Source organism: Nannospalax galili, unplaced genomic scaffold (assembly GCF_000622305.1).
Source record: "Nannospalax galili isolate Female #2095 unplaced genomic scaffold, S.galili_v1.0 scaffold872, whole genome shotgun sequence".
Taxonomy (NCBI): Eukaryota; Metazoa; Chordata; class Mammalia; order Rodentia; family Spalacidae; genus Nannospalax; species Nannospalax galili.
Window position 1 is genome coordinate 884,684 of NW_008332654.1, and position 53,366 is coordinate 938,049.

The window sequence follows — 53,366 nt, forward strand, 5'->3', positions numbered from 1 at the left end:
ATATATATGTAAAATTTCTTCTTATAGTTATCTTTCAGGTTCCTCATTATTAGAAAAGATGGATGAGGGAGCACAGGTTGCAAGCACAGCACAGAGGATCTTCTTTGAAGTTCTTCTACTAAGACATTTCCTTCTGAGTATGAAAGAGAAAACATGTTGCTGGATACTCACTATTTTCAGTGACTGGCCACCTTTGAAGTATAATTGCTTCACTGTGTCACCTTAAGAATGGTTACTGATATTCTGTTTAGTACTTTTTGTAAGAATCCTTCCATTGCGCTGACAAGTGTGAAGAGTTCACACTTAGTCAATCAAAGAAAGGATTTTTGGTAGCAGTGCCACCACAATTACTATGTGAAAATCTTAGTAAATATTTCAGAATAGAGTGAGAGTCATTGTTTCTTTATTGTTCGCATGGAAACAGATGCAGCAAAAGTATAAGTGACTTTGAATAATAGAATTTTAGACCAGGAAAAGCCTTGGAAGATACTTATTCTAAATCCTTTCATTTTCAATTGAGGAAATCACTAAAGACCCAGGGAAGTTATATGACTTGTACTAAGTCGCACAGTCAAGCCCAATCTCTGGCCCAATTAGTTGTCTAAGTTCTTAAGTTATTGAGCCTTTACAACCTATAATTACAGTATAAAAGACTTAAAATGGAAAAAGTCCACTTTAAAAATCTTTTTAATTAAAGAAGAACACATCATAAATTGTCATAAAATCAATACACATAATGTTCTGAAACAGAACATTGTTAAGAACCCAGAAACTTCCCTCCTGCCCCCCACCAGGAATTCCCACTTCCTTCCTAGGACTAGCCACTATCTTAACATTTAGCACAATAATTACACTGCTTTTGAAATTTGTATAATTTGTACTTTTCTGTTTCTGGCTTTTCTCTGTGTAGCAGCTTTTTATGCTTGCTCATTGGTCTACAACATTCCTTTGGATGTAATACAGATGTGCGTACCACAGTTTGTTAGTTCTGTTGATGGACATTTCAATTGTTTCTAGTTTGAGTCTCTCCTCAAATGCAGTATTGCTGTGAATATGTGTGTTGTCTGGGTGAAAATATACACAGCTTTCTCTAGTAGGTTGATAACATGTAGGAGTGAAATGGCTAGGTTATAGGGTATGCATATGTTCAAATTTACTAGATACTTTCAAATAGTTTTCCAAAGCGTTTACACTTTAAGCTCCCACCAAGCAGTGGGAGGGAGGTTTTCTATGCATCCACAGCCTCACTAATGTTTAGCAGTCAAGCCTGTGAGATGGTAGGGCTTTACTTTTTAAATTTAATTTTATTTTTTTAATTAAATTTTTGTGTATTTCATACAGAACATCTCATTCAATCTTAATCATCTTTATACTCCCTTCCCCACTGGCACCCTACCATAGAAGCCCCCTCCCACTGGAATTCATACTTTCTGTCATTTGTCTTAAGGCCTATTGTGTCAAGTTGTTTGTATTTCTCATAAATAGCCATAAAATTAGTTATTCTTAAAGGTTTATAGGGTATCTAAATGTCCTCCTGTGAAATACTTATTCAACCATGTTTATCAGTTGGATTTTATTTTTAAAAGTTTGTATTTAGAAGTAATATTTATGTATTTTGGCTATATGCCTTTGTCAGTTACAATGTTTTTCACGCTCAGTAATGTGTTTTTGTGAACAGATGTTCTTAATTTGCTATAATAGAGTACAATTTTTCAATGTTTTTTTCTGAATAGTTAAAAAATCTATTTGCCTGCCTGCAATAGTGAACATACTCTATTATTTGTTTATATTTGGATTGGAACTAAACTTGAAATAAATGTGTTCATATTGTGAAGTAGGCACTGTGCTGCAGCTTTACATTTATCTTTCTAGATTCATTATCCTTTTTAGTTCTTCACCTTGTTTTCTGCCTAAGGGAGAGGATCTGTTACATTTGAGTAAATGCAACTGATTGCAGTATAAGATTTCTGCGTAATACTGCTCAGGAGCCTGAGTCCACTATGATGGTCTTGGTGCTAGATTGATAACCACTGCTACTATCAGCTTTCCAGGGCATCTCTTGAGAAATACTACACCCAGTCAGTGCTGGGTGTAGTGGCTTTTATCTGTAGTCCTGGCACTAGGGGTGCTGAGGCAGAAGGATCAAGAGTTCAAGGCCAGCCTTGGCTATGTGATTAGACCCTGTCTCAAAAATGAATGAAGAAACAGAAACCCGAAACAAAACAGGAAAAATATCAACAAACGAAATATTACCATCACACCTATTGTAAGTTTTTGGTGTCATTGTTGTGAGAATGTCAAACTTGGTATAGTTTTGGTGTATATTTTGTAGTGAACAGCCATTTTTCTATGAATGAAATGCAGAAATTTTTATATGCTTTTATTTCTTTTTAGGCCTTGCATGAAAAATATATGATTATTTCACTTGGACAAAAAATATCTCTAACTAGGAGATTTCTTTGTTAATCTTAGAGGTTCTCCATAATTCAGCAAGTCATGAAGTAATTCATTGAATCAAATTTGCATTTGTTTAGAATCCTTAGGCGATAATAATTCAAGTTCACTACATTTCCACCCTGATTGACTATAGATTACATGCCAACTACACTTTGGAGAAGAAACAAATACAAGAGATTAAGATAATTTTCTTTATTTTTAGTGGTTAGTTTCAGTCTGCTGTTGCTGTTTCCGACTACCCACTGCGGCAAAGCCAGTCGACCACACGCTTACATCTTGGGCTAATTTTTTTCAGATCTCTTTTGTATTCATTCTTGAGGGAAAGAGCTGATACTTTTTGTTATTATTACGAATGGAAAAAAATAATTTTTGAATGGGAATATTCAAGCTGACCCAGACCTCCGTTAACTCTGGCAGGAACTATAAATTTCACATACTCTGTCATTGTCCCTCGTTTAGTAATAAAGAACCTGAGGTCAGTGACCATTATATGTCACCTATACCAGTATAGGCTACTCTAGCTAAAAATACATGAAATTGAGATACATGTGGGTCAAAGAAGGCTTTAGAATCTCCTTTTCTAGATAAGATAAATGATTATATTATTAATTCTCTCCTGAGTCTATTTTTAATTCATCTGAAACTCTGCAGCTAGAAATAGAGCTATTTTGTCTGATCTCAGTATGAAATATAGAATCCACAGGATACACAAAAGTATTGATGATATAACATTCAATAATCAGGTTACTAGGAATTTTACATTAAAATTCAATTATATAGTAAAAAATAGAGTAGTTATAGCTAGAAAAAAATATTTTCAGAGGCAGCAGATACCCTTGGTGGAAATGAACAGTTCTACATAGAAAATCCCGGAAGTATGCAAACTAGACACCAGGATACTCAGTACATTAAATTTAATCAGAGAGCACACACAGAATATGACATAGAACAGCAGTTTGCTAGAATAATCATAATCTGAAACACATGAAAATAATTTAGAAAATGGGTTAAGGTCATACTCTCTGGCAGTAGACTTGTTGGAAATATAGGCATAGAATCAGACAGAATTGTGTCATCTGACTACCTTCCCTTGCTACCAAATCAACTTGAGCCAATAGTGTGGTATCTATTTAAGCAGTAGACAGGTCACTGGTTAATAAACTAAATATCTAGGGAAACTGTTATATAACAAAGCCATAATTAACTAGCTATTGATATTTTGGTATTTCAGATGCAAAAGCACATCCCTTCTAATAGGTGGAAATACAGCTTAGAAGGACTCTGTGGGACAGTCCTGTGACTGTCTAAAATAAAAATGCTTGGCTTGTTATGTGTTATTTCTTACTCAGTGACAGATGTGTATTCACACATTGAACACTAGAATATCTGAGATTAATCTGGGTAGAAGTTTTAGGGAAATATCAGCTGTATTTATGAAAGCAAAAAACATGTTAGATTAATTTTTTAACTGGTTGAACTGACTGGCCTAAGCATGAACTTTCTCCTTTTCAATATATAGTTACAAAACTGTACATTACAAACAGTATAGAAACAAGCAGAAAAGAATGTGCCACACATCCTGGATAATTCTCTATATGCAGTGAAATTTACAGATATAAAAGAAAATACAGCCTACTCCTTCCTAGTGCACAGTAATGCTTTTAGATACAATGTATCGCTAGTAAGTAGTTATGGCCACCAACTCTAGTTGTCCCCAGCAGACAGAATAAGAGCAAGATCTGTTCGGTACAGCTTCCCTCCATCCGACAAAGCCATTATATTCTTCTTGTATGTAGTAATATTGTTAATATCCAGATCCTGTATAGGACATAGATGGCATTGTAATCCAATTAGACAGCAAAGGTAGTTAACTACTGCCCAGTGATAAAATGTGAGACCCAAATTGCTTGTTACAGCAAACCATTAAGAAAAGAACTAGACTAAATTCTTCTATAACTGTGAATAACCACAAGTTGTTTCTTTAAAAATTCTGTTTAGCACTATAAACCAATTTCAGCTACAAGCAAATTGAATTAAAACTCAAAATCTGTTTCTGCTCCTCTGTAAATTTTTTTGAGTAGATTTCTGAATAGATGTATGGTTGTTTCTGGGTAGTTCCTTAAAGTATGCTTAGGAAATAAATGGTGGGAACTGGATTACCTGTTTGTTCTTCTCACACAGGTCTTTCAGTAAGGCATCCAGCTCATTTTCATCTATGTATCCATTGCCGTCCTGGGGGCAGAGAAATAGAACAGTACACAAGGGAAGTAACTGCAGTCCTCAGAAAATCACTCTTGTCATGTATTCTAACCTGCTCCATCAGGCCCTTTGCTCTTCCCTGGTTGCAAAATAGGTGAGTGGCCTCCCACTCAGCACTTATGTTTGTGAAATAGCTTGGGCTTTTTAAAGAATTTTCATGTTTAATATTTTACTTTATGTTAACAGTTTCTCCAGTTGGAATAAGTAAATAACTAAAAGTAAATATGCTCCTGTGGCAAATGAGAACATTGTAGCTGGGGAAGCTGTGACTGACTTGATGTCACACCAGCAGGTGGCACTTGTGGAGAGCCTGGGTCCAGGAGTAGTGAAATTAGAGGCCCAAAGCATGGACTGACAACCTTCCAAACAACCTTTCCTTACATGCACTATGTTTGCATTTACTATGTGGGAGGCTTCTTTGGAAGATTTTCCTTTAGCTTAAATCCTCATCCAATCCTGCAAGTAGTGTTATTGTCTCTTGCTTACAAATGAAATTGTGGCAGAGAGGATTTGGATCCTTTGTGTAAGTCTCACAGCTGAAAATCATAGGCTAGGATTTAAATAAAGCTTTTGTAATGGAGATATGCGATAGTAAGTTTTCTGTGCAGAAAACGATTTGGTTGTGCAATTTTAGTAGTCTGTTTTTTAAATGGACTGTGAACCTGTACTTTGAGGCTTTAATTTTCCATTAGTGAATAATTTCCAAATTTTCCTTGAGAATCAAGTTATAGTTAAGAAAAGCTGAAAGGGAAGAATATAATATGATTTTTATGTATAGAATACTTAAAGATAAAAATGTGTTGGCATATTTAATAAGTAAACCTGGTAAGTTTATAAAATAGAGAAATCTACATCCAAAATTAGTTTTGTTTCTACATTGACAAGAAACTATATGAAAAGGAATTAAAATTGCATTTACAGTAGTAGTAAAAAGGATGAATTGCTTAGGACTAAATGTAACAAAGGGGGTAAAAGACCGGTACACTGACAGTTGTAAAACTTTGATGAAAGAAATTGAACACAGAAGCCAATGGAAAGATGCCCTGTACTTATAGATTGGAATGCTTAATATTATCAAAGTATTCATGGTACTCAATTCTGAAGACTCAGTGTAATACCTTTCCAAACTCCAAAGGCATTTTTTTTTTGTGGAAATATGAAAGGTAAAGTTAAATTCCTACAGAACCAAAGAAGAACTTAATGCTGAAACAGCTTTGAGAAAAAAGGGACAAAAATGGGGGCATTGGGATGACAAGATGGCTCAGTGGGTAAAGATACTTGCTGTCCTGCCTGACAACTTGAGTTTGGTCCTCTAGATTCGGGTGGTGGAAGGAGAGAACTGATTCCCACAGTTATCCTTTGATCTCCACACATACACTGTGGCCTGCCTCACACCCCACCCCAATAAATAAATGTAAAAGAATCTGAAAGCATCGGCAGTTTGTGATTTCAAAATATATCACAGTTATAGTAACTACAACAGTACCGTTATAACTCAGAGACTGTTACGTAGATCGATGCAACAGAAAAGAGAGCTCAGAAATTTGTCTACATGTGTAAATCAATTGATCTTTCACTAGGAGACGGAGTGTAGAGATAAGGATATTCCTTTCAACAAATTCAACAGATATTATGGGTAAAATTGTATGGCCACATGCAGAAGGGAAAAAATTAGATCCTTGTTTTTACTATGAACAAAAATCAACTTAATATAAAGATTTAAATAGTAAAGATACAAAATTCCCAAAAGAAAACAGGTAAAAAAGTTTAAGACACTGGTCTTAGCATTGAGTTCATGGATGTGATCTCATAAGCAAAACTGTACAGTGGAACTCCATCAATCTGAAAAAAGGAGTCATCAACAGTGAAAAATGGGCATGGAATGGGAGAAGATATTTGTAAGCTATTTATAAATGCAGTGTTCATTCCTTACCTAAAAGGAATATAGTAATCAAACATGTAAGGGACACTTACAATTTGCCAGCATAAGAATAATTTGCTTTAAAAAAATAGGCTAAAGAATAAGAGAGTGCAGAGTGTGTGTCCCTGGATAGGATTCCTAAGTTAAAACTCTCTCACCCACAGCTCAGGGACCACTGTGGAAGAGGGAGCTTCTGGAAAGATTGTAAGAGCCAGGGTTGGTCCATGGACACGGGGAAGCAGAGGCTTACAGGCCACTGGAGGCTTATACATATGAACTTATGGCAATGATGGCATTGAGCACAAGACCCATGCCAACTCAATCAGACAAGAGCCCAGAGTGGAGCTAGGGAAATGGGTGGTGGGTCGGCACTACTAGTTAAGGGAGAGTAGACCTTTCCAATATTCTCTAGATAGGCTGACTAGATTCCAGTGGATGAATTTACACCAAAAGACATATGGGTACAATTGCTTGACTGGATAGGGCTTAACATGTATAGCAGAGTACATGACGAGTGGGGGGTCATGGATGGGGAGGGAGGTCTAAATTTGATTTAAGAACTGTTGTATGAAATGTACAAAATCTCAATAAAAAATTTAAAAAATAGGCTACAAAATGTGAATAGACACTTTTCCAAAGAAGACATAAACGACTAATGAGTTCATGAAAAGATGGTCTATGTCTTTGATGGTCACAGAAATGCAGATTAAAACTTATATGAGATCTCACTTCATATCTGCTAGAATGGCTGTTATCAAACAGGCAAAGGAAACAGGTGTTGCAGAGGATAGAAAGAGACTGAGTTCCTGTATGCTGTTGATAGAAATTTGAAATGATGCAACCACTGTGCAAAATAGTATGAAGAGACACCAAAAATTAAAAATATAACTACCATATGATCTAGCAAATCCCAATTCTGGTTCTTTAAAAGGACCAGGATCCCAAAGAGATAGTAGCATTCACAATAGCTAAGATATGAAAATAGTTGAATAGGTGAAGATTATATAAAAAGAAATTATATATACATGTAAATATAAAATGTAATATTATTCAGAATTTAGAAAGAAGGAAATTCTGCAATATATATGATAAATGATAGGTATTGGATGATTCCACTTACACAATGTTTCCACAATAGTGAAACTCATGGAATCAGTGTAGAGTACTTTCTGTCAGGATGGGGAAAGTGGAATGGGAAGTCACTAATGGGCATAAAGTCTCAACTATGCAAGATAAATCAGTTCTAAAGAGGTGCTGCACAACACTGTCTGCAATTCACAAATACTGTATTTTCCACTTAAAAGTTTCAGAGCCGAGATTTCATACTAAATTATTTATTGTAAGATTTTTTTAAGTGAAAAAAGTAAAGAAAACACTTTTACCTGATCATATAACTCAAAAGCCTTATTGAACTCTTTCCCACACATTTTGATTCCCTAAGAGACAGAGAAGAAAGAAGAGGTCAAACCACTGCACTGTATTTCAATGTGTTTCTCTTGACAAATCTCCCACATTCTGACTTTTCAAGGAAAATTTTTATTTACTATAGAGAAAAAAGTAAATACCTGAAATTTAAGAAGAAAATTCTCCTGCACTGGTAGTAACCTGTTGAGAGAAAAACATTATGTTAATAGAGTGGAGCTTTAGATGAGGACCAGCTTATTCTAACGTTATTCGCACAATTCCAAAACTCACCTGGCCATCTCAGTCAATTCCAGCTTCCCATCATTATTTGAATCAAATAATTTCAGCTGAAAGACAGTGTCATTATTTGAACCACTTAGCCATGAATTATTAAATGAAGGAGACAAGCATCAAACAATCTGAGTGTCTGCTAGGCAAGCATGCTACTGCTGAGCTACCTCCCCAGCCCCTGGCTGTCCTTTTAAAGCATACACTGCAAACAAGACAATTAGTATAAGTAAATAAACAAACAAATAAATCTTTATAGAGTAGACATTTTGAGTAATTTCAAATTGTCAAATTTTCCATTGGATACTAGAAACTTAACATTCCCTAACTCTCTCTTGTACTCACACACATATGACATACTGAGACACCATAAGTACATATAGCAATATTTGGGAAGCATTCACATTTCTAGAAAGCAGCAATGATTACCATAAGTAAACAAATCCTGTAATTATCATATATGAAATACATATGATATACATACACTAAATATATAAAAAGAAGTATTATTTTTGAGAAGTGAGCTGTGATAATGACATAATGCTTAGAGTTTTTGTGATTTGAGATGCTCAAAGAATTCTTTGTTGGAAGCAGGTTTTTTTCAGGGTCCTATACTGAGACAACATTTTATAATTCATTGACCATACATTCTAATATTGTCACATTCTCTACCAAGATACTAGACAACTAGATCATAGAGTTTAGTGCCCATAGGGAAATGTTTCCTCATCTATATATTTAAATTTTAATTAGTTCTTGATTAATTTGCTTCCTGGATTGGAACTGGTTTGTGACATTTAATCAGATCTACTGGGTCAGTCCAACAGGGGAAGATCCCATCTGAGTGGTTTTTTGAAAGACTGCTTCAAATGTCTACCTGGAAAGGAGACCTGACTTTAAATAGTCATCCCTTAAGATTGAGACGAAATAGAAAATTGGCAAATGTAGGTTATTGTCCATTTCCCGAAGAAAGATTCAGAGCATAGATCTACCCTTCATGACAAAGCAAGAAAGTCTACCACCTGTTTGCTAACACTACTGGAAGCAAAAGTGTACTGGGGAATTAAAGAAGACCATGGAAAATCTTTTTTAAATAAAGACTTTTAATTTAATTAATCAAAGACCAGTCCCTATTTATAATAAATGTAACTGTTCAGTCAATAAGACAACAGTTTTGTTTCTGTTTTCCAAAATATAGTGAGCCAAGAGCCTACAAGTTAATCTTAGCTACACTGAATAGAACAAAACCCTTTATAAGATTGTTCTTTGGGGTAACTTAAAGCCCAAGTTCTTTGTCAATCCATGTAGTGCAGAAGTTCTGATTCAGTAATATTTTATGTTTTACTTTGGGGTTGGAATTCATAGTAACTTCACAGCATGTAGAGCAAATGTAAACATGCATACTGTCTGGAAATGTTAATCATGTAATAAATTAAAATGAGCAAACCACCTACTTAAGACAATGTAACTTCATGGACACTCGCTTATTTTGTCTAGAACTCCATTAATTTATTTGCTTGTCTGTCCCTAAAACATTAGGCAACTTTGTGTAAAGGTTTTTTTGTTACTCTGTTATTCACATTTCACAACAAATGTTGTTTATGCTATCTATCAAAGCATCAGGACTAAGGTATATTTGAATTTATACATTCATAGCATCAGTACAATACTTTATACTAACAAAAATAAAAATAATCAAACTTATTTTAAGTACTTATAGACTAGCTATCAGTTTTCTTTAAACTATAGAAAAGTATTTGATTTCCTAAACTGTGATAAAATAGCTTCAGAATGTCTATGAGTTAGGGATGATGTAACTATACTTTGTATATAAATATAATATGTAAAATATACATAATTTAGTGATATAATTATACTGGCTTTTAAAGCAAAGTCATCTTTTGAGAGATAATGATGATGTGGCAACCCAGGTGTTGAGCTGTGAAATCAGTACCTGCAGCACTGACCAGATGTAAATGTCCTTAAGGTATTTTAGTTTTCCCATGAAATGACTTCTGTGGATATTTGATATCCAAACCATGGTTTATTTATTCCATCCTGGGTGGCCTTGACAATTAGCAAAAACACAGACGTTGCATTTCATGAGCTCTTGCCTAAATCTTTTCCAGTTCAGTCTTACCATCAGGTCTGTATACTCAGCAAGTTTTGTGTCATCCACAGTCTTGTTTGCTTTTTCTAGTAGGTCCTTTAGAAAGTTCTGTGAAAAGAAAGAACACTTAGAAAAATTTCATGTCATCGTTAGTGTATAGTTTGCAACAGAAAATATCTGGATGAACACACAGGAAACCTCTTTATGAGAGTGGAGCCAGGTGAGGCGAAGACCTTGGAAGTCATGTGGTTATTGTGACATTCCAATAATGAAATTGCCTTTGACAGGCACAATAACTGCTTCTCACAGAGACCCAATTTGTCTTAGTCTGAGCTGTATCGTGCTTTTGTGATTAATTGCAATTAAAGGATGGTGTGGGTTGTTCACTGCATAAGGATCTGGATTAAAAATTTTAAAAATTATTTATTATTTTTATTTTATGTGTATGAGTGTATTGCCTGCATGTATGTGAGTGCACCCATTTTGTGCAATGCCACAGAGGTCAGAAGAGGGCTTCGGATTCCCTGGAACTGGAGTTAAGGACAGTTCATAGCTGCCATGTGGGTGCTGGGAATTGAGCCTGGGTCCTTTGTAAGAGCAGTCAGTGCTCTTAACCACTGAGCCGTCTCTCCAGCCCTTGGCTTAAAAAAATTTTAAACCAGTCCAATGGATGCTTCTTTTCACAGGTTCTAATGTGATCTTCCATAAGAAGTAGAAGGTCCTCTTTCTGTACCTCTGTAACATGTGTGAAAAATTATCAGCAAACTAGATGGACTCTACCTCCAATTCAAATGCATTTTGTGTCTCCTGGGCACTGTTTTCTTACCAGATTGTAGCTAGTGTAAAGCCTGTTTTCCAAATGGCCAGGTGATTAATTTTTAGGCTTCACAGAATCCAAAGAATCTGTTAAAATGCTTCTGCTGACTGTACAAACTAAAACAGTTGATCTCAGATGATAACATAGAATCCTTGAAGGACATATGAATCATATTAGAGATTAATGTGGGAAGGACAGAAAAAAGATGATTATTAACTTGACAGTTGGAACTTAGGAGCAAGTTTAATTTTTTAAAGAGATAAAAATGGTTTAAAAAGCTTTGCAAAAGCTCGCCATATAAATGTCAGTGCAAGTTCTGATGTTCACTTGAAACTCTTTAATTTTATCAGGAAATGAATTAATGTAACTATGGAAGTTGAGCAGATGCTGTGCCCAGTCAGTCTGAAGGACTGGGTTTCTTTGTTGCAGCAGAGGTTTGTCATCTCCTAAAGAGTACCAGCTTTCCTGGGTGGATTTGACTTCACTCTTCAAGGATGGAAATCCTTTTCTAGGTCTGATAAATTTTTCACGTCAAGCATTCTGTTTCAGATCCAAAGTGAGCATGGAAAATTCAAAGTTATCTGGTGGGGGCGAATTTTATTTTTGAGCCTTCTAAGACTTTTGTCAGAGATTAATTGGGTTAAAAAGCCTCATCAGAGACTGAAATGGCGGTCACAAAAATAGCCTGGAAGAGACCTTGGGACACAAAGATTCAAAGTCATGTCTGGGAGCAACCAGTGTTTTACTCTATTACAGATCTTAAAATTAGCTTTCTTTCCTTAAAATGAGCTTTCTTGAAAGATCCATTAAAAAAGAGTGCCAACTTATCTTCAAAATTCCCCAGGGAGGAGGACTTCTATTTAGAATTTCCTTTCTGAGAATAAAATTTAGAACAAAGAAAGAGACTTTTAGAATATTTTGAGGTCAGTATTGAAATGAGCTAACGTTTTCATTGTGTACTGAGATGATTTTTTAAAAATAATTCTTTTGGTCTAATAGAATAAAAACACAATAACTTCCCTGTCACCTCGTGGGTTCTAGTTGCAGAACTACAAGTGTTTAAAAGACATTGCTTTTAGGAATTTCATATTAAAAATGTTCACACTTTAGTGAGGCTGAGTTGAATATGTTATAGCAATTTCATAGTGGCACAAATGTGCCAGTTCAATCTTTAAAACTGTATGCTTCTTAAATTATACTGAACTATGGCTAGGAAAACAATACTCCTCTTTCCCCACATAGCAGCATGGACATACCCTCAGTAGGTGAAGCTTGAGGGTGTGTAGTGCTGTAGAGAAAAAGCCTTGCTACATAGAGCCTAGGTTGTCTTCCTAGGCAGGCATGTAATTTTGAAAAATTCCTCAGTCACTGAACTTCTGTCTCCCTGTACATTGGGGGTAGTAATAACTGCCTTGTAAGTTTTTGAAGATTAAATGCTAAGATACATTTCAAGCACACAGTAATCTGTCTGCTTCATAGGAGGTACACATTCAGTGCTCAATAAATATTAACTTGTTTCCTTTAAATTAAAAAAATTATTTTGACGCCGGGTGAGGTGGCACATGCCTTTAATCCCAGCACTCAGGAGGCAGAGGCAGGTGGATCTCTGTGAGTTTGAGGCCATCTTGGTCTACGTAGTGAGTTTCAGGCCAGCTGGGGCTGTAGAGAGACCCTGTCTTAAAAAGACTAAAAATTATTTATTTATTTATTTATTTATTTATTTATTTTGTGTGTGTGTGTCTCTGTGTGTGCAGGTATGTGCATGCCATGGAACACATGTCGAGGTCAGAAAACTGTCCTTCTATCACATAGGTCCCACGGGACTGAACTCAAGTTGTCAGGCTCGGTGGTGGGTACCTTCAGCCAATGGCCAACTCACCAGCCATGGCTTCCCTTTTTATCATTCTGTATTCAAAAATTAGAGGAAATATGGCCTTTTGCACTAAGACATCTTATAGTTGACTTTAGAGGTGAAAGATGTACCTCCGTTTCTGAAAGGTCAGTGATTGAGTTCCAGTATAGTATAATTTAGTATGCTTCGTATTTCACAGAATCCTGTGTGGCATTTTACTTGAGCCTTGCAATACACCTGAGAACTTTATTATCCCTGGTATCATTATCTCTGCATTTATTTATTTAGACAGGATCTCGCTGCAGCCCCAGCTGGCCTGGCACTTGCTATGTAGACCAAGTTGGACTCTTCTACAGAGATCTGCCTGTTTCTGCCTCCTGAGTGCTACGTTTAAAGGCATGCACCACCATGCCTGGCTTATTACCTCTGTTTTTAAAGATGAAAAGTTAGAGAACTGATGTAGAGATTTTCCCAAAGTACATCTTTATTTGAGATTTCTTTTCCTTATATCCTTCTCTCTGGGATCACTTCATTTTCTCCTTGAGCTATGAATTGATAGAATCATTTTAAAAATTTCAGTTTTCCAAAATTTAATTACATAATTGATATTGTTGAGAAGCAGGAGGACTTGTGATGTGTCTAGGACCTTGTATATGAATGAGTCTGGGATTAAAATTGCAACCCTGTGTCTTATTTCTGAGTGGTCAGTGGATCTTTTAACTTTTATAGACCTTTTGTCACTGGGGTAATGCTAAACTCACAGATTTCATGTAAAGATGAAATAAGTATGTATATGGTACAAGTGTCTTTGTACTATTTCTTCTTTCAAAAGAGAAATCCATATAGGTGTTCAGTTGTTAAAATTAAATTTCAAATTTCAATGGTGCATAGTAAGTTATTTGGCTTGTGTTGTTAGTTATATCTATCTATGTGTGTCTGTCTGTTTATCATCTATCTGTCGGTCTTACATAACACTTTATGTACACCACAGAAAAATGCTAATTTCTTGCACTGACGAACAGAATTTCAAGAAGCGCTTGAAGTCTCTTTTTCGATCTGGTGTTTCATTAATGATGTGCAGAGTGGGTGAAAATGTGCCATTGCTCAACATGAGTTTCTTTTGTGGGAGGTTTTTTAAAAAGCTATGAATCCCTTAGCAGTTCATGGTTGCATTCGGAAGAAGTTAACCTAAGCTTCTATTGGCTTACCTTAAGTTCCTCAGTTTCTATGAAGCCACTGTGATCAGTATCATACTTTCGCCAAGTCTGTGAGGAATTTAGAGAAGGAAAACCATATTTTAATAGAAAACAACCAAAACATAACAAAACACTACCCCCCCCAAGCCCCCCAAATTTTCCTACTTTCAGCAGCTTTCTTAAAGTGAGAACTTTTTTACCTTCATGAATTCTTCACAGGATTTCAGTTGCTGGCATCGGAAGAGCAGAAGGAAATTCTCTTCTGTGGGTAAGACGTGAGCCAACTGGAAAAGGCAAAAACAGAGAAACACTGTGGTGAGTGTTCGAAAACAAGCCTCTGGCATCACCTGCTGCTTTAGCTTTGCCTCAAAATGTTCCTAAGAGACAACTGCATTGACTAGGAAAGTAGGTGAGAAAAACATCAGTTGACTTTCCCTTTCCGGTTCTGTGCTTCTGTAAAGTGCTGAGGTGTGTTGCAATGCCTGTGCTTAAGCACCTGGCTCCTCAGTCCAGGAGATGGCTGTGGTGGTCCACTGCAGAGCAGGCAGGTGCATGCTGCTTGACTGCTGTGCCACCCATCAGGTCTCAGGCTTCTCGGGGTGTGTAGAGTGGCACACGTGGTGGTTACAAATAAATTTTATATGAAATGACAGAAACTAAGAAACATGAATATAGGAAAAAGGAAGGAAGAAAAAAATACATGTGTAAGTCTGGAGAGAAACGCAAGAGGAGCTGAGCCAAAGACAAGTGCAAAGCAGTAGAAAGGGGAGGAAAAACAGGTCACAATAAACAGGGGGACTGAACAGTGTTAGGGAAAGTGGATGCTTAAATCGCTCTTCTCTGTGGAAACGATGTCTGCTGCTTGATGCTGGGGCTTGGGTTAATTTTGATCTTCACTGTGTGACTCTATGACATTTTCCCTTAGATCTCATTTTATAACTTCAGTACTTCTCTCTTTTTTGAAGGATTAGAGGACTACAGATCCCATTTTAAGACTAATATAATCTATTGCATGCAGAGAAGGAGGGAGCTGGATTGATGGCTCCACTGCCGACATGAGTTCTATTTCTGGTTCAGCTGCTAATGAGCTGTGGTCCCCAGCAACTTCATCAGCCATTTCTGGACCTCAGCATCCTCATCATTAGAAAAAGGAGGTGAAGGAGAAACCAATGTCTTAGGCTCAGAGTGTATGCTGTTGCAATTCCTAAATTTGCTTCATCATTAAAGAACAAATCCACACATACCACTTTTTGAATTCCCTGAAGTTCAGACATGGCCCTCACCTTTGGTGCTTATACCACAAATCTGTCTAGGTCAGAGATACTTAACTCATGACCTTTTTCTCCTGAGAAAGTTTTACACGACCTCAGGCACACAGGTCTATAATATAAATATAGAAATAAAAAATTTACTGGTAACAAATCTTAAAGAAAACTATTGTAAAATATTTTTGAATTCCCTGAAGTTCAGACATGGCCCTCACCTTTGGTGCTTATACCACAAATCTGTCTAGGTCAGAGATACTTAACTCATGACCTTTTTCTCCTGAGAAAGTTTTACACGACCTCAGGCACACAGGTCTATAATATAAATATAGAAATAAAAAATTTACTGGTAACAAATCTTAAAGAAAACTATTGTAAAATATAAAATAAATATTTGATACTGCTGGATGTAGAGCACCTTCAGTATTTTTCAAAATTGACCTAATTATGATTTTATAGTAACCAGTGCTGTGAACAGTGTTTCACATAAATATACAGTATAATAGGGCAGAAGTATGTTTTAAATGATTACAGAAATTTGTTGAAAATTCTGTCCTAATCCTGTCAAAATTCATTGAATCATTTTTTGTGAAACCCATCAGCAACATTTTGAGATCAAGCATTCTAACACAACACAGTCCAGAGACTAATGTGATCTGTACTGAAGAATGAAGGTAGGAAAATATTAAAAGCCTTTGTTTTCTCTAACTAAGCTGCTATTTTTTGTAAGATCAGAAAACTTTTTATATGCAATAAAAACACTGCAGTTCATAATATGCATTCCTGTCAAGTCAGCTGTTTCAGGAAGCCTTTGTTTCAGTTATGTAGTATGACAGCATGTGCAGGGTCAAGGGTACATGTGGTGTGTTCAGCACTGAGGCTGCCATGAAGTTGTTGTACAAGGCAACTCAGGGGACTGAGTGCTGCCGCAAACACCTTCACTTCATTGCTCTTTTGATTTTGAATTAATTTTTGATAGTTTTATATTCAGAACCTTTTACATTTTACCCAATTTTTGCCACCTTCATATAAGGTCGCTACCCCCAGTTCAAGAACTTGTAATCTAGATTAACTTTAAGATCATAACCAGCCCTAAAATTTCTACTGAATGATAGAAGAGACTATCAAACCTATTAAAATTTTTTGTCATCTGTTTAGGTTCAGTAAAATTTGAAGTTTAACACAAAACTCCATTTTGCTTTCCATGTGAACAATCACATAATTATTCCTTATATGGCATCTGTCCTTTAAATTATTAATTTAAAAAATGAAATCAACTTTTGGTCCATAAACAGTGTGAGAGAGAGAGAGAGAGAGAGAGAGAGAGAGAGAGAGAGAGAGAGGGAGAGAGAGAGGTCATGTAATTTAATAAGCTTAAGCCTTGTCTGTGTACTTTGACTTCTTTGAATTCTTCAGTCATAAAATTCTACACCTCAGAAACAACGCCATTCAATTTAATTCAAGGCTTAAAAGCGTTGAATTTTTGAGTCAAAGATTGTAAGATGAAAAGAGATTGTATGATCTGATCTCTGAAAGTTACTTTAATTTGATGATCATTAGTAATTTAAGTCAGCAACATGCTCTTTGAAGATAGTAATAAGATAGCTTGGTGGCTTCTTCTCTCTTGGACACAAATGAAGCATTTAACGATTGCTATTTGTGGCTCTGTTAGGCTGTGTTTGTTTCTACTCATTGAAATCTAGAACTTCCTCATGAATTGTCCTTTCCTCTGCATCTGTATGCAAGCTGCTAGTGGACAGTTGCTATAAATGATTTTCATTACTAAAGAAGCATAAGTTAGGCCAGAAAGTAGGTCTCCAGTGAAGCTAAATGGAAGAGAAGAGGGAGGGAGAACTGCAGGCTGGACAGGGGAAGGTCTTCACAGAGAGGAGCAGCCAGGCTCCTGAAGCCTCATGTAAAATGCTGGCTATTATAATGCTGAAGGCATTCTGGAGAAGATTTCTTTTAGGACTTCAAAGGAGGAGAGAGTATTGATCCAGCAAGGGGTGAGGACAAAAGATAAGAGAATAGAAATCTCAGGTCTCAAAGAGGGAGGAAATACATCAGGGGCAGACATATAGAGGAACAAATTGACTAATGGAACCCAGTGGTAAGTGTACATTTTGGAAGGGTTTATGTGATGCTGGAAGTTGTATTCTATTATAGTTGTGATTAATACAAGCATCCATTCAGGAAACTGGAAATTGCCAACCTCAATTCTTTCTTTGAATACTGGTATGTAACTTTCAAAATTTTGGTGGCCCTCTCCCAGGCCATCTCTTTCAAGAGCTCAGAGAATGCTTGTTGTCTGCATCCCATGACCATCTGGAATTGACGGAGCCCAGCATGTTAGGTGCTTGAAATTGAAATACATGCTTGTGACTTTCTTGATAATTTTGTTTAATTAGGAACACTTCATTGTCATGGTGTATAGCGAACAACTTTTACTGTTACCGTTTTCTATATTTCTTGAATTTTATAATTAATATATGTTACCTTAAAGTAAAAAAGAACTTTTCTTCTGAAAAATCCTCAAATATATAAAAATAGAAAAAATAAAATACACTAGTCAGTAATGGCATAATTTAAGATAAGGGAAATTTAACCATCTTTGTTTCATAAAGTTCATGTAACTCACAAAAAGTTCAGAGGTTTCTAGAATAGCAACTATAAAGAGAATGATATTCCTCTTTATGGCTAATATAGATGCATATTTCTTTGTGCATTTTGTTTTGATCTTAATTGTTCAAAATACTGATTGCAAGGCTGGGCATGGTGGCACATGCCTTTAATCCTGGCACTTGGGAGGCAGAGACAGGTAGATTGTTGTTAGTTCAAGGCCAGGCTGTTCTATATAGTGAGTTCTAGTTCAGCTAGGGTTACAGAATGACACTGTCTCAAAAAAGATAAAAAAAAATGTTGATTGTAGCTGGGTATGGTGGTGTATGCCTTTAGTCCCAGCACTTAGGCAGCAGAGGCAGGCAGATCTCTATGAGTTTAAAGCCAACCTGGTCTACAAAGCAAGTTTCAGACCAGCTGGGGCTACAGGGAGACCCCGTCTCAAAAAGACAGAAAAAAAAATCATATGTGTGGATAGTACGTCACTAGAATGAACATAAAGAAATTCTTTTCAAGGTGTGGTCCACAGTGTGGTGGTCCTGTGTTGCCTGTTGGTCCTTCTGTCGATGCTTCTGTATCAATATTGCAATTTCTAATGTGAGTATTTCTCCAGTGGCAGCATCTAAGGCAATGTCTAGAATGTGCCAAAGGTCTTTCCTAAAAGGTTTTAGGTAGGGCTATTTTATTTTCTGATTTGTCCATAGAAGTTCACAGTGCTGCTAATTTCAAGATTGTTGGTGAGTTTTCAGTTACTGGGCTACCTACTTGTCCTTTTATGAACATTCCAGTTCTTTTATATGAGTTGCAGAAGAAAGCGGAGTGTATTAAGAGGATGAATGGAAGGCAGATAGCTGTGGCTATAACGAGAATCCCTTAGGTCTTTACTTATGAGAATTGGTGGCTTGACACTGAAATAGACCAAACTGTTTGCCCAGCAACTGCATCAATAAATATTTTACTGATATAATGAATGTAAGTAACTATTTGTCAATAGTCAGTTGTAAATTTGTAGAAGTAAAGTTCCCTTAGACATATTTCAAATAACTTATTACTGGACTGTGGCTATGGGCTAGGGTGGTTATTGTGAGATACTTCCCAGACCTGTCTTCTAGTCCTGGGAGTATTGTTGTTCATGTAGATGTCAGGTTCCTTTGAGGGAATGTCTGGGCTGAAGACAGCTGCATCCTCAAGGAGACTGCATCCCACGATTAGTCCACATGGAAGCTCAACCCTCTCACTCAAAGCTTGGGAAAACTCCAAAGAGGCACCTCAACTTCAGAGCTCATTGAAGAATCAGATAAAGTCTCCATTAAGGCTCTGTCACAGCCCAATATCCCTCGTGGCCCAGTCCTTTTGTCTTTAGTTTCCTTCCACAGCATAAAGATAGATATTTCAACATGTACAACAGTTGTAATTCTTAACTTTTAAGGACAATTATGGAACATGTTAGCTTTCTTGAGCACGTAGTAGACAAGTATTCACCATTTCATTTGAAGAACCGAGAAACATTTTTCCTCATCATGAGAAGTGAATCTAGGAAACTTGGAAGGTAAACAATCATCTCATAGGTTTAAAATAATTTTGAGCTTAATAAATTACATAAGGAGAAAGAAGTGTTGGCATTCAGAACAGTAGGATAGGTTTTTCAGTAAGTTTTTTCTATCTTTTTTGAGAAAATACTTTATTATTTTTATCTTATGTGTATGAATGTATTGCCTGCATGTATATAAGTGTACCCATGTCATGCAATGCTTGTGGAAGTCAGAAGAGGGTGGCAGGTTCCCTGGAACTGGAGTTACAAATGGTTTTTAGCCACCATGTGTATGCTGGGAATCAAACTCAGGTCTTCTGCAGGAGCAGCTAGTGCCTGTTCTTAACCACTGAGCCATCTCTCCAGCCCCAGTCCCAGTTATTTCTGTCTTTAAAAATAATGCCAAGTATGCTCACTACGTTTTTGCAGTGGTCTGTTTATTTGACATGTATTATCTCCTTCGATGCTAACATTTATAACAGATGTAGGAAGTTAGTATATAGTCATGTCTGCTTACAGCCTGGGAAATAAAGATGTCCCCATGATGCTTTTCATATATTCTGTAGTTTGAGCCAGTTTTGAAGTAAAATTGTTTAACTTTTTTGATTTTGAGACATTTATTCCTTATTGTCAGCACTCTATAATCAAAAAGTTATTCTAGTAAATAATTAAAAAAATATCTACCCATAGCAAGTTTTAAAATCAGATTTCACCATCAATCATTTTCCCAAATTCTAAGGTAGGCAAGTAGTCTGCCAAGAAAAATTACCTTCCTTTGCCCTGGCTAAATTTACATACTTAAATCCCATTTTGAAAGACAAGAGGAAATGGCTAGAAAAGTGTCTGCTTTCCTGCCGTGGTTGTTACAGCTTCAGATTAAAGTAGCTTTTAGATCTATTTTTTCAGTGTATTTACTGACCTGGACAGATGGAAAAATTGAGACTAGAGAGGTTGGTAGGCTCCCACACATAGCCCAAGGGAGCAGAGGGACAGTGTAAAGATTTGACATTCAGCAAAGGGAAATATCTGTAGGCATGTACTGTGAGACCCAGAGAAAAATATGACCTGCTAAATCAGTCTTCCCATTTAATTATTTTAATGGGCCTTCTTTACAACAGAACTATGTTAGTCTGAATAAATTTAGAACACCTCTGACTGCCATGGTATTTGTTAAATTATCTAAGAATTTAAGTACTGTTGTTTTGAACATCTATTAATAATCTTGTTATTACTGAAACACATTCATATGATTTTAAAAATCTTTTGAAGGATGTTAAGTTACCAAATTCAGAAGTAAGCATATCAACACATAACTTTCCTTTCCATGTGCTTAGGTAAAAAAATGCATGTTGCATGATAGTGTCAGGCAACTTTATCAGGTCAGAACTTTTAAAAATTATCTGTTGTATTTTTCTGTCTTTAGTTCAGTTAGGTGGCTCCATTAGGGAAGAAGATTACTATGTAGATATTTATTTACTTTGATTAGACTTTGATGAATACTGAAGTATAATTACGAAGTAGGTATAACGTAAGCAAAACATTCAAGTACATTCAACCTTTCTCCTTTAACACCAAAGTTATTGTGTGTTTGGTAAGAGCTAGGAGATTATAATACACTGGAAAACATGGGGTTTTGTAGTCCTTTATAGCTAGATAGAATTTTTTATTGGAATCCCATTTTATATGTAGGACTTCTAAGCAAGTAATATCTTACATAGAATTGGAAAAAGGATGAACTGTATTTAATACAACATTCTGGTGTCATCGGATGGCATACTGTAAATTCAAACATTCTCCTCTGTCTCTTTTCCTGCTTTTCTGTGTAACTTTTTGTTTTTCTCTGGTGCTGCTTCAGAACCTTTCCTTTTTCTGCTCCTGCTTAGCCATCCTGAACCCATGCTGTGAACCCTCTAGCAGTCTCCTTCCTGCTCTTTCATAATCGAGTTCTCTTTTTCTCAGAGAATCCGTTCCACCTACCCTTCTCCAATATCTTGGCTAGTAATTCAATCATGAGGGCCTACAAATATAGCATACAGCATCACTCCGATATGATATTTGGTAGGTTTGGTCTCCCTCCCTCCTTCCCTCCCTCCCTCCCTCTCTCCCTCTCTCCTACTCTTCTTCCCTCTCTCCCTCCCTCTTTTTATCTCTCACTAGACAAGTACTCTGTTATTGAACTATATCTCCAAACCTCTTTACATTTTGAGATAAGTCTCACTAACTTGCCTAGGCAGGCCTTGATCTTGTGATCATCTTGTGTCACCCTCCGTGGTAGCAGGGATTACAGGCTTGTACTAGCAGCCTGGTGGTTAGGTATATTCATGCATCTAATACTTATAATGTTTCCAGTTTACTAAGGGTTTATCAAGATGTGACCCCATTTTGAGTTGAGTGACGTCTTGATTTTGTGCATCTCTAATTAGATCAGCGAAACCTAGAGTCTTGCCATAAATAACCATATGAAGTTTTAAAAAATCTTTCCTTTTTTTTTTTCCAGACAGGGTCTTGCTATATAGCCCTGGCTAGCCTGGAACTCACTTTGTAGACTAGGCTGGCCTTAAAACTCACAGAAATCCACCTACCTCTGTCTCCCTGGTGCTGGGATTAAAGGTGTATACCACCGAGACCAACTAAACATCTTTCATTTTAATGTAGAAAATGTGTTGATTATACTATTTTAAAAAGGTAGGCAGAGTGATTTAGGGGACTAGGACCAGCTTGTGACTATTCCATATTTAGTTCTGAGTTTTCTCTTTGACTTTAGGCAAACATACTGATGCTTCAGGTTCCTCAATTATAAACAGATCTTCATTTTATAGTTAGACTTTATTTTGTTATGAGGATCTTGAAAACAGATTGTAAGTTATATGCCACAGATGTAAAATCCTCTTCCTATTTTATTATTATAAAAGTTTCTTAGTATTTCCTCTTCTACCTTTCTTTCTTCATGCTCTTCTCTTCTATTTCTCTTTTTCCTCACACAGAAAACCTTCCCTTCCATGTAACAGTTCTTATCTCAAATGTGTGGGGAACATGTTTTGTTGGCTCTCTAAGACAATACATCTGTTAAGTGACCCTTAGCTTCTCATTTGCATTAAAGCTCAAATGATTGGACTATATTACATAGAGTAAAACCTGGGTACCCATATTCTCCATTTAAAAATTTAAAATTAAAGCTTTATAGTCACTGAAGAAATAAAATATAATAAATAGCTGAGCCCACTGGAGTCCTTCACCATGAAATGGTTAAATATAAGATGATAGTCTTTCTTTAACAAGAATTATAAAATATTTCAAACTCTGAAATAGTCAACATGGAATGATATCTGATTTTCAAAGTAGTTCTGATCATTATTATTCTCATTTCATTTATGTTCATTTAAAAGTAATTTTATTATTCTTGATTTCATCTCTTGATTAGTTGGCCTCTATATCAATTTGTCAGTTTCATGACTATTATCTATTTATACAATAATGAGTTACACATAGGCAAAAGGGGGAAGTGTATACTCCAGGGAGAAATTTTAATTACAAAGATAATAATAGTATGCCCTCCGTTCACTCTATTCATGGTTGGTGTTTAAAAATAAGTGTATTTTACTCTGGCATCATAAGTGTCCTAATAAGATCAATTATTTGAAAACCAGGTTAGTTCTCAGAATCATAAGTAAACTACAACTAAAATTTTTGAGACCCTCAATGCTTTACAACTGAATACACTGAGAACATTTTACAAAGAACATAATTATGCTTGTGATTTGGTATATTTTAAAACAAGACCTTATTAAATTGGGATAAGACTACTCAGTTTCTCTGACAGATTTCCAAAATAAGACAGCTGAGCTCACCCCAGTAGAAATAAGGGAAGCAGCAACTCTTTTGCAAATTGAGAATATAGATAGATACGCAGTTGATTTTGTTTCCTTGATTCATAGACAAAATAGGATGTATTTAAAATGAAAGTTCATTGTCAAAAGACAAGATTTGATACTTGCAGTTTTAACTTTTAGAGACTCAACCTGTACCAGATCATAAAGTATTCACTCACTGTAGGGAAGTTCGTGTCCTTTTGCTAGGGCCATCTGTCAGGCTGAAATAGTTTCAGAAACTAGGATGCAGCTTTTGCCATGACATCTTCATAGGGCTTTGAATATTTAATTTTAAAATTTGACAGTGTTAAACACTAGCAAATGAATCAGATACTTGGATACTGGACTCAAAGGGTGTGGATAGGGCACTGTGATCGATGCTCACTCAGAGGTTAGGTATTTGTTCCTCTAATACCATCAGTGCCAGTGAACAGTTAGGTGACAGAGATCTAGCTTTTCACTTCTCATTCTGTTTTATAATATAATTTAGTCTCTGGATTACATAAACTCTCAAGTTCCTTTTTCATTTCTAACATTTAAATTCTATGCACCTAAGTAGAAGTTTGCATATTATTGAGTTGAATAGCCCTCTATGAATGAGTCTTTCCATATTATGTTTAACCTAGGATGACTTGGTAAATTTCAAACTTGAAGTTACTCTATTATATTAGATAAATGCATGGGTTCCTTACCTCTACAATTCCTATTTTTCCATCATCTCTCTGCCCATACTGATCCACAAAGGTTTTCATCTCAGGCGATAACTCCTAAAATTATGAAAAAGCAGGTAAGACATTTGTAAAAAAAAAAAATCCATTTATGCTTGTAATGTTGATAAATTGCTGCAAAGAAAAATGAAAATGGGAACCATTTAGAATTATGTAATGTGATGGACTATTGTCATGAAAATTAGAGAGCAAAAAGATGGTTCTGACTACACAGGTTTAGGGATAGATAGTATTTATTAGTTTCAAATGAAATATTTGAATTATGGATAATTTTAGAATCAATCACTATAATTTATTTTCTATTATTAGTTTTGAGAATATGCTATCATTTTAAAATGAAGCCAGAATTATTCAATTCATAATCTTTACTGAATTTAAATATAATAGCTATTAGTACATCTTAATAATTGTTTGCTTTGTTGAAATTTATTTTATATTTCTGCACGATCTTGCCTTATAACATTTTCCTTATTTTAACATAATGCCTTACCTATAGTAGGTAGGAGCAGATTTTTGGCTTGGACAACCAAACTATGTGTATGTTAAAGAGTCTCAGTTTGTAAACAAGGACTCTTTCTAGTTTGAAACAGATGTGGGGTAATTAAGTAAAATTAGAAAACTAAACATTGAGGGGAAAGTGTGAAATAAGAAAATGACTTGACCAATTTTTACTCTCACTAAGAACTGTCAACATTGAAGATTTTTTTCTTTTAGGTCATTGACTTAATGTATATGGTCTTTGCCTCCCACAGGAACTTAGGGAACAATTTTCCAAGCTTGCTTTGTTTTCACTTTTCCCAAGATGATATAGTTTCTCCCATATATTTTGTACAATGCTCTGGAGTGACAAAGTAAATCTTATGAACTGTAAACTAGTCATATAGTATTCAGGAAGTTCAATTTTTTTACCCTTGGGTTTCAAACAAAGCTTACTTAAGATATCTCTATTGCATGAATTGAAGTCTATTTAAAATAGGTCAGCCCTTACTAATATCCTATTCTACATCCTTGGGAAGGCAAATTAAAGTCTCAGTTTTCATCGTAACAAAAAGACGATGGAACTGACCACACACATTTACTCTGGGGGTAGATGGCTGGATTAAGGTAGTATGATGGCAGTGCTGAAGCCCCAAAGCATTAATGTTAGCATTTACAAAACCTTTTTGAAATCAATGTAAACATGTTTAGTGGAACTAAGATAGCAAAAAGTAACAATGCAATTAAATTACAATGTGGTCTGAAAAGAACCCTTCTACTATGGGTAATTTTCCATTTGTATTTCTTAATTTTTGTTACAGGAACAATGATAAAAAAACAAAAGTGACCATCCCAACAGTGGCAGCAGTGGGCTGTCAGTCCCATACTTGCCACACCTATCTATAAGTGAAGAAAAAGCAAAACCTTTTTATATATTAAATATTAAAATTATTTAATACCATTAGTTCAATTAATAGAGTTGATATTTAGCTTGGAAATTTTCTGGGTGACAATTATGTCAAAATCAATGTTTTAAACGGTGAGAGACTTGTTCTTACTGTCATTATCAATTAAAGATTTATCAAGATGAGTGCAAATGTAACAATTAAGCATTGTGTTTAGTGTAAAAGAGTAGTGATTTCACAAATATATTTGGCTATTATTATATGCTTTAATGTTATAGTCACTTAGTAAAAGTTTAAAATTTCCCACTATTAATATGAAGAGACAAACCAGTGTTCTTCTTTGTTGTATAGTGGCTGGAAATATAAAGAAGTTTGGTTTACAAGGTCAGCGTGTGTGTTTTTAAAAAGAGAAGGAATACTTCAGTGGACTAGAATTATAAATAAAATGTGTCTAGTATATGAATTCTTAATCTAGATCTTGATTTAGATTTTTAACTATTCAAAACCAGTTACATAAGCCAGAAAAAATCAAAATGTTAAGCAAATTGATGTGACCACATACTTGTATTTACTATTATCAAATTATGATCGAATCAGAGATTCATATAGACCAAAATTAGATTCTAGAGAATAAAAAAATTAAGCTCTAAACTCTGTAACTCCAACATCAATTTTTTTTCTTTACATAAAAGTGAAAGTATTAAAATGCGAAGAGGAAGAAATGTCTGAAAAATATAGAACTCCTAAATATTTGAATTTATAGTATGGAAATAAATCTCAATGTTAAAATTATTTGTGGAAAAATTAAAATATGTTGACCCAGCTGCTGGAGGCACCCTCCAAAGTTGTAATTATAAATTTTATAAAAAATAACTCTCCATATGTATTTAATATATTTTAGGCAAGGAAGAGAATTGCTTTTGTCTTACCAGTTAAAGATCCATAGAACTATGATAGTATTACATGAATTTATTTATGTGGCAATGCATAAGTTGGAAGGAGGGCAAAGTGCAGAGAAGACATTTTCATTTGGTCTCATTCATTTATACTTTTAGATTACATTATAGTAAATCTGGGTAAAAGGATTCCTAGAGTTTGGTCTAGTTAAGGTCAATTTGGCATGATTTTAGCAATTTGATATTCTGCTTATAAGAAGTTAGAGTACATTTAGAACCTTCTGGGATTCTTTTGAGTATGTTGCAGAGATACATACCATACAAATTTCAACTTAATAGAACAAAAAGATAGTGAATTACACATACATACATACATACATCACTCAGCACCAGAAGTAGTGTTATACTATATAATATCTAGAGATGATGTATATGTCATCTTTAATGTAAACATTTCTTTTAATCACAGTCCAAAAAGCCAAAAACTGTTAATGTGTAACTAGTCCAGATCCAACGTTGCTTTCTGAAGGGCAGTCTTACATAAATACCAGCAGACTGGTAAAATTCTCAACCTATTTTCCTGTATACAAATATCTCAACATGTTTAAAAGCTGACTGGGTACAATTTATTTTTATGCTGACACTATCTTTTCTTAACAGATTAATTTATGCTAAAAGGAATTAATTTATAATTAATAATGGTCATTTATTTAACTAATGTTTTAAGTCACAAGTATAGCTTGTTTTAAAACATCACCAATTGTTTCTCATCAGAATATCTTTCTGCTTCCTACACTGTATGAAATTCTTAAAATGCTTTGTTTCCTACTGTTCTAATTTTTGAGTTTCTCTTGCTCAATAAAATGGAAATCTTTTCTTGCTAAGTCCTCATTCTCTCATGTTACAAGTTGGCCACCTTTCCTCAGGGAGAAGGGTCAAGACAAGGCTGTTTCCTTGTCTCCCCTCTCGGACTACACCAACAGCGCAGCAATAGTTGGCAATAAAATAAAAGATCTACAATCTGCAGATCCTCTCCTGACCACCAAGGGGCAGAAATGTATTTCTACTCCCTAACTTCTAGGCAAGGAAGGAGAAGTTAAAAATTACCCAACCTACTCATTGGTAGAAGTGTGGCTCTGCTAAAGGGTCTTATATACCAGTTCTTTTTAAGACCTATCAAGGCAAGGACAGGTATGGAATGTATATATATATATCCGATTTAAGACGATAGGGATTGTCCCTTTAGAAATCTCCCCCTCCCTCCTTCCTCCCATCACACCCTTTTTCTCCTGGTGCAATTTAGAAAGATGTTCTTTCTCATTTTCCTTAGTAACTTAGTCTTACTCTCTCCCACAAAGCACCGCCCCTGCCTTTTTTATGAAGCCCTCAAACGATTATGTTTTAGCGTTGAAAATTCTTCACAAACTTGAGCCTACCAATCCAGCCTTCTTTCGCGCCTGCAGGAGCTCCTGGATCAAGTTCTGCAGCTCCTTTCCTTCCAGGTAGCCACTTCCTGCAAAGACAAAGAGGCACCCGGTGTCAGATTTCTCATTCCAAGTTATTTTGTAGGCTCTTTCCAGGACAGCTATACTGGCAACCTGGGAGTCTTTCTAATCTAAGCATTGATTAATCTGCAATGGGTGCAGCCGCTGCAGCGCTCCCTTTTCGGCGTGTCAAACTTGGACCGCTCTGAAGGCAAAGGCGGAGAGCTGGAGTGCCGGGGACAGTCCTAGAAACTTTTGGGGACACGGTTCCCCAATCTTTGCTCTCTGTTCTATCTTTACTGTTCCTAGAAAGAGGAAGTTTACGGCGTAGGGATTATATACAAGCAATACAGACTTCCAGGTTGCTGGGTCGGCAGCTAGGGAGAGACAAGATAAGGCACGGTGGAGGACGAAGGAAAAAATAGAAAAGGAAGGCGATGGGATGAAGAAGCTCCTAGGAGGTCAGAGTGGGGAGGAAATGCAAGTGGGTTTTGAAAGGGTTAAAAAGAAGATACTCACCGTCAGAATCGAAATGAAGCCAGATTTCAAAAAACTGTGAGGCTGTGATCAGGGATGACTGCAGGTGGGATTCTGCCATTGTGCCGCTAGGTGTGTGTAAGTGTGGGAGTGTGTCCTCCGAGAGCACTGGGCACGAACCCCAGGGCCAGGAAGGCTGCGCAGGTAGAACTGGGGCGGTGTGGCCGGGCGCTGTCCGCGGTGCTGCTCGGCTCGGGCGTCCTCCGGAGTTTTCTGCACCCCCACCCAGTTGTCAGTATTTATCCGGATGGCCCCAAGCCGGGCCACGCCTCCTCCTGCCTCCTCTCCTCGCTCCCCGCCTCTTGCTCTCACCAATCTTCTTCCCCTCCCCTCCACCTTTCTTTCTTCCGGGGAAACAGCTGGAGCAGGAGTTTTGGAGTGTAGGAAGCAGCAGGTGGTGGGCATCCTTTGCTCAGAGATTGAATGCGGGGGACAGGCACATTTCTCCTTACATTCCCCTAGTTAAAGAAGGCTCTTATCCCTGAATAGTACAGTAAAGCAACATGTCTGGAAAGGGTTTGGTTTTCAGATGGAAAGGAAAGATGCTGAAGGGTAAACTACGTTAGTGATTATTATATCTGCATGCTATTTCTCGCACGGTTTAGTATTTGTTCGAACAAAACCAGAACAGGAGCATTTGCTTAATTTAATTAATGTATGTATACAATGGACTGATCGATCTCAATACTGACTCCATCTTGTGTTTATGAAGACCATCATATGGCTGTTTCAGATGCCAACTGCCCTTTCAGACACGAGAATGCAGGATTATGCTTTTCTTTGTTGTTGCTGCTGCTTTTGGGCTTGAAGTAGAATTATAATTGAAAAGCAATAGAATTAAATCATAAAAGTTTAAGATGTTAGAGAAGAAAGTGATCTTAGAGATACTGTTAGTTACTCCCTTGAATCTTAGAGTGAACTGAAGCAAAGGTAAGATAACATGTGGTCATGAGGTAAATTAGTGACCCAGTCAAAGCCCCCTTCAGTGACATTTCCACATTGACATCCTATTTCTATCTCTGGCCAAGAATTTTTTTAGACTCTGGAAATCACTAAAGTTGAAGAAAACTGCTGAATTCAATTTTTATGTTTAGTATTTTAATGTAACAAATGCTGTATTTAGATCATTTATCATTTGTGTAACTACCTCTAAAGTATCTAGCCTTCAATCTTTTGAGACCTTAATGCCTGCTGAAAATGTATCTGGTGTCTGGTTTCAGCAGTACAGGAGCAAAGGGAGGGAGTAAGAGAGCATTCAGATGCACCATTACAAACCCTCAAAACGAACTCACTGTGCTCCACGTTTGTTGTCTTGGGAAATCAGATATGAAAACCCTTACTTTGATGTTTCTGAGACTATGAATCTCTCCAGTAGTAAACTTGTGAGACTATGAATATCATTTGCAAAGACCATCAGTTTGGACCAGGACTATTTCAATAATGTTCTCCATACAGGCCTCACTGCATAGTACTTTGTGGTTCATAAATTTTTACTTTTGTTACCTTAACTGATTCTCATATACAGTCTCAACCTTACATTACAAAAGAGGCAAACAAATTTAAGAGATTAATGACATATTATTTGACTTACAAGAAGTATGTTAAATGCTCAGGTTTACATTTTCATTCATCCAATGAACAGCTATTAACACCTTGTATGTCAATCACTCTGTTAGACCCTGGAAATAATGAAATAAAAGACAGGATCCTCACCTTCTTAAGGCTTAGACTTATTAAAGATCCAATATGGAACATTTTGATACAATGCACCTAAGTTCTTTTTATGTATAAGCCTCCTGAGTTTCAATGAGACTAAAGCTTAAATTACCCAAGTTATATCTTCACAGAGAAGACTCTATCCCACAGTAGACACTTTGGGATCAGATGAAAAATAGTTGTGAGAATGAAGGACCAGCAGCTTGTACAAGTTTTTCCTAATTCCTAGAAAATTAATTGTTAAAATGATTCTTTTTGTTATTGGGTTTGATTTTTATATGAAAAATATGGTAGGCAAGTGTGGAGGCTAATGCAGAAAGATAAACTTTTAAGACAGAGAAAAATTGCAGTGTCTATGGACTGACTTGAGACTCATTCTGACCCTTTCTTATTCTGGCAGAGCTGACAAATTCTAGACTTTAGCTACAATTTTAAAACAAAGAGAAATGCCACTAACTAACTAACTGATCAACCAAACAAACATGGATTGGGCAATGTCTTTCCTAATGTAGCAAAATAAAACAAATCCCTGGCATGTTGTACAAGTTCTTAAATATTTATGTTTTAAAGACTTAAAGATTTTTTTTAGAATTTCATCTTAAATTCTAAATATTAAAAGACAATTTTTAGAAAGTTAAAATATAAGTATTGCTTTCATGAGCTTTTATTATATGAAAACACGTTTTACTTGCCTGTCACTAGGAGACTTCAGAATCTCATGGAGGAATGCTAATGTGCTGTAGCTTGGAGAGAAGAGGTGGGAAAGGAAAAACTTTCTTGGAGCTGTGTGTAAAAGTAAGCACATTCTTTCACATTTTTTGCATTAAGTGATTTTTAAGGAGACTAATGTAGGAGATCTAAAGTCCCCTTAAGTCACCTCTTAGTGCTGCCCTGAGATAAGAAGTGGTAAAAATGCCATACTTACACTGACTTATAAGTACGCATATGATTTTTTGGGTCAATTTTTACAGAAAAGAGACTATATTGTGCACATTATCCTTTAACTTTAAAATTACTTGTGAAAATGCATTCCTTTAGTATTGAGTAATATTATTTATTAAACCTGATTGTCAACATCTAGCTCTTCTAGTGTTAGTGTTTCACTGTAACAAAAAGAGCAGTAGCAAACATCTTTGGACCTTTATCTCAGGTAATATGCTTTCTGGCTATAAAGGTACTATTGTTAGTTCAAAAGCATGCACATTTTAAATTTTAATGAACATTTCTAGGTTACTTCTTCCAGTTTTTATGAACTCAAATTAAGAAATGGTACTGATGACACCTTTACTGCCTTCGAATGTCATTACCGTTATGCTTTTGTATTAACCCAGCAGGGAAAGAATAGGTTGTTATTCTTCCTTCAATTTGCTATTAATTTCTTTCTTTTAAAAAAATATTTTATTTATTATTTTTAGTTAATGTGCATGAGTGTATTGTCTTCATGTATGTAAGTGCATCTGTGTTGTGCAATGCCTACAGAGATTAGAAGAGGGTGTCACATCCCCTGGAACTAGACTTACAGATGGTTATTAGTTGCCATGTGGGTGGTGAGATTCATACCAAGGTCCTCTGCAAGAGCAGTCAGTGCTCTTAACCGCTGGGTCATCTCTTCAGCTCCTTGCTATTAATTTCTTTAATTTACCCTTTGGTTTTTTAAGATGACATTTCTTTCCTTGGACTTTTTTCAATAGAAAATTATAAGTTCATAAAATATTTTTTTTCCTTTAAACTAATCTTGGTCCCACACTGCCATCTCAGTTAGTATCTCTTTTTAGACTTATATTTTGGACCATTTCAAGATTCAATTCAACTTAAGGACACTAGTAAAGAAGCGTATGTGCCATATCTAAAGATTCGAAATGACTCAAGAAATATTTCTCCCTTTTGTCCCCTGAATCTCCAGTTCATTAACCATGGTGGGAAGAAGGACATTACTTTTCAATGTTCAGGATCCTCTTAATTTCTAGGATTCTGGAAGGTGTACAAATGCTTTGAATAATGGTAAGATTTTTCCATAAGATTGGACTCTCTAAAAGCATTGTCAACAAAGTGCTTTTATAGGCCTCATTACATAACATTAAGGTGAATGGGTCCATGATTTCATATGTCATAAAAATAGAAAAAATTCTCCAGAGCAATTAAACTCATTCCATTTCATGTTACTAAATTACTAAATCCCCATTCATACTCAGGCCACCGCTGGCAGTTCTAATTCACCATGCAGATGAGCGACTCAGAACCTCTCAGTTTGAATGAATGATTTCTTAGCCTTCATTCAGAAAAAAAAAAAAAAAAGCCTCTCAAAAGTATTTTACTATGAGTTCAAGACCATGGGGGATTCAGTCACTTTCTCTTATCAAACTCCCTGCACACAAGCATTCTTAAAAAATAAATAAAGCCTACTAGCGGGAGGGGAGTTCATGATTTTACCTGTTAGTGTTTTCTGAAGGGCCCTGCATTAGCATTGTGTTTCCTTCTAATCTAATTTCCCCAATAGTTGAAAGGTTTGTATAGATTCAGTAAGAGAACTTTTTTCCTTGGACTGGCTCAGTAACATGGGAAGTATATGTCATTCAAATTCAAAAGAAGACTTGATCAAAGGTACCTTATACAGGATGGAGTAAATAGTGTTAGAAACAATAATATATGGAAAGTTGTGGGATGAAATTGGAAAGTTTGGCTTGGAGAAGCTGTCTTCAAGTGAGTGCAGGGTTTACCAAGGGAAGCAAGCAGACTATTAGAAGGTACTCACTGAAAGCAGCTTTTATTGCTGTTCAAACAGACTTCTCAAACGTTGTAGCTCTCCATAAAGATGGACACTGTTATGAGTGGTACAAATCCCCTATGGGCCTGTAGGAACGCTCATTCACTGGAGCACATTTATTGATCATAGTATACTACTCAGGGAGCTGCAGTGGTGAATGAGACAGAATCTTTGTCCTTACTGGTTGCAGCTTAGCAGAAAAGGGTGTGGAAGCAGAGGCTGCATGGCTTGCTGGGAGGAGGGTTGTGTGAGGAATACCATCAGGGAGGTGTTTTTGACATTACAGTTTCTGTGACTCTTCCCATTTAATTCTATAATCTTGCGGCTGTTGTTCTGGGCCATTTTGTAATAAATAGCATAGGTTTGAAAAATAGATTTCTTATAAGATATTTAGGGTATGGCCTTGAGAGACAGAGTTTTTAAAATTTATTTTTCTTTTAAATTGTACATATATGTCTGCTTCTGTGTGGGTTTGTGCAAGTGAGTACAGTGCCCACGGTGGCCATAAGAGGTGTCAGATAGAGCTACAGGTACCACCTAATGTAGGTGCTGGGAACTAAACTCAGGTCCCCTGAAGAGCAGTGCATGCTCTTTATCCCTGAGTCATTTCTCCAGCCCCCAGAAATGAATTTCTTGAGACAAACTCATATTTACAGAAATTGTGAAGTGTTTGGCATCATTAAATTAACTTCCTGAATTACAAAACTAGGGAATGTTACAAATTACAAAACCCAGATTTTAATTTTCTTTACTTTTTGAGAATTAAATTTTTTCATACATAAGTAATATATTTACATCATTTCCACCCTGCTCTGTTCCCCCTCCAACTTTTCCCATGCCTTCCCTCCATCTCAATTTCATTTTATTATGGTTATACATAAACACACACACACATGCACACACACACGTGCGCACACACCATATGCACACCCATTCAACACACACGCCCTATTGAGTCCATGTAAGGGTGTGCATATGTACACATGCTTAGGACTGGGTAACTTATGAGGGGGCTTATCCCTGGAGAAGACTGATTCCCCCTCTCTCAGCAGCCATTGATTGTAGCTGTTCATCTTGAGGTGGGACCTTGTGAAATTTCCTCCAACCACACTGGCAATGTCAACTGGTAAAGCCCAGATATTTGAACTAATTAATATGTAGACAAGGCTGGCCTCAGTCTCACAGAGTTCTGCTTGCCTCGGCCTCCCAAGTGCTGGCATTAAAAGTGTGCGCCACCATGCCCAATACCTTGCTATTTTAATTTACCTTGACTGTATGTTCACTTTTCTTTAAGAACACAGAATTCCTCTCTCTGTAAAGAGGAGACTTTAAAAGGGTAGACGAACTATCAAACGTTTTTTTTTATCATGTATAAGATCATCAGGCTTTTGCAATCACTACCAATTCTCATCAGTTCTAAACTCTACATTGTTCACATTTTAATATTTGTGAAATGACATATTTAGCTGTTATCATTGTACAATTAGCAGATTGATATGTGATATGAACTGTGTTTTAAACTTGAGGAAATATGTTAATTTTCTTCAAAAAATTTTGGCAGAGGACCAGAGAGATGGCTCAGCAGGTAAAGTGCTTCCCATGTATGCCTGTTGACCTAAATTTGGTTCAGAACTTGCTTGCAGGTGAGAGAAGAAAACCACTTCCACAACATTATCTTCTGATTTCCACATGTGCATCATGACATGAGTGCACACACACACATCAAACACACATACAAAAATAATAATACATGAAATAAAAAATTTTCAGTAGGAATTTGCATGAGGAATAGAATTTAAGTTTTTAAGCCTAAACCTAAGCATAACACTTTTTTTTTTGTTTTGCTTTTTGAGACAGGGTCTCCATGTAGCCTCAGCTGTCCTGGACTCACTATGTAGACCAGGCTGGCCTCTATTTCATAGAGATGCATCCACCTGCTTCTGCCTCTAGAGTGCTGGTATTAAAGGTGTGAACCACCACACCCAGCAAACATACATATTTTTCAGCATTATTTCCAACACTGTCCCTATAATCAGCTCTCCAGTCACAAAACCATCTGTATATTTTGAGTACGTATCTGCTCATGTGATTCTTTGGGAAATCCTTTTGTCCTCTCCTTTTGTATTTTATTGTTGGCATCATACCCATGAGTGGCCTCACACATCTGTCCATTTCATCAAGATCTTCTCTAGTTTCTCACCCAGATAATACTTCTGTGTTAGAGTCATTTCAACTGGCTCCTTATCCTCTGTCTTCCCTGCCTCACCTCTCACCTGGAACACTCAGTTATTTATTAAATGACTTAAAGAGCTAAGTTGAAAACAAGTGTGTTCATACATGAAGTTCAGCTAATAACAGGTGGGGAATTCATTACTTCTTGATTTTAATCTGAATTAATACCTGACTAGAATAAATCTACTACATATTAATATCTTTGATTTATAGTTGTGGTTTTTTAAATATGAAAGACAGATCTGGTGGGAAGCTTTGGTCAAAATGCGTGGTGAATGAAAAATTAGCCTTTTGGCTTTTGTTTTTGTGATACTGTGGATGTAAGTAACTAGGGCCTTGTGCATGCTAAACAAGTTTCTGTCACTGAGTACAGTCCTAGCCTTCCAAGTTAGCCTTTTTTTTTTAAGTTAGTTGTGTTTATTATTGAACATATATAGAAAATATCCAGAAGACAGGAAAAAAAAATCCTAGAGAAGATTGACAAGCAGATAGGCTGATTTTCTTTTCAAAACTATGGAATGCTTCATGAACTTGCATGTCATCCTCGGGCAGAGACCATGCTAATCTCTGTATTATTCCAATTTTTTAGTATGTGCTGCTGAAATGAGCACCCAATTTAGCCTTTTAAACATATAATAGGAATTGAAAATGCATAAGTAGTTAATTAAGGAAATATACATATATTGTTTAAGATTTTAAAAGTTTGTTTTTTGTTTCTTTTAGACTGTGTTTTCCACCCAGCTGGTCAGGCTGGACTTGATCTCACAGAGAGCCACCTGCCTCTGCTCCCCAAGTGCTGGCATTAAAGATGTGTGCCACTATGCCTAGTCCAGAGTTTCAAAGATTTTAACAGAACCTGCTGTCTGTTTTCATTCTAGACTTGTATCTTTTCAGGTGTATTCTGTGCTCCATCTGTGCTGAACCTTTTTCAGTTCTCAAAGACTCTCTTTTGCCTACAGGGATTTTATATATACATCCACGCTTCCTGAAGCATCTCTAGGGTCTTAGATGGGTTAAGTGGTGATCATCATTTAGGAAATCAGTAAAACATGTTTATTCAAGAAGTCCTTTTTAAAAATCTGCTGCTAGTGCCTAGAGTGGACCCTGTGTAACTCTATCATAATGCCCATTGCTCTAGTTTTTAGTGTTTCTTCTGTTTAACTAGATTATAAATTCTGTGAGGGGACCAAGTCTGTAACCCCCCCCCACACACACATTGTTTCACAAGTGCCTTGCTTACACTAAATACTTACTAATTTTTTTGTCTTTATAGACAGGGTCTTGTTATGCATCTCAGGCTGGCCTAACACTTGTAGTTCTGCTCCCTCTCCTAAGTGCCAGGGTTAAGGCATTCACTACTATGTTTAAGTTCAATATTTTGAAAGGTGATTTATTAAGTATATGTAAAAATACAGAGTTAAAGAATTTTAAAGAAAGATCTAATCTTGCAATCATTATGTATTTCTTTTTAAATTTTTATTTATTTATTATTTTTTATTTTATATGTATTGCCTGCATGTAGGTAGGTTCACTAGTGTTGTGCAGTGCCCAAGGAGGTCGGAAGAAGGTGTTGGATCCCTTGGAACTAGAGTTATAGACAGTTGTTAGCTGCCACGTGGGTGCTGGGAATCAAACCCAGATCCTCTGCAAGAGCAGCCAGTGCTCTAAACTGCCAAGCCATCTCTCCAGCCCCCATTATATGTTTCTTATACTCTGCTTTTTTGTGATATAAATTTAAATGGGTGAGGAGAACAGAGAAAGGTGAAAAGAAAGATGATCATGGGAAAATACATAACAATTCATTCAAAGCAAATGCAGAAACTAATCAGAAGAGGTAACTGTGTGGGGGTATGGCTGAAAGTAACTCAGGATATTAAACCCAGAAAATTCACATGCAAAACTGAACTCATTGTATACCAAACCTCCCCTCAGCCCTGTGCCTCTGTCTGTACTTTGCTTGATGATTATTTAGCTTCCCACGCCATAGGTATAGAAGTCTGAATGAAAGAAGCATCCAACCAAGTTTACTGCAAAACAATCATAAACCCTCCCCTTCACGCCATAGATGTTCTTCAGTCATCTTTAACCTTGTCAGTTGCAGTGTTTGTTGTATGGTAGTTAAGCCTCAATAAAACTTAAAAAAAAAAAAAAGATGAAGCGTGGTGGCACATGCCTTTAATCCCAGCAGTCGGGAGGCAGAGGCAGGTGGATCTCTGTGAGTTCAAGGCCAGCCTGGTGAGTTCCAGGACAGCTGGGGCTACAGGGAGACCCTGTCTCAAAAAGACAAGAAAAAAAAGAAAGATGAATCAGAGAAAGCATTCAGAGCAAGGCATGGAACAGGTGAGAGCTGGAGCAAGTATGTATTTAAATTGTACATATGGACATGTTTTGATAAATGAATTACTCTTGTAAAGCCATAAGCACAATCAAGACAGTGAATGCCAACTGCCCTTGATTTCCTCATGCCCCACCTGCTCTTCTTTGCCTCTCTCTTTGTTTGGCCACCTGCCACTTCCCTGGGATAGGTAACCACTGAGTCTTTGCTTATAGACACTAAAGATTAGTTAGTGTGTTCTAGGGAACATGTTCTAGGGATTTATGTGAATGAGATCATACAGTATACACTTTGATTTTTTTCATTTAGTGTAATTATTTTGAGATTCACTCATGTTTTTTGTGTATCAATCATTAATTTAAAAAATTATTTATTTTTTAATGTGTATATGTGTGCCTATGTGAGTGTAAGTGCACCACATGTGTGCAGGAGCCTGTGGATGCCAGAAGAGGGCATCAGATTCCCTGGAACTGGGGTTGCCATGTGGATGATGATAACTGAACCCCTGTTCTCTGCAAGAAGAGTAAGTACTTTTAACTTTGAGCCCTCCATCCCCACCAGTCATTAATTTTTTAAATTGCTGAGCAGTATTATGCTGCATGGATTTACCACTTCTGTTCATCCATTCACCTGCTGATGTTCATTTGTGTCTATTTTTCTCTTTGGTTATTATAAATAAAGCTTGAATAGATATATAAAAACAAGAGGGTCTCATGGGGTCCTAACCCTCCCTGAAGGATTCTGAGGGAGGGGGAGTCAGTATCTTCAGGTATACAGCCACTGGTGAGCTTACCAGGCTTCATTGTGTAATTCCACACTTGTCGTCAGACAGATGGCCATGGTTAAGCTCTGTGGGTCACAAAACAAATAAAAGGACAGGAACATGGGAAAGGGACCCATACAGAGGGAGCTGGGATGACAGGAATGGGAAGGAGTAAGAGATGGTGGGCATAAAACAGGTATAAAATTGTGAAATAAATTTAATTAACCAAAATTAAACATATGGTTTTCCTTATCTTGGGAGTATATTTAGATATAGAATGGCAGGATAGGAGGAACATAGTTAAATTTAAAGAAATTGTCAAATTTCTCTATAAAATGGTTGTACCATTTACATTCCTACAAACAAGGCATGGAATTTCCAATACTTCCCTATTCTCACTGACAATTGGAAAAATCAGTCTTTTTCTTACAGACATTACCTTATGAATGTATTATCAATGATCTCATCACAGTTTTAGTTTTCATTTCCCAGATGGTTGTTTTTCCACGTGCTTCTTTTATTTTTTGTTTCCTTTTGTTGTGGTTCAGGGTCTGGAGCTCAAGATCTAACGCATTGGAGGCAAAGTGCTCTACCACTGAGCTACATACCAGCCGAAAACTATGTGATTAATTTCTATTTGTATTTCTTCTTTGGTAAAGTGTCTGTTAAAAACCTTGATAAATGGGGTTATTTCTTAGTGATTATGAAATTTTATTTAACTTGTATTGTAAGTATACATCCTTTATTGGATATAGAATTCATAAATAATTATCCTTGATCTACACTTTAAAATTCCAATGAAATCTACTTCATCAGTGTTTTCCTTCTATGAACTTTTTTTTTTTTTGGTATTATATCTAAGAAAAGATTTTCCCCTGTGCTTTCCTCTTAGCCAGAAGGAAGCTCCCTAGTTCATTGTTTAAATACTGTCAGAGCTCTTTTGAAAGAAAGCACATGAGTCTGTTCTTGCTATTCAATGACTCTCATTTATGACATATGAAATTCTCTGTAATTTGACTTTTCCTATCAGCCTACAAATGTGTTTTTTATTTTTAATTCTCTTTTCCCAGCTTCAGCTATACTAAATTATTTGCTTTACCAAAGCGTTTTCCACTCTATTTTTGTCTGCCATTTCCTTCCCCTCTAATCTTTGGGGATTAAGAATCACCAGGTCTGAAGCTTTTCTTGACCTTTTGCTACTCTGATAGATGTTCCTTTCATGTACTCGCTCTTACTTTGCGTTTATTTCTTCTGTGACTCTGTGAAATTAGGTATTGGTCTTTTTCTATATCTGTGAAAAATACTATTGGATATGATGAGTATAGTGTTGAATGTATGCATTGTTTGATACTATTTCAATATTTAAACAGTGTTACTTCCTATTAGCCTGGGATATCCTCTTATTAATTCCTGCCTTCCATCAATGTTTAAAAAATTTCAGTGCTTGAATATTTCATTTCCTTGATTTAATTTATTCCCAAGGATTTTATTTATTTTATGCTATTATGAGTAGTATTATTTCCCTTTGGGTTTGGTAATTTTTGTTAGAAAGACATGAAACTGATTTTTGTATCCTGCAACTTCACTGAATTTATTAATTCTAACATTGTTACTTTGTAGTGCTTTAGAGTTTTCTACAAAAAGAATTATGCTACATATGTACAAGAATGATTTTACATCTTTCTGAGTTAGATTTTTAGTTTTTTTCTTTTGCATGCAGATAATTTAAACACGAATAGTATGTAAGATTTCTGTTTCTCCAAATCCTTGCCTACATTTGCTATTTTTTGGTAGTTCTGGGGTTCTTAAATGGTAGTTACCTGCACTGAGCCTCCAGAAATTTGTCAGTTACAATTCAGTTGTTTCTAGCTTGGTGCTGGTTCCACAGAGGGTTCTGCACCTGATTGTGTTCAAATAATTTTGAGTTGTCTCTCTGTTTATCTGCCTGTCTCTCCAGTCTCAAGGCATGTGACTTGACTTCTTCTAAGAACTGTAACTGTTGATTTTTCGATGTAATCCTTTCTTTTTTCTTTACTAGCTAGGACAGAGTGACAACTTTTTAACTCCTTTACATGCACAACCAGAAAACCATTATTGGATTTTGGAAAAGGGGGAGGAAATTTGAACTCTTTTGGGGGTTGGCGGAGATTTTTTAGCAAGGCTAACCAAGTTCCTTTGGGGTCCAACCACTTGCACCACTTAATTCTCAGTGTACTTGCCATTCAAAAGGTTTTAAGACAAGTTCACCAATGATCCCTTTCAATCAGATAATCCTACATAAAAAATGTAATGCTGTCGATGTATCCTGGTGTGCTTTATGAGCATGCTTTTAGTTTACATGTTAATGGGCATTCAACTCTATTTTCGCTTAGTTTCCCAAACAACGCTAGAAGAAAACAAGAGTTTATATGTATGTCAATAGAAGAGAAAGAGAACAAAGTGTTGACTAAATATCATCACATTATCCTAACAGAAATCTGTCTGCCTTTGTATTTTTAAATTTTCTATTAATGCCAAGTCTTCAACCATATACACAAATCAGGCTACTCTGCCACAAACTTGTCCTGTACATAAGAAAATAAAGAAATCAAAATCCAAAGACTAGTTTGTGTATTTTCTTAGTTTCACTTTCTTCTTGTGCTTTATGAAGAGAAAGGAAAGAGTAGACTATGAATGTATTTAATTGTGGTCTATCTAGTGGCGAAGAAGGCATGGTTGAGGTTGAATATGTGGAAAGGGAGCTATGGCAACATAGTAAGATTTATGAAAATTTCAGAGGTATACCTATCTTGTTTTGAGCGGTGAGTTATAAAAATTCAACATCTTTTAATATTATTCTATCACACATTAAATGATAGCACATATCCCTAGCTAGGTATCCTATGATAACAGGAAAATCAAGGTTAACTGAGGAGCTAACCAAACATAATGTGTTGGCAGGATGCTAGCCAAGTCAAGTAGTCAATGACTGCTGAAGTTGTAATTAGTATTTATTAATGTTCACATATTATAGCTCAATTTAGATTTAAGATTCTTATCTGAAGATGTATATAATCCTGACCCACAAGTGATTGTTTTCCATTCCCTTTTAACAGCAAAATTCCATAGTGGTAGTATTGAAGATGATCATTGGATGGTTATTTTAATTTCCATTCATGGTTTGTTATAATTCATTGACTAGAGATACTCATTGATGCCTGCATCACAAACAATGCCAGCATGAGGTGAAGCACAATCTACTGACCATGGTAAAAACCTACCTTTTAAAGATGCAGTCATGCATCACTTTATAGTGAGAAAAGCATCATTAGACAATTCCATCATTGTGTGAACATCTTGGAGTGTACTTGCTGCAACTAAGATGACTATAACATCATTGGGTAATTTAATCTAGTGGGACTACTATTGCATATACAGTGTGTGTTGATGGATGAATCCTCATGGCGCATATGAATATAATGTTACAGAAGCATTAAGGACGTTCTCTGTCCATCAGGGAAAATTTGAAGATTGGATTCTCTATTTTGATTTTGGAATAATGAAGATTTTGTATACTCAGTTGAATCAGGCTGAAAGATTGTATACTATACCTTTAATTCTAGGAAAATTAAGTTTTAATCTTTTTCTGTTTAAACATCATGTATGTGCCCAGGGAGAGTGGTGGTGAGCACTAAGCAACTATCTTATTAGATAAATTGAAAGCAAAAATAAAAGTTTTATGATATTATAAAAACAAAATGCTTTAATTTTGGAAAAGAAAGACTTTTAATATCTTCCTACTGTCATTCCTCAGCATGCATCAAATTAGTATATCTTTATATTGTAATCTAATAAAATGTTTGATTTTAAAAATTGTTTGAGTTGAATTTCATAAGAAAAGCATGAAATTAAATTTAAAAAAGCATTAAATTAAATTTTGTCTTTGGGTTATAACAGAATTTTCAACAACTTGCAAAGTGGCCCTAAACATACTTTGGCCATTTTGCAATACATATATACACGCATATATATGTCAATATATAATGTTATATATATGTATATACATGCACAAAGTTGCCTTCTTAGCAATGATGATTATAAAATCAGAACATCAACCAACTCTGAAAAACTTTAAACACTCTATATCCTCAGTGCCCTATATTCAGCCAAGAATTAGTTCTTTATGTGAAAATAAACAAAGCATATCTATTTCATTAGTATACAAATTTGCTTTAATTTTTAATGAATGTCAAAATTGTATGTATGTCAAAGAATTGCTTGGAAATAAATTTCTTTATGAATTTTGGATCTGTAAATGTTTGATTTGTAAACCTAGTTTATGTACTGTGAAAAAGGGGTAGCTAATGGAAAGAGGTTAGTGAGCCCTATTCTAGGGTTCCTAACTCAGGAGTAAAGAAGGAATTTCAGCACAATATGTCATGTGCTATTAAAAGAGATTATATAGAGTACTAAGGATTAAAAGAAAGGCACAAACTTAGAACTGAAGGCAGTTGGGGTCTGGTGGTAATATGGAGATGATGGAGGATACAGCGAAAGTAACAACATTCATGGTACTGAGGAAACAACACATACAAAGGCAGAGAGGCAAAGGGGAACAAAGCATATTTGCAGAATTACACATTCAAAAATATTTTACAGGGCTGGAGAGATGGCTCAGTGGTTAAGAACACTGGCTGTTCTTGCAGAAGACCTGGGTTCGAATCCCAGCACCCACATGTCAGCTAACAACTGTCCATAACTCCAGTTCCAAGGGAGGCAATACACACATACACATAAAGTAAAAATAAATTAAAAAATATTTTACTTGTTATTTTGTGTGTATGAGTATATTGCCTGCATGTATGTAAGTGCACCTGTATTGTGCAATGCCTGCAGAGATGAGAAGAGGGTGTCAGAACCCCAAGAACTGGACTTTTGGATGGTTGTTAGCCAACACGTAGGTGCTAGAATTTGAACCCGGGCCCTCTGCAAGAGTGGCCAGTGCTCTTAACCACTGAGCCATATTTCCATCCCCAAAGTATACATTTTAAGTATAGATGAAGGATTTAAATATGACACAATGCAGAGATGGTGATGGTAAGGTATAAGACAGGGGCCAAAACATGAATAGATTCATTCCCTAGAGAATTGTTGTTTGGTGGTATGCTGTAAACCACTCTCTAAATAAAATGCTATTTTGTAGTGCTTTCTCATTCATGTGGTGTAGATACTCCCACAGCAGCTGACTTCATGCTGCTGATAGTTGAACAAGAGACTTGCAAAAATACTTGGATATTTATCAATTGGCTCTTGAGTTTAATGTGACTATGGATCTTACTTAAATCTCAGGAGGCCTCTTCTGACACAATGCCAAGCTAACAAAGAAACATACAGCCTCATTATGCTCTAGCAGAGGGGTGGGGGGAGGTACAGGCCTTTTCTCAGTCTCCACTGAAACTGTGGAGTAGGAGTCGAGTGTCTTATTATTTCTCATGTGGGTGGGTATTCAGTCTACCAACCACCCCACTTTAACACTGTTCGGTTTTAGAGGGGAGGGAAAGTGTTCTGTTCTCTTGTGTGCTCCATGGATACCACTGAGGATGGTGGCTACTGTCAAGCAGGGACAGAGCCCTGCCTTCCTGCTACATCTTCCCTCCCACTCCAGCAGCTGGCAGACCTGTGGCAACCGGGTGAAGGTAGCCGCCGTTTTGTCTCTTCACCTTTGCTAGAAGAGTTGGGGTGTGGTGTTGGCTTCTCTGCTGCGTCTGGTTAGAGGCAGCTTTCTGTTTTGTTAGGTTACCACTTTGGGGAACCTTCAGCTAGAGAGAGTTGGCTTTCTTGTTGCCTATCCGACTCCACTGGTGTTTCCAAATTGTTAGATTATTTAGTACTTTAAATGTTACAGTCTACTTATCTTTTTACGTTTTATGAAAAGGTTATCTAGAAGGCCAATGGGCAGAACACTCGAGATTTTCATTTCAAAATTGGAGAAAAATACCAAAAGTTAGAACTGCCCAGAAATGGATTTGGTAGTTGTGTTAGCCTGTCACTGCTGCTGTGGCTGCAATTCAGGAATCACGAAGGGGATTGGATTGACATTTAAGGCTCTCCAGCTCTGAGGGCTTTGAGGGAAGGTGTCAAGCTATGTGTCCCGAGTTAGTATCAAACTTAAAGCTCTACCTCAGCCCACTGAACGCTGGGATTACAGATGTACATCACCGTGCCCATCATCAGACTCTAGTTCGGTGGTTCTCTGAAACCAGCAGCTTCCGAACACCTTCCCCTGTGAAAGCACTGTGGCACTGAGGCGCCACAAGCTGCAATGTGACGCTCATAATTTTTGCACTCCACAATGTCTTCTTGTCATTGAACTGAGGAGGATGTGCAGGTAGAGCATGATGTGAAGAGCAGATCGTTCGCCAGAGACACAAAGTGCATGTATCTAAGTAGCTTAGGTGCCAATGGAGCGGGCTCTATTTTCGGCATGGTTTATATTTGTTCAGCTTTCTGTGAAGTCCATCATCAGTTATACAGAAGAATGCTGAATATTTGGACCATCTTGGAAACTCTTCATTAAAAAAAGCATTGCTTTTATGTAAAATTAATGTGTTTATTAATTTATAACATAAGACATTATAATAGAATTTTCTGAAACTAAGTTTTCAGGTTAGCATAACAAGCAATGAGTTTCCCCATGACTTTTTCTCCCATATATGCAATTATACAGAGCTCTAATTCGTCCCCTCCCCTGCCTCCCTCTGGCTGCTCCCCCTCCTTCCCCCTTCTACTTTCATATCATGTGTAGTCGTGGATTAGCCTTTCTTTTTAGAATTCTTCAACAACAATTTGAAATTCAACTAAGGAAATACAAAAATTTCCTGCATGTTTTTAATTTAACTCCATTGTGTGCCTGTCTGTACATGAGAAGTCATAAGTACTTCTTGGGAAAATATTCAGTTTACCAACATGTTAGAGCCTGGGAGAGTCTTAATAAGCAGTAGCAACCCTGAAATGAATCCTGGAAATTATAAAATGTGAATCCCAGATGCTTTTATTATGGGGATGGTCAGTTGCATGTAATTCAAAAGCAAATACATTTTAGGATGGGCATCTCAATAAAATTTTATGTGGAAAAAACCAGATACTATAGTACATAGACCGAAAAGCTTAACTAGTTCATCAATTAGCCCCTCATGAACTTGAACTGAAGTAGATCTATATTGCCGTAGGGACTGATAAGAAAATTAGTTAGCATAATTAGAATTTGCTAGTACAAACTTGTTACTCAGTGTGGGAATTACTAGACAAAGTTTATTCATCATGTCTTCTTTTATTCATAGTTTTATTTAGTCTCACTGGGAGCTCTAACACCAGCAAACACTAGTTTAATGTTTTGTTCCTAAGAGTCATTTTCATTAACATTAGTGGTGTGAAGTCAACAGTGAAGGGAAAGTTTTCCCTTTGTAGTTTCCAGGAAGTCCAAAATGAAAGGAATTATGAAATTGAAATGTTTCTTTACTTTTAAAGATGTGTTGCAAAATATTCCTAGGAGGTTTTTGTTTGTTGGTTAATGATTAGATTAGACTTTTCAATTTTCATTTATGTTCAAACTGAATTACATAATATTTATTAGTAGCATTTCATGCAGGTGAAAATTAAATGATCAGAAGTCATAGTGTGTTCAGGAAATTTGCTGGCTAATAAAACAATCCTAAAAATGTAATAGGGATTGACATGTGGTGAGGGTTGGCATGAAGATTTCCCTACTTTGTTTAATTTCCACCAAACCTGAGACAAAATCAACTCTCAGCTTATTTTTAAAAATTAATTTCAAAACTTGATGTCTGAATTTGAAACTTGCATTTGTTTTAAAAATATTTTATTTATTTTTATTTTATGTGTATGACTATATTGTCTGCATGTATGTAAGTGCACCTGTGTTGTGCAGTACCCACAGAGATCAAAAGAAGGAGTCAGAGCCCCTGGAGCTGGAGTTAGCAGCCATTTGGGTGCTGGGAACCAAACCTGGGTTCTCTGAAAGAGCAGCCAGTGCTCTTAACTGCTGAGACATCTCTTCAGGCCCAACACGTTTATTTCACTAAACTATTGAGCCCAAGTTCCTTTTTCTGTAGTATCAGCTCTTGAATTTGAGCAAATTCTGCTGCTAGGGGGATGATCAAAACAGAAGAGAAGACTTGGTTCTTACGGAGCCCCCAAAGGAGGAATATTCATGTAAGGAGGGAGGGACAAAAGTAGACATGCAGTGTCAGTGCTTTCTTGAACTGGGCAGCATTGCGATTTAAGTGTTGTCAGCTCGTCTACCTCAGTTCCCCAAACTAAAAGCACCATGTTGTTCTCTCTGCTCAATTGCTTCTTTTGTATTTCTGTCAGTCATAATAGCGAAGACTGTGTTTCTAAGGTGAAAAAAATTGAAGTCTGATGCCTGAGTTCTAATTTGCATTACACTCAAATTCCTAGCAGGGTCATAGACACTCATTTCATCCAACTTCCTTGTTTTCCAGGCTTGTAGGGACGAGTGGGCTGTGCTTTAACATGGCAATGTAGGCTGAGAACTTTTAGATTTATAGGCATTGATGTCCTTGAATGTTAAGAGAATCTTTCTGGGAGATAGAAGTTCTGTTTCTCTACTTAAAGCCTGTCTTTGTTCTTTTTTTGACCTTTATCCTTATTCCAGTATTTAATGACCTTCATTTAAAATGAAATTTTCCTTGTAAATAGAGTCTAAGCCTCTTTCCTCCTGTCCTTGCTCCACTAGAGAAAAGAAATGCACAGATTTGATTTTCTTTTGTGAAAAATTGGAGTGTCTCACCCCACTGCTTAGAAAAGATTAAATGTTTGAAAGTTTTACTAATACTTGGTGTGATTTCACTATTATGGTACAGTTCAAGGCAAAAGATGTAAAGCCAGGCATGGTGGTGCAGGCCTTTAATCCCAGCACTCAGGAGGCAGAGGCCGGTGGATCTCTGTGAGTTCAAGGCCAGCCTGGTCTACATAGTGAGTTCCAGGACAGCTGGGGCTACAGGGAGACCCTGTCTCAAAAAGACCAAAAAAAAAAAAAAAAAAAAAAAACCAAAAGATTATTTGGTAGAGTAGCATCTTTCTTTTTTTTAATTACAGTCACTTTATTGCTCTAGAGTGTTTTGTTTTTAAAAGCATCAGGTTACATAGTGGTAAGGAGGCCAGGCACGTGCACACACATTAAAAAAAAAACGACTGTATAGTAGTAGGTTGCTTCTCCAACTTAGTGGACAAATATTACAAAAATACAAAAGTAGTTGGTAACAGCTGAGCTATCAAGTAGAATTTTTTTGGTAATATACCCCAAGAGTATGACCTTTCTATAGCCTGGGAACTTGAACGGAAAGAAAACTGATGTTACTAATTAAGTTACTAGTGAATATATTTGAGAAGTCCAAATTACATGCAGACAGAAGAAAACTGATTACAAAAATTATTACATTTACTCTGTACTAAAATTGTGCAGTGTTTAAATATTTCCAATCATGCAATTCTTCATTATTATTTCAGAGCAGATCTTTGACTTTTTAATCATGTTTGTTTATGAACATCCAGGCTACAGACTGTGGTAACTTTCAGTGATCTTTCTCATCCTAGTGAAAGTTAATGGGTGAATTTCTCTGACCTAGGTTTCATTGGGGGCAGGTGAGGGTTGCGGTTACTTTGGCCATTGGACACATGCAGGCAATGGGAACTGGAATAGAATACTTTCATTCAGGTCATTCAAAACCAACTGATGTGCCGAACTGAGTGGTGGAAACACTTCTTTATAGATGCAAGGCTGCCTTATGCTACCAGGGCTTTGATGGTGCTAGCTAGAAAGAACTGACTGGACTCTCAGAAGAAAACCACATTTCCTCCTTTTTTTCTGTAAGTGGTGATGAGTTTGAAACAACAACTACTAAAACATAAGAAACAAAACAGAAAAGCAAAAAGCAAAAGACAACAAACAAAACACAACTCATCATGGAGTGATTTCATTTAGGATGCCATAATTCCTCTCGAATATCAAAATAGGTTCAGTTTTCCTCCTAGCAAAGATGGAGTTAGTAATTAAGTGCTCATTATTCTTTCCTGCCTAAGAAACCGAGGCTGGGGTAGCAAGACAATCTTCCCTGGTCACTCTGAATTTGAATCAACTACTTAACACTGGAAATGGGATTTCATTCTCATAATATTTTTTTGGTCACTATAGAGAATTAGAAAGATTATTTCTTTCCATATCATAGATTTCATTTTGTACCTTATTCACAAAGAACCTGAGGTTTGGCCTACTTGCATTAGTTTTAAAAATAGTTGTTCATATGTAGCATCCAAATGGGCCTAAATATAAAATAAATTCATATTGCTAAATTATGCTTTGGAGACTGAGTTGAGTATGGTGGGGAAACACAATCAAGAGGGAGACAGCCTGGCTTGGGGTTAGAAATTTAGGTTTAATGCTTGAATCCAGCGTTTATTACCTTTTGTGACTCTGGAAAAAAGATTCCAGTCCTTTTATGTGTGCTTCCTCATTTGTAAGATGGGGATAGTAAGACTCATCTAAGCTGTTGTATGAGTTAAATGGGAAGGCACATGTGATCTGCTTGGCATTTGTGGTCCTTGAGTCACCTTTGTCATTAATGACTAATCTGTTCATTGGGCATCTATTCCTCTGTGGTACCTCTCAATACATCCAACCTAACAACTGTATCCTGTGAGATGATTAGAGAGCCAAAGATAGAGACATTTGGCAGTGAAAACATGCTCAGGTGCTAGATTGCTTTTAAAATCAAATAACTGTTTAACCTCTATTTTCACCAAACTGGCTGTTTCAACTATTAAATCAGAATGATAAATATGCACTTTGGTTATGCAGATGTAGATGTTAGGAATATTACTTATAAAGTTATACTAAAACTTTGGGTTGCATCCACAAATGAGTTTACAAAGCAGAGGGAAAACATAATAAATAATTTGCTTATACAATCTGTTTTTCATACAGAATGAATTCATAGCCCTATAACCTCTACATAAAACATTCCACTCTGTAATATTTGCTCTTGGAGAACTGGTTATAAACTTTTAAATAAATGTGCCTTATATTTCTCACACAAATCTCTTTTTTTAGCCTGTTGTGATGAAATAGGGTTGATTTAAATGATAATTATATTAACAATGTTGTTCTTATGAACAATTGAATAATGGGATAAATATATGTTTGGAACATAAAACACCCTTTCCACTGGTAGGCATAGAATTTATTTAAAAGTTTCACTTGGCTGGTTGATTTGATTTCAAAGAATTATATTGTGTCTTGCTGACATGTTGTGTTAGATATATTCCTTTGTATATGAAAATTATTCTATATGCCTTTTAGTCTATAATTACACCTCATGAAATTTTAGTGTAAGTGAAAGCATTGTAGTATTTTGATAATGTTATGTTGAATAGAATTACGAAGAAAATACATTCAATTGGCCAAAACCATGTTCTTTTCATTCATGCTAATGGATATCTTTAAAAGACAGAACACACCCAGCATCTACTGATTAATCTAATGAGAGCTCAGATTCTGTTGAACTTGTGAATGACCTCCTTGAGTAGCTAGAAAATATAACTGAGCAAATGAGTTACTGCACCCAAAGTAGATGAAATTCCTAACACTGCAACCAGTCACTGTGTATAAAACATTGTCACCAATCTTGTTCTTACTTCTGATTTTTGTTTTGCATTAAACCTTCAAAAATGAAAGTAAAAAGGACCCTGATTTTAAAAAAATGTCTATGTAGTGTCTTTGTGAAGAATTCATATATCTGAGTTATAGACAATGTTCTACAAGGAGACATTGTTTCTTAAAACCATTAAAATGCAGCTAAATTGTGGATTCAATATAAAAAAAATGTACTTTGCTCCTTCAAGTCACAACTGCATTCACAAGCTCTAAAAAGTGATCCCCTGCTCCAGAGCTGCTTCAGATGAAATGGGCAATTGCTCAGACTGGCTATTTCATCAGAAGAGCAGTTGGAACAAAAGTGGGAGTCAAAATGACTTCTGATAATGCTAAAATTTGCTATTTGGTTTTGTTTCAGATGGAAGATAGTTTCTTGGTAATCAAGTCATAATAAAAACTAGAACTTGTAATGCTAATTACTCTTGCCTTTACTTCTTCACATCTCCTATTCATGATTCAAGGACATTCTTTTCCCCTTAGAGACAAGAGTTATGCAATTTGGGAGTCTTTTAGATAGACCCACTGAAGGGGTATTCCAATTGCCTCACCCTGCATCCCTGTTCAGCATGGAAGAAGCCAGAGTGGTCTGCGTCCCTATTCCCTATTGGCAATTTTGGTAACCTCTTCAGAGGATGGTGTGATAAGAATAGGAGGCAGGAATTGGCTAGGCAGTTAGGGTAAAAAGACCCCAAAGAAAAGTAGCCAGTTTCTTGGCTACAAGTCAAAATGTCTTTGGACATGTTAACAACATACTTTGTTCCGAAGGCCAAAAATATCAAAAGTATTTGGGAGCTTGTATCTAATAATTAAAATATTTTAGGGTTACCTCTTCAGAGGGGGGAATGTTGGAGGGGAGGGAATGGGCATGGATTTGATTAAAACACATTATATGCATTAATGAAATTCTCAATAAAGTTTTTGTAGAAGTTAAAAGAAAAGAATTTGTACTCTCAGTTGAGATTATAGTGAGTATGTGGGTGGGTGCTGGTTTTTAAAAACTAAGCCTTCTTAAAATTAATAATGAAAACTCATTGATTCTCTGTGAAGGTTTGATATTATGGAAATGATCTGTTCTTTGAATTGTCTTGTAATCATCTTGGTTTGGTTTGAGGCTGGAAAGCTATCTCTGATAGCAATCTCCTGTGTGTAGCTATCATGCTTGCTATTTACTGTTCAAGTCCTGAGTTTCATGATTTTGTCTCCTTTTTCAGGTTCAGAGGAAATATGCTAAAATGCAAAGTTTGTGGTTTTCTTTCTTTTTTTCCTTCTGATTTATTAAACATTGACATTTTATTTTCTGAAATTTATCATCTTTACAAAATAGAACAAAATAAAAAGCAGTTATTAAAATAATAAATTTTATAGAATCTCTGTACCTTTTTCATGTAAGTCAGTGATTATGAAACCGATATCTTCTGCAAATACTAAGCCCAGGCTAAATTCGTAGTTGGTCATAGGCATTCAGGTTGTTTGCCTTGGGGTGCTTTATAACTTTTTGTAAGAACCAATCATTTTATGGTCTGGGCAATGTAATTTTTTTGGGGGGGGAGCATTTTTATTTCTTAAAGAGCACTGATCTGAAACACATCATGAGCAGCTGTGCTATTTGTGGTTCTTTCGGGGGCAAAGCTCGGCTTCATTTTGCATGTGGCACATATAAGATGATCACAGGGAGCAGTGTTACCAGCACACCTGCTATCTGACTCTTGCAGTCTTCGCAAACCCTTCTGTTTACTCGCTCCAGTTTTTCCAAAGTTGGCTTTATTTGGAAAAGACATGCTCTTTCTTTCTCTCTCTCTCTCTCTCTCTCTCTCTCTCTCTCTCTCTCTCTCTTTCTTTCTTTCTTTCTTTCTCTTTCTTTCTTTTTTCCCCTATAGACGCTTTTAGAATTATAAGGACTGCATAAGGCCCTTTTATGCAAGTTTTTTTATTTATTATTTTTATTTTATGTGTATGCACGTATTGGCTGCATGTAGGTAAGTGCACCCATGTCGTGCAATGCCTGTGGAGTTCAGAAGAGGCTGCCAGATTCCTTGGAGCTGGAGCTACTGACAGTTGTTAGCTGCCACGTGGGTGCTGGGATTTGAACTTAGGCCTTCTGCAAGAACAGCCAGTGTTCTTAACTGCTGAGGCATCTCTCTAGCCCCTTATGCAAGTTTATAATGCACTTTGCACATATTCCTTCCCCATCCCTTAGTCCCCTCCTGTGTCTCACCTCTCCCCCTCTCGTTAGTGACCTTTGATCTCCAGATAGTTTGGTTTCAACTATTCAAGTCATCTGTAAATACATGATTTTATGTATTTATGAAGTATAGAATATACAAATGGGAGAAAATGTGATATTTGTCTTTCTGAGGCTGACTTAATTTGCTTAATATAATTATCTTTAGTTGTATTCATCTTCCTGAAAACAATATAACTTCATTTTTCTTTATGGCTGAAAAACATTTTGTAAGGTATATAAACTCCATTTTCTTTATCTATTCTTCTATTGATGGACACCTAGGTTGATTTCATGACTTAGTATTGTGAATAGTGCTACAATAATAGGACTCTGCTGACTCGGAAAATAGAGTCAGAAGTGACAAATGGGATTTCATGAAATTAAAAAGCTTATATTCACAGATAAATGTAGCTCTCATCACTCATCTAAGTAGCCCCTTTTTGCGACAAATAGAGACTATTACAAAGTTCCACCACTGGTCAAAATGCAGAGGATAAGGGTCCATGGCATGCCTTGCCACAACTGAAACATCTAAATGCAATCCCTAAACTTAAGACTCAGGGGACATTAAGGAGCGGGATGGTGAAAAGAATATAAGAAGCAGAGAACCAGGACTCCTATTGCTACACAGTATAGTCTAGACATGACAGGGAAGCTGCACCCACGAAATCTCGGCAATGTGGTTGCCTAAAGAAGACCTGCATGATGACAAGAACTGACATGCCAATGTGGATGGTGGAAATCTCACAAGGTTCCACTTCTAGATGGTAGCTATATGCAGTAAACAGCTGCAGAAGGAGAGAGAAACAGTTTAGTTCAGGGATAAGTTCCTTAATGGGCTACCTATTTCCAAGTGATCAGTCACAAACACCTGTAACATGAACACCACTAAATGGACTCTGTGCATTATCTATCATCTATCTATCTATCTATCTATCTGTCTATCTATCTATCTATCTATCTATCTATCTATCTATCTATCTATC

At 36.3% G+C, this 53,366-nt stretch overlaps 1 protein-coding gene and 1 non-coding gene across 2 annotated transcripts; both read right to left on the reverse strand.

The window, feature by feature from the left end:
* Positions 1-2,634: 2,634 nt before the first annotated feature.
* On the reverse strand, positions 2,635-28,895 carry Calb1 (calbindin 1). The gene is made up of 11 exons (XM_008827618.3): positions 28,598-28,895; positions 28,031-28,107; positions 24,281-24,355; positions 14,505-14,588; positions 14,317-14,373; positions 10,470-10,547; positions 8,333-8,388; positions 8,203-8,242; positions 8,020-8,073; positions 4,618-4,689; positions 2,635-4,275 (listed from the first exon to the last, which is right to left on the reverse strand). Exons 1-11 carry the CDS (start codon positions 28,674-28,676, stop codon positions 4,162-4,164), a joined length of 786 nt encoding a protein of 261 aa, XP_008825840.1. The 5' UTR covers positions 28,677-28,895; the 3' UTR covers positions 2,635-4,161.
* A 6,939-nt stretch (positions 28,896-35,834) lies between these two features.
* On the reverse strand, positions 35,835-35,938 carry LOC115069378. The gene has a single exon (XR_003848666.1). It is a non-coding gene; the product is annotated as a U6 spliceosomal RNA (small nuclear RNA).
* Between the last annotated feature and the right edge of the window lie 17,428 nt (positions 35,939-53,366).

Bases quoted from the DNA above. Each gene is read 5' to 3' on its own strand.
- Calb1 (XM_008827618.3), bottom strand. From the start codon at position 28,676: ATGGCAGAATCCCACCTGCAGTCATCCCTGATCACAGCCTCACAGTTT. The intron at 28,108-28,597 runs GTGAGTATCTTC...TTGTCTTTGCAG, and splicing joins GCTTCATTTCGATTCTGACG to GAAGTGGCTACCTGGAAGGA. The intron at 8,243-8,332 runs GTGAGTTTTGGA...TTCTCTCAACAG, and splicing joins GAATTGACTGAGATGGCCAG to GTTACTACCAGTGCAGGAGA.